Source organism: Lactuca virosa, chromosome 3 (genome assembly GCF_052849685.1).
Source record: "Lactuca virosa cultivar CGN04683 chromosome 3, Lactuca_virosa_CGN04683_v6, whole genome shotgun sequence".
Taxonomy (NCBI): Eukaryota; Viridiplantae; Streptophyta; class Magnoliopsida; order Asterales; family Asteraceae; genus Lactuca; species Lactuca virosa.
In genome coordinates this window covers 36,564,099-36,636,187 of record NC_136428.1, presented here as the reverse complement: position 1 = coordinate 36,636,187, position 72,089 = coordinate 36,564,099, and the positions used below count along the sequence as shown (strand labels likewise).

Below are 72,089 nucleotides of genomic sequence, written 5' to 3'. Positions count from 1 at the left end.
CACGGGCATCTAATCGCTTTGCTACGACTCATACTAGGAGTTCCCACTCTCGCTACAGATTGCCTTACGCATACAGATCATACCCGAACCAGCATCTCATGCTTCATAGGCTACCAAGTATCACATAACAGGCCAACGTATCACTGGCTAATCAGAACTAGTATGCAAGTCTACAAGCTCATACAATAGGCATACAAAGGCATCTCTCCTAGCATTCTAACATGCAAAACTTGAGCAGATCCTTAGCCCTAACTAGCATGCGATTCACATATTCATATCATATCACATAATAAACATGTATTGATATTTGGGGAACCACTTACTTGAGCTCGACTGATTGCACGCATCACACCCCTTTATTTGATTAAAAGAAATTTCTTTTTAATTAAATGTTTATTTTATAAAATTTTTACCAAACCCTCAGTTTGAGTTCATGCACACCCGAGAGTATGCACACCCGAGAGTATGCTCAAATCCCTCAAGAGGCTTATGCCTTGAACCAAAAACCATCATATCATCAAGATAAGGCTTCAAATAGCAGATCTGGACCCTTAAGGCTGAATAGATGAGTAAAGTCTCCAACTTTACTCTTATGCAAGGCTAGAAGAAGCTTAAGAGGTCAAAACAAGGGCTTAGAAGGTGCATGGAGTTCTTAGGGCCATAAAGTTGGCACCTTTATGCCATGAAAGTTCCTTTAAAGCCTATATCTGAAAGGGTTTGTCCAAATGGGACGTCCAACTCCTAACAACCATACCATTTGGACCAAAACATGCAAAAGAACCCTAAGAAGGAGATCTATGAATTCTCAAAGCCAGGTTGAGACTTTTTACCAGAAAAGTGTCGAAAATGAAGCAAGGATTCGAGATCTAGCAGCTCCTTATTGTATCACCAACTCTCACCAAGCTTCCCTTCCTTCCAATGGCTCCAAACACACCACAAAAGCACACAAAATGGCTCACAACAATAAAAAATGCCTTAGGGCTTCGAGGTTAGGGTTTAGGATAATGGTGGCTCGATAATGAGGCCAACACATGGGGTTTAAGTTGTTTAAATAAGGTGAAAACCCCCAAAATTAGGGTTTCCCAAACCATGTCTAACTCGTCGAGTTGGTATTCAAAAACACGTGCGACTTATACTTCCAACACGTCGAGTTTCTACCCTCAACTCAACGAGTTGCCCTTTCGAAGTGAGGTTTTATTCCATAATTGACCTTCTAGATTTTGGATGTTACATTCTTCCTTCTTTAGCCTCAAAACACCAAACTAGCTTCACAAATGGGAGAGGAAATGATTAGGGTTTCTTTCAGGGCTTGAGGGGCTGAGGGTGAACAAACCCTAGCCTCCACATTCCTTTTAAAATTGAGAAAAACCCGGAAGATTAGGGTTTCATTCCAGCCGTGATCACGTCGTGTTCCAAAAGTAAACCCGCTGTGTTGCCTAAATTGAAACCCACACCTTCTCATATCTAGACACGCCGTGTTGTGTGCCTCCAACACGTCGTGTCCAATCCCCAATTATACCCAAGGTTGCTACCACTTAACCAATTGACATGAAATAGAATTATAGGGATGAATTTAGAAGTACGTGAACATCGGGATGTTACAAGGGATCATGGTAAAACATTACAAAAACCTTAGATATCCGACTACCATTAGGGACTCCTTAAAATGATTGATAAAATATATTAGAATTGTTTGTTATCCTACAAAGATAGTAAATTAGGATTAATAAAATATCCTAAAAGACAATAAGATAGGATCGTTAGATATCCTGCAAAGATAGTAAGTTAGGATTAATAATACATCCTAAAAGTCAATAAGATAGGTTAGCTGTAACATTCATAAAATTCATGAAAACTTTAAAATTTTAAAGCAACCCATAGACCATCGTTGTTTACAAAATAGTTTTCAAAACATGTTTAACATCAGAGTCTTCGTAAAATCGTAAAACAAAACATGAGGAGGTGCATGATCACGCCTTCGCCTTCCCGCGATCCAATGAGGTACCTAAAACATAATCCAGATCTGTAACCCCAAAGCTTAGTGAGTTCCCCCAAAATACCAATACACAACAAATAGCACATATACAATAACAACATGTAATGGTTCCACAACTAACAAACTGGATTACCCATGAGCCCACAACATAAGTTTGGCTTGCCCTTGGCCCACAACTTATGTTTGGCTTGCTCCCCGGCCTGGTCAGTCCTCGAACTGAATACTACTAAGCCCTCAGTACGGGTCTGACATGCCCTTACCGGCCCTCAGCTCATATCTGGAATGCTCATGAGCCCTCATTATGAGTCTGGCATTCCCTACCCGACCCTCAACTCATATCTGGCTTGCTACAGGGTTTGCTGGCTACAGCACGGAGCAGTACAACCTCAACCCAACCCACACAATATGTCGACATATAACAGATAATAACATACACAGATAATCAGACAGTATCACAGGTAGTCCTACAGATTTACCAGACTAGCATATCAAAACTAGCATGCATATCTATTCCATACTTAGCATATCAACGAATATCAGGTTGTCAAACCAATGAGCCGGCCTTGGTGCCTTCGACCCGATAGTACAGTGAGGAAAACTCACCTTACAAACTGGACAGAATTGATGAGGCCCGACTCCGAATCTCAGCTCTCTACTCAATACCTACATCCATCAAGTGACCAATTCCATCAAAATCTCGAAATACACAAAATTCCCTAAAAGCCAAACTTGGTCAATCGTGGTTAAACTTGGTCAAACTCAAAGTCAACTAGTCAAAGTTGAATGGTCAAACCCACTAAATCAACTGAGTCAACCTAGCGGAGTCAACTCAACCGAGTCAACTCAACAAGGGCTGACTCATGTGAGTACGCGGGGCGTAACCCAGAAGTACGCTAAGCGTACGCGAAGCCTCACATTGACCAACTTACGGGGTGGCTGACCGAGTACGCGGGACGTACTCCCACCTATGTGGGGCGTAACCTCGCAAACCTCAAATCATCATTAAGTGCTTAATGGCTTAAGCACTTAAGCCCATACTTCAGATTTATGGTCCAAATGGACCCTAAAGTTATAAAAGTATCAAACTTTATGACTCTGCACGTCCATTAAGTCCTTAATACAAGGTATTAATCCATTGAGACCCTCTACAAGATGCATGAGACAATTCTAGCCATTGGGACCTCATTTTTATGGCTTAGGACCCTTCCTAGGGTCTGGACGGACAGCTCAAAACGTCAATAACCAAACATGCATAGAATGGGACCTTTGGGACAAGAAAAGCAACATACACTTCCAAAGATGGGATCTAACAACCAAAACATAAAGGTATAGACTTTATACCTTCTGGAGCTTCACAAAGGGGATAAGATCCCAGATCCACAAGCTTGCTTCCACTTCAAGGCTTCTTGATGCAACTTCTCCTTCCTATAATACACCAAGAACAAACTTTAAGGCTCAAATCACACTCTAAGGGGCTAGGGTTTTTCAAGAACTACTCTAAGGCTTTGGAGGCTGAAAAGGTGGGGATAAATGAGCCATAAGGATGTTAAAATACCCTCAAACCCTAAAACTTAAGGTTTCCTCCAGACATAAGTATGCCTAGCGTACTAGGGCGCACTGTTGTATGCTCAACGTACCCTCATGTACACTTAGCGTATTCCTCCTGTCCCAAAATTACAAAATTGCCACTAGAGATTCACATGGCTACTTCATTCTATTACAGGGACCAAAATAACATGAATTAAAACATAAGGATGAATTAAAAGTACTTGAATATCGGGGTGTTACATTAGAAGATAAAGAGTTGATATAATAAGACATAGGAAACTAGGAATCTAGGAAGGTAAAGATTTCTAAAATGTTTTCACAAGAGTTTATTATACTTTTTACCTCAAAACCTGTGAACTCACCAACATCAATTTGACGTTTTCAAAAATCGCATGTGTTCCTAGTATGGAGTAGAAGTCAAGCTAGGAAGGGATTATCAGCATGAAGACTTGTAGATTTTTTTAGATAAGGTAAACTATGATTGGGGCTCTGTGATTTGGGAAATCTATATACTATCAACACTCGACATTTTCCGCCATCAGCCGAGGAGGGTGTGACACCATGAGTGCAACAAGCATTGTTCTAGTGAAAGAACAAGATGTTGTTCAACATCCAGTATACTATGTAAGTAAAAGTTTATTGGTTTTTAATATCAGGTACTCACATCTTGAAAGACCAATCCTATCTCTTGTCAGTGCTTCGATTAAATTGAGACATTATTTTGAAACTCTCCCTATTTGTGGAAAGACTAACTATCCTATCAAGAATGTAATGAGAAAGCCAGAGATATCAGGGATGTTGTTGTAAACTCTCTTCCATATCACATGTAACATCTTGTGCAAACCTGTAAATCAACCCAATAGATGATGGATACGCTGACAGTAGCTTACGAAGGCACTGTGGAAGTTCAGTCAACAACCATCAACAATCTCAATCAAAGATATGAGCAATTCTTTGCTCAACAAGGTGAGACTTTAACCCAAACCTTTAATAGGTTTATCTGTTTGGTTAATGATATGCACAGGCTGGGAATTGTCAAGCATTCATCTCAGTTGGTTCTAAAGTTTCTAGTTTCTCTCGAAAAAGTTGGGAACATCACGCTGATGTTCTTAAGAATTATGAAAAGATCGATACCATGGATCTGAATTCCTTGTTCAATAATATGCAAAATTATGTAGATACCAAAGCTCTTCGTAAAGAAATGATGAAGGACTCAAGCAAGGAAAATTATGTTGCACTGGTGTCTCGAAAGGAAGCAATGAAGCACATCAACGACTCTGATAACTCATATCAAGGTAAAGAGAGTGATGAAGATCTCACCGATGAGCTTGTTGCCAGCGCTGCACTTAAAGTTAAGCGTTATGAAGAAAGAATAGCAAATGGGGTTAGAAGAGCTCAGATCAAAGGAAGCAGTTTAGCAAGGAGATCCACTTCAAAGAAGAGAAACTCATGTAATTTCTTTAATTGTGGAAGCCCTGACCATTTTGACAGGGACTGCAAGGATTAGCAAGAAGCCCAGAGTCCTGGTAACTATGAAGCCTTATACAAGAAGCTGGTGGCTCACATGAATAAGGAAAACATCTATCTGCCAAAAGATTTCATTAAGAGGATCATGAAGAATATGTAGAAGAAGAGGAGACATCTAAAGATGAGAGGCTGAATGTTAAAGGTCTCATGACACTTATTAATAATTCTTCTGATGGCATATGTGATGCTGATAGTTCTCACGCTGTCAAAGGATCAAGTCCAAATCTAGGACAAACTTGGTACCTAGACAGTGGAAGCTCTGGACACTTGATCGGTTACAAGTCCCTCTTAACATATTTTGCAGAGAAGAATGGTCTAATGGTAACTTTTGGTGACAATAGTGAAAGAGCTATTACAAGTGTTGGAACTTTTAAATACAGGACGTTTAAGCTCGGGGATGTGTTTTATGTCGAGGGTCTAAAAGGCAACTTCATCTCCTTCAATAAACTCTGTGATGTTGGTTACAAAGTTCTTTTGAACCGTCATGAGGGAAAAGTGTTTGATTCTGAAAAAAAAATTATGCTTTCTGCACTCAAGGACGATGAAATTTATATGGTTTGATTTTATTGGTATTGACATTGATACTCTATTTTGTTTTTGTTTCATGCTTTGCTACTCGTAAATTTCTAAACATAAGTTGCTACACTTCTAGTTTAACTGATTAAGATCAACGTACCATTCCTTGAATGAATCACCCTCCTTGAAAGGGCCAGTGGACGCTGACTCTGCATCTTTTCTTCAGCAGAATCTACGCTCTCACTGACGCTGATGAGACCAGATGGGGGATAACCGTGCCACCTGGTCTTGTTCTGGACACATATCTCTTCTGTCTCGAACAACCTTTTTCGGTCGCAGTGAGATGAAGTGGAGTTCCATGACATGGCACTCCTAACTTCCAGGGACCTTTTCATTAACTCTCCATCACCTCAAAGATCCAAAGACGTCTTCAACAAGACAGTGATCCCACCTTCTCTTCCTTCATGGATCTCAATGAATGAAACCTTCGACTATTGTCTTGGTGACTCTTATAACTCGAAGGTTACATAGATTAGATCCATATAACTCGTTGGTTACAAAGACTGGTTCATGTTCTTCTTTTATTCTTGGTGAACATGAAGCTTGGAATCAATCTGCATAATCTCAACGATTAAAGGCATTCTCTTTTTTTGGTTTCTATGAATTGTGTTGTTTTTGTGTGATATGATTGATCTTGTTTGTTCTCTTTTATAGCTAAAATTTCATGTGGTAGATATCTCAGAAAATAGAAGTGCATTTATGAACAGTCAATTCCAAATATTTGATAGATCAAGCCTTTATCACCTTTCTAAAAAAGGTGCACGTATTTCGCTGTTTAAATTATTTTCTTGTTTGACTAACTCTTTTGTTTGTACTCTTATTTTGTTTATTATTTTGTACCATTTTTAAAGGGAATCTGAGGGTGGCATCTCTAAGCCTAGTATGCAAATTTTAACACATCATCGTCCCTAGAAGCGTGCTGATGTATGTGACTAAATCTCTCTAATTTTCTCATCAGTGAGACCATTTGCTGAGATCATTGAGTCACCCTCTCACGCTGATTGTCTAGCATTGTCTAAACTCTTTAAGTGAGATTACCTGCTCCAAATAAAAAATTCGATAGAAATGTTGGTGTGATTATTTTTAATTATTCATATTTACCAGACCCTGTCCCTGGAAGCATGCTTACCGTATGCATCAAGTCTCATGTTCTGCTGAAACATTGAGCATAACCCAATGACTTACCCTGATTGCATAGTCATCAGCGTAAGAGTTACTTGTCTGGTCCTTTAATGACAAAGGGTTGTTCATGTCCCCGACCTCCTAGTCTGAGGTATGACATGGTACCATTGTTAACAGTGAATCTTTGATTCTAGAATTCAACTTATTCTATGATACGGAAGTTTACACCACTTCTTGTTGATGAGTTAAATTGTTTATGATTCGCACTTATTTCACCTCAGCGTGATGGAAACAAACCATTCTTTCCTTTATCTTCTCAATAAAACTTAATGATTCACTGTGATATACCACACACTGATAAAAATTTGAAACGTTGTGTCGATGGTTAGTCTATGTACCTTAAACTATCACACGCGTCGACCCATTCTTTCCCGCATATTCTTCTTTAAATTTTTATGATTTGGCGTAATGTACCATACGCCGATGGGAGCTTGAAAAATCTATGTCAATGGTTAAGCTAAAACAACACAACTTATCACATGCGTCATACCACTCTTTGCCTTTTCTTTTAATAAAAGTGATTAATGAGTCACCGTACAGGCTGGTAAGATCTCGAAATACTATGTCGGTGAATGGTAGTATAAACCCCCACTATCAGGAGACATCATAAACTTAACGTTTCAAGGCACTCGCTGATCGCTTACGCTTATGTTCATTACCGCTGATGATGTGTCACTCTGATGTATCCTTATTATCTTAACAGTAAGTTTTTGGATGACGACTGAAAGATCCACCATTATCTTGGGATACAAAATTTTTATGGCGAATATATCTTTATTTATGAATACATAAAAAGGAAGAAACTTTTTGGGTATATATTGGGAATTCTTCGTTTTAGGTCACTTTTACAAGCAATTGAAGGAATTAAACTCTCTCCTTCAAAAAAACTCTAAATCGTCATCTTCCTCAAAGCTTTCACCATGTCAAAGCCTCTGTACGAGTTCGCCCCCAACGCTAACGTCATCAAAGGTCCTCATGACCCAGACTCTACCATTGCCATTCAATCGACCAATGTAGCATTCTCGGATGAAATCCCAAAGCAGTTCGTGAACTCAGGAATCAAAGATTTTTTCAACTATGTCAAGAGCGGTCCTCTTCGATATGCATTATGTGACTTCCCTTATCGATACTACCCTAAACAAGTATTTGAATTCTACTATTCATGCTCTGGTAACACTTATGAACAAATCATTACTGGAACCATTAGAGATGGTCAATATAGGGTTATTATTGATGTGAAATCCTTTCGAACTGCTCTTCTCCTTCCTCGATTTGAAAGCTACTCTGAAACTCCTTCTGAAGAAAGTTGCAAATCTATTTGTGAAAAATTAGGGTATAACTTCAACCTTCAGGGCCTCACTCGTGATCCATACAAGAACACTCTTCATCGGTGTTTTAATGTAGGATGGAAGTACTTAACATGTGTGATTGGCAAATGTCTTGGACACAAGACTGGAAGTTTGGATCAGTTGAATCTCTTTGAGTAAAGGATTTTATACTCTATTGTTCACAACAAAAGACTGGATTTTGCTCAACTTTTTCTTGATCAAATGATTGACTACATTACTGGGAACAAAAATCCATTGCATGTTCCCTATCCTCGTTGGATTGGACTGATCTTATCTCGTAAGAAGGGCTATGTTGAAATTCATGGTATCATCATTCCAATTCCTGCTCTTTCCTCCAAATACATTAATGCTGCTCCATCTAAAGGTGACTTGCCTATTACTGCGAAGATGCAAAAGTGGATTGAAAAACACTGTGTGGTTGAATCAGCAGACCCTGAAGAAGATGATGATGATGCTGGTAATGAAGAAGATAATAATGAGGATGATGAGAATTATGGTGAAGAAGACACTGATAAAGATGAAGAAGAATCAGCTGCCGATAAGGGAGAAGACTTTACTCAGGGAATGAATTCTCCTCTAAGGATGAAAAAGCACATTTGTTTTCCAACTACCTCTTCATCTTCTTCCTCTGCAAATGATACCACACAACATGGATAACCCATTCCTTTTGTGGAAACTACTGAGCCAATGATTCAAGATGTCAATTCTCCAAGGCCAGCGTCTCCTCCACTTCAAGCTAAGACTGTTCCTATCATGATTGCTGCCTTTCATCAGGATAATCAGGAAGAATCTAGCTCTAACTTTCATACTGTTGTGCTTTCCCAACTTTCTGTAATTGTGCATATTACTCAATCACTGGATAAAAGGTTGAGTAAAGTTGAAAGAGATGTGGCAACAATGAAGTGAGTTATGGCTTTAGGTGGTGATGATGATGATATGATTGTTGATGACACTCCACCAACTTCTCCAGGTGATAATCCTCCTCCACCTCTACCTCCATCAACAAATATTCCTCCACCACCTCCTCTACTATCTAATCCTCTTCCTAGAACTCCTCCACCTCCTGCTAAATCTCCACCTCATGAAACAAGCTGCTTGTAACATCCCAAAAACTAGGGTAAAAATTTCATGTTTAATATAATCAAAACACTCATTTACCCTTTATTCAAACATTTAGAAATATTTCAAAATAAAAACAATTATCAGAGTTCATTCCCAAAATCACGAGTTGCGGAAAACACGGATGTATGCGCTGTGATCAAGTCGGGCCCTTCCCTTTCGAACTGGAAGTACTTGAAACCATAAACCACAAACTGTAAGCAAAAATCTTAGTGAGTTCCTGAAATACCACATACCATACATAACATACGATCCATACATATCAAGCATACAATAGGAGGTGCTATGTTCTAGCCATAGTTTTGCTATTATGCCATGATCGATATCATGGTCTTTCCTTGCCAGGACGGGGGGCCAAAACCCTGGGTCTTACAGATAAGTGCCAGGAGCCGGCTCCTGGTCTTCCATGCAAGCATCACAAAGACAACTAGCATACAATCTACCACTACTTATCTAATTAACTGCCAGAGTTCACACTCTCGTCTTGCATACAGATTGCTAGGAGCCACCTCCCGGTCTTTCATACAAATGCCAAGGGCCACCCCCGAGTCTTCCTATAATAAATAAACCAAATGGACCGACATTGGTGACTTGGACCCATAGTACATGGAGGAGACTCACCTCGACAGCTGAACCCATGAATAAGTCTCTGACTGCAGATCCGCTAAAATCCCCACGATGTCAAACAAATAACACCCAAGTAACAATTGGGTTCCAATCCAAATCCAACAATCCATATATGGGGTAAAAATACCATTTTACCCCTCACCTAGTTTGGTCCAAGACTAAGTCCCAAACTCCTAATCATAAAGGCCCACAAACCAATAACCATCCAAAGCCCACTTATGGCCCAATTTTCCAAATTGGGCCCAAACCCTTACATGGACCTTACCATACAGCCCATTAACTTTTCCATATTCCAAAACACTTGTTCTCAGATGGCCCAACAAAGCCCCAAGAAATCCAAGCCCCAAAGATAGCCCAAACTGAAGCCCGAACATGCAAGGCCCGACAGACCGAGTACGTGGGGCGTACTCAGCAAGTACACGTAGCGTACTCACTTGGAGACTTGTACGCTAAGCGTACCTGCTTGTACGCCCAGTGTACTCACCCTATTCAGCCTAAAACTTGATTTTTCACTTAACCCATTAAGACAAAGCTCCAAAACATAGATCTGGCTTCCTTGAGCTGGAATATCACGTAAAGTTGCCAAATTTACATTCATACATGGCTAAACGAAGCTCTGAAGCTTAAAAAGGACTTAATAGTTGACTTAATGCATGCATGACACCAAAATACACATAAAGCTTGCACCTTTATGCTCAAGGATACCAAAACAAACTCAATCTGAAAAAACAAGCCCTTAAACGACCTAACTCATCCATAACCCAAAAAGGAGACCAAAATCATAATAAAAAAACATTAAGAGATCTAAACATACACAAGCCAAGATTAAAACTTGATACCTCAGAAAGCTTTCCCACAAGATGATCATTTTGGATCCAAAGCCTTTTCACCAAGCAAAACAACCTCAAGCTTCTCTACTTCCTCCACCAAGGCAAAAGAAAAGTCTTCTTAATAGCTCAAGAACACCACCAAGAGGCTAAAGGGTCAATTTAGGGTTTTGGGAGGTTTGGGGGCTGGTAAAGAGGCCAGCGCACTCCTCGTACGCCCAACATACGAGGCCAAGACTCGCGATCAATCCCTCCGGGTACGCTAAGCGTACGCCAATATACGCCCAACGTACAAACCTTTGCACTAGTACGCCCTGCGTACTCCCTATGTACGCCCCACGTACTAGGTTTCCTTCTTAAACCCTAAAAATAATCTGAAGGCCATAACTTCTTCGTTACAAATCTGATTCCGACAATCCTTATATCCATGAAAAGGTAACGAGAAGCTCTACAAATTTATCAAATCATATTTGCCATAAAGTTTCCCGAACGAAAATCCAATTTCCATAATAGCCCGTTGCCATATTACCAAGATACCCCTTGGCTCCAAAACCAAACCCGAATGCCCGAATCATCCAAATTTTATCACCCACACCCAAATGGGTAACGATTCGGAATAGAGCGTTACAACTCTACCCCACTTAAATTAGATTTTGTTCTCGAAATCATCACTTATCATTCCAGCACACCATACAACTTGCAAAACACAATCATAACCCCTACATATACAACAACCTTCCCAAAAGCAACCAAACCCAACACTAGCGGAACTCTTCAGCCCGAAGAAGAACAAATCCTTAAACCCATGTAGAAAACCACTTCTACCTTTCTGAAACCTGAAATCTCAAATTGGTCTGATTCCCCGATAGACCGTCCACACTGAACCACTACCATGCCAATTCCACAATGAATACCAGACTAAAAAAACACTTCCAACCCTAATTATCTTGATGCTTCCATAGGGAACGAAATCACTGACCATATACAACTGCATAACACTTATACTTGACAGAAGGCTCAGATAATCCTTCGAGTAGAAGATTCACCTCTGCAACGGTTAGACTCAAACGAGAGCTGTGCAACAGGGTCAAATCAATTACACTGAGTTTATTTAATCCAAACTACAAGTGACTTAGCATTTTCACGAATAACAAGCGACCCACACACGAATCCCAAATCACTAATACTGCCCGAATCATCGTACTGCGCCTAGCTGCTTTCCAAAAGCAGCCGAGACCTCCCTGGTCCCAACTTGTCTGCCAACCATCTGAAATACTAGATTCCCGCCCGGTTGCTAGGTCAAAATACATACACACAGTCGCCCCACACGACTTTCGAAAGAAAACCTCATCTGGCAATAATTGACCAAAACACCTCACCACCAATTCCAATGCTAATAGTGAATGCTACCCGACCAACTATAGTCTTATGTCATTCCTAGCCTCCAACGACCTACCATTTCCTGATTCCAAGCATGTTGTGGCCATCCCACAGTCTCACGAACTGACCCACCCTGGTCTAATCCTTTTGAAGAAATCCATGGCCAATCATGGAGTTGCCACACCCTCACTGCTGCACAGGGATCGGTGAATGCTACGAGCCACCTTGCAGTATTACAACACTCCCACGCTAAGTGCAAAATAATGAATGCTATGAGTCACCCCGCAGTCTTACAACGCTTCCTATTTTCCCATGGCCACCGCCCATGGTCTTACTGCTCATCTATCAATTCTTAGCGCCCAAGCGGGACTCGAGTCATGCCTGGAACCCCAACCTGGGTCCACAAAAAGCCTTTTATCCATTACCAAGAAGGCTCTAACCAACTGATGGGAAGTTTTCCTTAACTCCCAACTCACACATTCCTCATTCCAACCGGTCACTTGGGCCGCCCTTCCACCCTATGGGGATGTGAAACTCAACCCAGTTTCACACCTGATTCCGCTCCCAAAACTCTGAATAGTTCTCCCCTACTTTGATTCAACTAATCTCTCCCAGCACACAAGATTTGAAGGATTCCCAATCCATCTTACTCCCTTATGATTGAACCGCTCATAACCTGCACTTACTAATGCTAGTTTTCCATTACTAACAAATCCAAAGACCGTATTACCGTGAAAACCAGATAAACACTATTCGAAATCCCAGCACTATTGATAATTCCAGATGCTTTTAATGATACAACACCCAAATCTTGAAGCCCTCTGATCTGATGCTCAGACCAAAATCTCAGCAATTGACCACTTCCCTTGGCACCCCAAGGGCCAACCAAACTCAATTGCTAAAACCACTAAAACCGGACGATACTGGAGAAGTAACCTGCTGAATCAAGACCATAGACCCTCCACACAATACCCTTGAACCGATCACGACAAAGAACCAAATAACAACCGAACACATTGAAACCCGCTCAACCAGATGCAACCCTTTATGACCCACTAATGATTCATGGCATGCAAATGGAATATAACAATTCTTAATGAGACAATTCGATCAATAATAGTGAATTAAACAAAAGATAACGCTTACCCAAATTGATGCAAGATTCCAAACAACATAAATACTGATAACAACCAAAAACAAAGAAAAAATATAACATACACGCAACATCACCTGCTGGAGTCCTGGCCTCCCCCGCCTGACACTGTAATGCCCGACTCCTCTCTGTTGGGGCTCTTTCCCTACCCTCTCGACCATCAGTGAACCTCAAAGTAACCAGAGAAGGTGCACTCACTGCCCCTCCCCTCAATATCAAACAATCGGACTTCTTGTGGCCCACTTGGTTGCAGTGAAAACATAATGGGCTTGCTCCCTGAGAACAATCCCTGCTGACATGACCAACCCTACCACACTTGTAGCAGCCCAAACACCTAGAACGAAAAAGCCCATCGTGCAGTTTCCCGTACGTGTTGCACTGACTCCGGCCCTGCTGGCTTCTCAAATGTTGATCTGAAGTCTTGGGTATCTTCGTGGGACCTTCCACTACATGCACTTGATCTGGCCCCCTCTTCCCTAGGTACTCCAAATCGATCTTCCGCTCTCGGGATCTAGAAATCATATCATTCAGGGTCTTGCACCCTGAAATGCTCAAAAATTCCATGATGTCATCCCGCAGCATATCATTATACCTTACCTTCTTCATCTCCTCGTCCGCTGCACACTGAGGAACCAATAAGACCCTCTCCCGGAACAAAGCAGTGATCTATGCTACAGTCTCAGTAGTCTGGCGGAGATCCTGAAACTCTCGCGCCAACTGTTGCACCTCAATCACCGATGCGAACTAAGCTCGGAACCTGGTCGAAATGTAACATCCTGTTTCGCGTTGTTTCCATTTTGAGTTGGTGATCAAAGGATTGGTTATTAGCAGGCTTCAGATCCTTGAGGAATTGACTTTTGGACCCAGTTGGAGTTGGATACTGTAATTCGGATGTTTTGGGTCTTCGGTTTGTGTTTGGAATCAAAGGGAATTCCGGTAATTTGTCAGTTAGGGCTTTTATGGAACGAGGATGTCCGTCTGGAATATCTTATGTCCGGTATGAGTTGATAATAGTGTAGAGCGTCTCGATAATGTTTTAGGGATATATAGATTGTTCGAATCGGAGTTGTATAGAGAGGGTTGTGGCCTTCGGAAGAATTAGGGTTTGGGAAAAACCCTAGTACGTGGGGCGTACCAAGGTGGTACGCAGGGCGTACCGAGGAGAAGGAACTACACGAGGCATAGTTGGGAGGATCACGAGGCATTTATGTGAGGTTGGGTCGGGGTGCGCGGCCTCGTAAGCGGGGCATACGAGAAGGTACGCTGGGCGTACGAGGGTCAGATTGAAAACCCTAATACAAGGGTTGTACCCTATATAAGCATAAGGTTAAGCCTCCTTCTTCATTCTAAGTCAGACTCCACCCTCTAAAACCCTAGAATTCTTCCTTAAGTCTTCATGGTGGTATCTTGAGCTTATGGTGTCCATTTTTGGTGTTTTGGTCCATTTCTATGAAAATGGAGTTTGGTGCAAGGATGGGAATCAAGGAAGAGCTTATGGATCTGGCTTATGTGTCTCATTTCCAGCTTGTTGAAGGTATAACGCTTTGAACTTCATCATTGACGTCTTATATCTACTATTTATGAGTTTTGGTTCATTTTGGTCCTAAGTATGAGATCTAGTAGTCTTGATTTCATTCCAAGAGCTTTGAGTTTCCCCTCTTAGTGTTTCTGAGGTTTAAGGTCCATAAAGTTAGCACCTTTAGAGTTTAAATCCATCCACGCATGAGTTAGAACCATTTCATTAGTAGTAGAGTGTTATATTTGGAGTTTGGGTTCTTTGGGGCATGCAAAGTCACCAAGTCAGTGACTTTATGAGTCTAGTTATTATTTGGGACTCTGATCTGTGATTTGGACTTATGGGCTAAGAATTTAGTGCTTAATGGCAAAGGTGGGATTAAGAAGGGAGTACGTCGGGCGTACAAGCCAGTACGCGCAGCGTACAAGCATTAAGCGAGTGTGCGGAGCGTACTGCTGAGTACGCCATGCGTACTCAATTAGAGTGGACTTCGTAGTTATGGGACTCGGGTTGGTCCATTTCTTGGACTAAGTTGTTGTGGGCCTTCGTGGACATCTGGAAAATAGGTTTTTGGACCAAGGAAATTATTGGGCTTTAGGATAAGGTCCATTGGAGAGGTTTAGGCCCAATGTGGAAAATTGGGCCATGAGTGGGCCATATTTGAGCTTTGTATGGATATGGGCAAATGAGCCATCGGAATGCCAAGTGTTTTGGACTAGAAAGATGGTTGGACCTAAAGGTAAGGCCATGTAGAGTTTTGGGCCCAATTTGGAAAATTGGGCCATTGATTGGTTAATTGGCCTTTTTGGCCTTTCAGAATTCAATGTGGGCCATAGTTTTGGTCAAGGCTTGGTTAGGGGTAAAATGGTCTTTTCACCCCCAAGTTTGAAGTTTTGTTTATGGATTAGAACCCAATTATTAAATGGGTATTGATTTGATTAGTTATTGGTAGATTGAGGATCTGTCAGCCAGCAGTCAAGGATTTTCTGTGTGATTCAGCAGTGTGAGGTGAGTCTTCTCAGTATATCCATGGGTCGAAGGCACCAATGACGACCCATTATATGTTATGTGATATGATAATTGCTTCTGTGATATGTGGTATGCTATTTGTCTCTGTGATACTTGCATGGAAGACCCTGGGGGGAGCCCGTGGCACTTGGATATTAGACCATGTGGGGGAGCCCATGGAATTCCAGGTAAAGACCATGGGGAGATCTCATGGCACTTGGTTATCAGACCATGTGGGGAAGCCCATGGCATACCAGGTCAAGACCATGGGGGGAGCCCATGGAAACTATTTGTACAATGCATGATATTCTGTGGTTGTATGGTGTGTGGTATTTTGGGGAACTCACTAAGCTTTGTGCTTACGGTTTTCAGTTTATGTTTCAGGTACTCTTGTTTTCAATTGGAAGGGTTTCGGATGATTGCAGAGCACAAGCCGCATGTTTCTGTTTTCTGTTAAATACTCTGATTGACAATGCTACGTTAAAAATTAATTTACCCTGGTTTTTATGGGAAAGACGTGTACTAACGATTTATTAATCTAAAAATAAAAATTATTAAGTTATGATTTTGGGGCGTTACAAGTTGGTATGAGAGCCTTAGTTTGAGGGATTCGGGCATACTCTCGGGTGTGACGGTACTCAAACTAAGGAGTGAAAAAGTTTCCAAAACAAAAATGTTTTCAAGAAAAGAATTTTCTAAGAAAATAGAAGGGTGTGGTGCACGCAATCAGCCGAGCTCAAGTAAGTTTTCCCAAAATACCCATGCATGTTATCTGTTATGATTTGATCTATAAATCTGTGCATCACATGCTAGTTAGGACTAAGGATTGCTCAGTTTTTGCATGATAGAATGCTAGGAGAGATTCCTTTGTATGAGTTGGTAGACTTGCATGCTAGAGCTGGTTAGTCAGTGATAGATTGGCTTGATCTATGTGATGCTTAGTAGTCTCGGGAGTATTGAATGATATGATGTAATGGGAATATCTTATGGTATCAGTAACTGCTAAGTGTATGCTTTAAAAATTGTATACGGTTAGGATCTTATAGCCCTAGAAAAATTGATTTGGCCTTATTTCCTGTTCCTTATCTGGTTGTGGTCCTAGGGTAGAGTCTCTTATTCGACAGTCTATTTGAATCTGTTCTATGTATAATTTGCATGTATAAGGCAACCGACAGTGAGGATGGATATGGATAGCATGAGTGGTGGTATGTTTGTTGAATGTTTTATGATAGTTTTATGGATTGGACAGTTACTGCACGAATGCTACTTGCTTTGTGCTTTGTGGAACTCTTGGATGATGGGAGTCAGCCACTACTGAATATGTCGGTATTCATGAGGTGGATGAATGGGATTATGAGGAGTTCTTCAGAAGCTGATGGCAGGGTGAGGTCGGGAACCTAGGGGAGCCTAGGAGGTGCTTCGGTGGGTTTTGTGTAGCTATTTAGCGAATTTTTAGTGCATCAGTGGAGTGGGTTACTTAGAGGATTCAGGATGATTCCTGAGGAAAGTATGGATAGGTATGGAAGGTAGTATTGGGTCCGTACTACTGAAAGCAAAGGATCCATACTCGAATCAGGGAGAGTCTTGGAGAATCTAAGGACTTGGGGGAAGGGGATTCTTGAGTATATTTCGATATTCTACTTGATTGTATTCCAGTTTGGTGATGAGCTTCTAGGAAGAAGGGTTAGGTTCTGGTTGCAGCTCAGGTAAGGGTACTTAGCCGATTAGTGAGCCGATGCGGGGATTCATCTCGTCGGAGTCTACCTGCGGTGTTTTGGAAAATACTCCTGTGATTTTTGGTTCGGTCGAGGAGAGGTTTTGGAAGATCTTGGATGAGCGTTGGGAGTGTTCCGTGCTGAGGTTATGGCTATCGTTGGAGTTCGCATTCTTTCTTTCCGTGAGTTTAGTGCTTGTGGAGCTCCTGCATTCCATGAGGGGAGGGACCACATTGTCGGCAGGAGGGGGTTAGTGATTATGGCTAACACGTTCAGGTCAAGTGCATTCAGTGGAGGGTCTCCGGAAGAGACCCAAAAATTTTGATCAGGGTTCGAGAGGCCAGCGGGGCTGGGGTCGGTGTAGCATGTGCAGGAAACTGCACGGTGGAGTTTTTTTCCAGGAGTATGAATAACTACAAGTGTAGCAGGATTAATCATGTTTGCAGGGATTGTCCTCAGGGGCAAGCTTGTTATGTTTTCCCTGCGTTTAAGTGGGTCGCAAGAGGGTCGCAAGAGTGTCATCTGTCTGAGGAGAAGGGGAGGAGCAGTGAGTGTGTCTGCTCCGACTATTTTGCAGAGTTATGATAGTCGTGAGGATAGGGCAGGAACCTCAACAGAGAAGAGTCGGTCGTTGCAGTGTCAGACAGGGGAGGTTCATGATTCGTCAGATTATTTTGCGGGCATGTTATCTTTTGCGTTTTTCTTCTGTTTATTATCAGTTCTCATGTTGCTTGGGATTTGATATTGATTTGGGTAAGCGTTATCTTAGGTTTATTGCTTTGTTATCATTGGAGTATATTTTCGAGGGGGTTGTATCTTGTGTAGCGGGTTCCAATGTGTTCAATTGATATTCTGGGTTTGGTCGAGATCGGTTCAGAGGAATTGTGTGAAAGGTATATGGTTAGGATTCAGCGAGTTAGTTCTCTCGTAATCATCAAGGTTCGATGATTCTAGTATTTATTTCGGTAGGAGCGGAGTTGCTTATGGAAGAACTTTTAGGTTCAAGCCTTGCTATTCCTAAGAAGGGAGCTGTGCGGGAAGATGGTAGTTGCGGTTGTTTGGATTGTTGGATTATCAGCAGTGTCAGAGGAGCTTTATATTTGCATGGGTTGCAGTCAGTTAGAATCGAGTGATCAATGAATTTGGCTAGCAATGGAATGATAGTATTGTTCAGCGCAGGGTATGGGAGGTTCACGCTATTTGAGGGAGAGGGATCGGAAATTCATAAGGGTTAAAAGCTAAGAGACCTTCGTCGATTCCTAGTGGGGGAGAGATAAGTGGCTGTTCGGATTGAGGTGGCGTTGGGGGGGGGGGGGTTCAGGAAACTCCTGAGCGCAGGTCCATATCTTCATTGTTGTTCATTTCAGGCTGTGGGATTTTATTGCGTGACCCGACCTCCTGATTGGTTGCAGGATTCGACTCAGGATGCGTAGTATTGTGTCAGCTTGGGTGGTAATCAGTGTTAGTTGGAGGTGTTGTAAGACTGCGATGGAATTGTAGCAATCACCAGCTTGAGGTAAACTATTATTAGAATCGGTCTAGTGTGATGGGGAATCAGTTCGTGCATTGGGCATGTTGGTCAGGGTTGTCGAGGAATATTCTATGTTTGGGGTTGAGGACCGTTGGGGTCCGGGTCGGAGTGGGGCCGTATAGCCTTAAATGAGTATGACTCATGGGCGAGGCCCGTGTGATTATGGTAGATCAGGCGGGTTCTGGTAGAGACCACTGGGTCAAGGTATCGGATCTTGAATTGCAGGATCATGTGGAGAATTAGGGTGTGACGCAGTGGGGTGTTAGGCTAGGTAGCATGGAATCAGGAGGAGGTAGGTCGTTGGAGACCGGGTATGTTATGAGACTACAGTTGGTCTCGTAGCATTCTTTTAGCAGTAGGTTGGTGTCAATGTGGTTTGGAGTATTATCGCCAGATAAGGTTGCTCTCAGAAGTCGCGTGGGACTACTATGTGTTTGTATGTCTTTTGGCTCAACTATCGGGAAGAAGTTCGATGATTCAGTTAGTGACATACAAGTTGGGACCAGGGAGGTCTCGGCTGCATTTGGGAAGCAAATAGGTGGTAGCAAGACTAGTCGGAGTGGTTTCGGTGATTTGAGCCTCGTGTGAGGAGTCGCTTGTATTCGGGGTATATATTAAGTCGCTCGCAGTTGGATTAAACAATCTCAGAGTGGTGGATTGGACCCTGTCGCGCAGCTCTTGTCTGAATCTAACCGTTGCAGGGAGGAACCTTCTACTCGAAGGATTATCTAAGCCTTCAGTCAAGTGTAACTATTCTGCAGCTGTATATGATCATTGGTTTTGGTTCCGATGGAAACGTCAAGATAATCAGGGTTGGAAGAATTTTGTTTAGTCTGGTATTGATGAGGAAATGGTATGATAGTGGTTCAGTGTGGGCAGTTTGTCGTGAAGACAGATCAATTTGAGGTTTCGGGTTTCGGGAAAGAGAGAGAGGGTTTTCTGCAAGGGTTTTAAGGTTCGTTCTTTTCTGCTTTGGTAAGTTTTGTTAGGGTTGGTTTCGTTTGTCATGGGAAGGCTGTATTATTCTTGGGTTGTGATGATGTTGACTAGATTGTTGGATGTGCTGGGAAAGGTAAGGACGTATTTTGAGGACGAAATCTAATTTAAGTGGGGGAGAGTTGTAACATCCTGTTTCGCATTGTTTCCATTTTGAGTTGGTGAACAAAGGATTTTGTATTAGCAGGCTTCAGATCCTTGAGGAATTGAGTTTTGGACCCAGTTGGAGTTAGATACTGTAATTCGGATGTTTTGGGTATTCGGTTTGTGTTTGGAATCAAAGGGCATTCCGATAATTTGTCAGTTAGGGCTTTTATGGAAAGCAGATGTACGTCCGGAATATCTTATGTCCAGTATGAGTTGATAATAATGTAGAGAATCTCGATACCTTTTTAACGATATATAGATTGTTGGAATCGGAGTTGTATAGAGAGAGTTGTGGCCTTCGGAAGAATTAGGGTTTAGGAAAAACCCTAGTACGCGGGGCGTACCGAGGAGAAGGAACTACGTGAGGCGTAGCTGGGAGGAACGCATGGCGTTTGTGCAAGGTTGGGTCGGGGTGCGCGGCCTCGTACGCGAGGCGTACGAGAAGGGACGTTGGGCGTACGAGGGTCAGATTGAAAATCCTAATCTATAACATACACGTTTTGAAATCGTGTTTTGTAATGAATAATATTATGTGATATTGAGTATTGAGTTCTAACAGATAGTTTTTACTAGAATTGTAGTAAAACTATGTTTAGAATCACTCGGAAAATATTGGAAGTCTTATGAGATTCCAATTAAAAATCAAATATCAAAATTTAACGAAAATATAAAACTTGAAATAAGTAAAATTTTATTGTTGAAAGTTGTAAAGAATCTCGTTAGAAACGTTTAGGCGAAAACCTCATCGAAATCGGAGTTATAACGAAGAAGTTATGAACCCTTGAAGTTTCGCGATACAACCGGCACGACGTCGTATGACGTAAAAAGTGAGTTTTCGATAAACTAATTTTTAGCTTTAGTAATCTAAACGAAAGTCATAGTATTCATTAAACCGAGAATTTTCATAGAAAGAACGTCCAAATCTGACTTCGTATGAGGAAGTTATGATTTTTCTAAGTTTCGGAATAGAAGTAGACAACTAAAAACTCGAAATAAAGATCGAGTGATTTTTAGCCGACACAACCTAAACGAGAATCGAAGATCTCGTCGATTTTGGTTCAATGGTAAAAAGACAGAAGAAAACGGATGTCAGATGAAGAAGTTATGAATTTTTAACAGACTTTTCCTGTCCCGGCCCGTTAAAAATATAATATTAAAAATGAAATCAAAATTATCCGACGGAGTCTAAACGAAAATTGTAGAGCATAATCTTACCTACGCGTGGATATAAAGCACGTTGAAATCGGAGCTCGTACGCAAAAGATATGAATTTTCGAAGTTTTTAATAAAAAATAAATGAAAATTCGAAGCCTTATCTGAAGGGTACGCCCAACGTACTTAGTTTCGTACGCCCAACGTACTTCGCACTTGCAGGGCCTCGGATCAGCCACATCGCCGGTCTTCGCTCGGATGCCATGTATCGAATAATATTGCCACGTCCGAGACCCGGGTTCCGATCAGAGGACACGCCTCGCATGTACGCCCCGCGTAGATGGTCGCCTCGCAGTATGCCCAACGTACAGAGGACTTATGCTCAGCGTAGTCAGCAGTTTCGGTCCCCTATAAATAGAGACCGAGGGTCTCCAGAACTATGTTACATTTTCTTATTTCCTTTCACTCTAAAACCCCTTTTAGCCCACTTTTAACCCCAAGAAGCCCTAGTATCATTCCCGACACCCGAAGCATGCCCCGATGCTCCAAAGTTCCCGATAGAATTATATTTACAAGCCGAAACTATGCCCGTGTAAGGCCGGTTTTCATCTAAAATTCCCGGTTTCGTCACAAAAAGTCATATTTAGAGCCGTAGTGCTGCTCAAATTATCATTTAATCCTCGGTTATTTCACGGTGAGTTCAATATAGGGACAATTTTATGTTATGTGTTATATGTTCAATGTGCTTTCCCATGTTATTATGATAATGAGCTATACCTTTGACCACGAAGTGTATGACATAAGCATCACTTGGGTACTGGTATGTAGCCTTTAGCCATGAAGTGTATGACATAAACTTTGGCATTAGCAGAATACAAAGATAGGGCTGAAAGCCTGTGTATTCTAGCAAAATGATATTCTGAAATTATATTTTCTACGCCACTTGGGATAAAGTCTTATTGATGTATATCAAGTATTGAAATTGTTATGTCTCATTGATTACAAATCTTTGAATCAGATTATTCGTTGATATGGAAAGCATGTCATATGATACTCATTTGTCTTTCTTGTTCCTTGTCCCTCTTTGCTTCTATCATATTGATATGTATATAGCATAATGTTATATTGTAACTGTTATTGAACTCACTAAGCATCACCCGCTTATCCCTCTCAATGTTTAAACTATTGCAGGTGATAAGCATCCAGTATAGTTTTATACTGGTAGAAGATGTAGAATAGATAATATTATAACTTTTGTAATGTATTCCTGGGAAAAATATGTAATATATAAAACTTTGTAAAAATCTTAATAGTCGGTTTGTATCCAGTCTATGTAAATAAATTATCAATGTAAAATATTGTTTTATGAATATGCATGTAGCATGTTTTGGAGTAACAATTGTCTAGTATGGAAGTTAAGGTCATTCAATCATGGTATCAGAGCAATAGTTTAAGTGAACTAAATATCACGGATTGGTATTTAGACTTAAACCGTTGGAAGTTCAATATATGAACGGATTCATTAGGAATATATGGATACAAACCATATGAAATATTTAAGTAAAGTATTAGGTAATAATAAATCCTAATATTCTAAATACTATTTTGCTCCAAATTTTTAGAAGAATGGCTGAATAGGAAGGTAGCCATACACCAGAAGTGGGTGGAGATCCTAAACCTGGTGAAGTAAATACTCTAGTATCTCCTCGAGAGGAGCGACTCTTGGTTAAACTTACTGGTATTATTCGACAGACTCTCGAAGAACACAAGAAGGATAATGATAAAGGAAAAGAGAAAGCCACTGGAGAATCTTCAAAAGGGGAGGTGAAGCGTCCCTCGTTCAAAGATTTCAAAAGTAGTGGTGCTACGGAGTTTTCAAGTGCCATTAATCCTATTGTTGTTCTAACTTGGATATAGAACACAGAGAAAGTATTTCGTATTTCTCATGTGGATAATGAGGACAAGGCGAATTATGCTTTTGCAATGTTCACCGGAGAAGCGCTGGTCTGGTGGGAAGTAACATCTGAAGCTCTTAAAGAGTATGATAAGGAGAATTTGTCTTGGGGAATGTTCAAAACACGCTTACTAGCAAAGTATTGTCCTATAGATATGGGAAGAAGGTTGGAGAAGGAGTTCCTTGAACTTAAGCAAGGAGGGATGACCGTGAATGAATATGAAACGCAATTCAATCAAAAAGCACAGTTTGCTACAAAGTATATTCCAACTGAAGATGATAAAATTCAGTTATTCATGGAAGGATTACGATATGAAATCCACGATTTCGTAAGTAATCAGGATGTTCTGTCCTTTGACAAAGCTGTTGAGTATGCTTGAAAGCGCGAGCATGACTTGGAGATACGTGGTGCCACTCTTTCTGTTTCAAAGCACCCACATATCGATCAAACTGTTCCTGTTTCCTCTATTCCACCAGCTCAATCTATTCGAGCTGATTCCGGTAAACAAGTGCAATCTGAAAATGGCTCTCGTGGCCGCGGTAGGTCACAATGTTTTTCTCTTCAATCGCCATTGTGTCGAAATTGTGGAAAGAATCATCCGGGTGAATGCTGATTAGAAAAAGGATCAGTGGTCTGTTTTGGATGTGGAGAAGTAGGCCATAAGAAGTCTGTTTGCCCAATGAAGGATATTACATGTTTTGCTTGTGGTGTTGCTGGCCACAAGAAGCGTTTTTGCCCTACTCTTACTAGTCAAATTACGGGACCTCAAGCTTCTATACAACAACCGGCGAGAAGTCAAGCTTCTGTTCAACAACCAAAGAGTAATCCAACTAAGAAGGAGGAGGTGCCAAAAGCTAAGGGCCGTGCATTCCAGATTACCACAGAAGAGGCACGCGAGGACCCGAATGTTGTGACGGGTACATTTCTTGTCAACTCTAGACCTGCTCACATCTTATTTGATTCTGGTGCCTCAGATTCTTTTGTGTCTCATGAATTTGAGCATTCTTTTCAAATTTCTTTCTATGCACTCACGCAACCATTTCACGTAGATACTGCGGGAAGTATATCATTACTTGCTGATAAAATCAATAGAAATTGTGTCGTAGAAATTGAAGGCTATAATTTTCTTGCTAACCTGATTCCTATCTCCCTGCCCAACTTTGATATTATTCTCGGCATGGATTGGTTGTCAAAGAACCATGCAGAACTGTTATGCTATGAAAAGATAGTATGTATTCCTATTGAAGGGGAGAATCCTATTTATGTCTACGGTGAACAAAGAAACTTAAAAATAATCTCTTTCCTAAAAACTCGTAAATTCATATCGAAGGGGTGTTCTATTTATTTGCCCTATACCGTCGATATCTCAAAAGAGGAGAATAAAACGGTAAATGACGTTCCTGTTGTTAATGAATATCCTGATGTTTTTCTCGAAGAATTGCCTGGACTTCCTCCGGACAGGCAAGTAGAATTCTGAATTGACCTTGTGCCTGGTGCTGCTCCGATTGCAAAGACTCCTTATCGTCTTGCGCCAGCTGAGATGAAAGAAATGATGATCCAACTGCAGGAATTACTTGACAAAGGCTTTATTCGACCAAGTACCTCTCCTTGGGGTGCTCCAGTATTTTTTGTCAAGAAGAAGGATGGATCGATGCGAATGTGTATTGATTACCGTGAGCTAAATAATGTGACTATCAAGAACAAATATCCACTACCTCGCATTGACGATTTGTTTGATCAACTTCAGGGGGTTAGCTATTTCTCGAATATTGATTTGAGATCTGGCTACCATCAGTTGAAAGTACACGAGCAGGATGTACCGAAGACTGCTTTTCGTACTCGTTGTGGACATTATGAATTCCGAGTCATGCCATTCGGTCTGACAAATGCTCCTGTCGTATTCATGGATATGATGAATCGGGTATGCCGTCCAATGCTCGATAAATTTGTCATCGTATTTGTTGATGATATTCTAATCTATTCCAAGTATGAATCTGATCACGCCATTCATATTCGTGAAATATTAGAACTTCTTCGAAAGGAGAAATTGTATGCTAAATTCTCGAAGTGTGAATTTTGGCTTCGCCAGGTTCAATTTCTCGGCCACGTGATTTCTGGTGACGGTATATCTCTAGATCCTACCAAAATCGAAGCCATTCAGAATTGGGAAACGCCTCGTAATGCTTCTGAAATTCGCAGTTTTTTGGGTCTCACGGGATATTACCGGAGATTCATTAAAGATTTTTCGCGTATAGTCGTACCTCTCACGAGTCTTACACGAAAGGAAGCAAAATTCGAATGGGGTGAAGCCCAAGAAAAAGCTTTCTCAACTCTAAAATATCTTTTGACTCATGCTCCGATCTTATCACTTCCATAAGGTGATAATGATTTTTCTGTATATAGCGATGCTTCAAGGTTAGGACTAGGTTGTGTGTTGATGCAATGTGGTAAAGTGATAGCCTATGCCTCAAGACAACTAAAGGAGTATGAAAAGAATTATCCCACCCATGACCTCGAACTTGCTGCAGTGGTATTTGCCCTAAAACTTTGGAGACATTAACTTTTTGGTACAAAATGCCAATTGTTTACCGACCACAAAAGTCTCAAGTATATATTCAGTCAGTAGACTTTGAATATGAGACAACAACGAGCCATGGAGCTGATCAAAGACTATGACTGTGAAATCCTGTATCATCCTGGAAAGGCTAATGTAGTTGCCGATACACTTAGCAGGAAGGTTTATCATAATAGTGTGTGTTATGTTATTTCCCACACTACCGTACGATTCACTGTTCTTGATGAACTAGAGAAATGGCAAGTAGAGGCCCTAAAGTCATAAAATGTGAAGAAAGAAGGGATGGAACATTATACTGATGTTTTACTTGATGATCCACGAGGACTGAAAGTATTTAAGAATCGACTATGGATTCCAAATATTGGTGGATTAAGACGGAAGATTTTAGATGAAGCCCATAAGTCTAAGTTGTCAATACATCCTGGTACAAGTAAAATGTACTATGATGTTCGAACTGATTATTGGTGGCCTGGATTGAAGAGAGACATTGGAAGATATGTACAGGAATGCTTAGTATGCTTACAAGTCAAAGCGAAACATCAAAAGCCATAGGGTAGTCCAGAAGGTATTAATGTCCCTATGTGGAAATGGGAGGAACTATTTTATTACCAAATTGCCAAAGACTGCTAGACAGTATGATAGCATTTGGGTAATTGTCGACCATCTAACTAAAAGCGCCCATTTTCTCGCCATGCGTGAAACGGCTCCAATGGAGAAATACGCACAAGTGTACTTAGATGAAATCATTGCGAGACATGGCGTGCCACTAAAGATTATTTCCGATCATGATACTCGCTTTACTTCTCATTTATGGGTGAGTATGCAACGTGAATTAGGATCTCGGATCGCTCTCAGCACGGCTTATCATCCCCAGACAGATGGTCAGACAGAGAGAACAATCCAAACAGTAGAAGATATGCTTCGTGCATGCGTCTTCGAGTTCGGTGGTAACTGGGATAAGTATTTACCTCTTGTAGAATTTTCATATAATAACAGTTACCACGCTTCAATCAAAATGCCACCATATGAAGCATTATATGGTCGGAAATTTCGTACTCCAATATGTTGGCGTGATATAGGACAGAAAATCCTTTGAGGCCTTGAAATGATTCAAGATACCACCGACAAGATTCAAATCGTACGAGAAAGAATGAAAGCGGCCCACGATGGACAAAAGTCCTATGCAGAAAAGAGGAGACGAACCATAGAATTCCAGGTGGGTGATTTCGTAATGCTGAAGGTATCCCCATGGAAAGGCATTATGCGATTTGGGAAGAAAGGAAAACTAAGTCCTAGATTTGTTGGTCCTTTCAAAATCACCCATAGGATTGGTAAACAAGCATACCGCTTGGAATTACCGGAAGATTTGGCAGGTATTCATGATGTGTTTCATGTGAGTTATCTGCGTAAATGTTTAAGCATATATGATAAAGCGGTTCCGTTATCCGAGGTGAAACTGGATAATAAGTTAACATATGTAGAAGAGCCTAAATAGATCGTAAACGAAAGAACGACTAATCTACGTAATAAAGAAGTGGAGTTGGTGCTTGTCAAGTGGAAACACCATCGAGGCCCAAATTATACTTTGGAAAATAAAAATGAGATAAGAACGAAATATCCCCATTTGTTTTAATCGATGTAATTTCGGGGACGAAATCCTCAAAAGGAGGAGGTATTTGTAACATACACGTTTTGAAATCGTGTCTTGTAATGAATAATTTTATGTGATATTGAGTATTGAGTTCTAACAGATAGTTTTTACTAGAATTGAAGTAACACTATGTTTAGAATCACTCGGAAAATATTGGAAGTCTTATGAGATTCCAATTAAAAATCAAATATCAAAATTTAACGAAAATATAATATTTTGAAATAAGTAAAATTTTATTGTTGAAAGTTGTAAAGAATCTCGTTAGAAACGTTTAGGAGAAAACCTCATCGAAATCAGAGTTATAACGAAGAAGTTTTTAACCCTTGAAGTTTTGCGACAGAACCGACACGACACCGTATGACGTAAAAAGTGAGTTTCCGATAAACTAATTTTTAGCTTTAGTAATCTAAACGAAAGTCGTAGTATTCATTAAACCGAGAATTTTCATAAAAAGAACGTCCAAATCTGACTTAGGAAGTTATGATTTTTTTAAAGTTTCGGAATAGCAGTAGACACCTAAAAACTCGAAATAAAGATCGAGTGATTTTTAGCCGACACAACCTAAACGAGAATCAAAGATCTCGTCGATTTTAGTTCAACGGTAAAAAGACAGAAGAAAACGGACGTCAGATGAAGAAGTTATGAATTTTTAACAGACTTTTCCTGTCCCGGCCCGTTAAAAATATAATATTAAAAATGAATTCAAAATTAGCCGACGGAGTCTAAACGAACATTGTAGAGCATAATCTTACCTACGCGTGGATATAAAGAATGTCAAAAAAGGAGCCCGTACGCAAAAGATATAAACTTTCGAAGCTTTTAATAAAAATAAATGAAAATTCGAAGCCTTATCCGAAGGGTACGCCCAGCGTACTTAGTTTCGTACACCCAACGTACTTCGCACCTGCAGGGCCTCGGATCAGCCACGTCGCCGGTCTTCGCTCGGATGCCACGTATCGGATAAGATTGCCACGTCTGAGACCCGGGTTCCGATCAGAGGACACGCCTCGCATGTACGCCCCGCGTATGAAGGCTACGCCCCGCGTAGATGGCCGCCTCGCAGTACGCCCAGCGTACAAAGGACTTACGCTCAGCGTAGTCAGCAGCTTCGGTCCCCTATAAATAGAGACCGAGGGTCTCCGGAACTATCTTACATTTTCTTATTTCCTTTCACTCTAAAACCCCTTTTAGCCCACTTTTAACCCCCGGAAGCCCCAGTATCATTCCCAACACCCAAAGCAAGCCCCGACGCTCCAAAGTTCCCGATAAAATTATATTTACAAGCCGAAACTCTGCCCGTGTAAGGCCGATTTTCATCTAAAATTCCCAGTTTCGTCACAAAAAGTCATATTTAGAGCCGTAGTGCTGCCCAAATTATCATTTAATCCTCGGTTATTTCACGGTGAGATCAATATAGGGACAATTTTATGTTATGTGTTATATGTTCAATGTGCTTTCACATGTTATTATGATAATGAGTTATACCTTTGACCACGAAGTGTATGACATAAGCATCACTTGGGTACTGATAGCCTTTAGCCATGAAGTGTATGACATAAGCATCACTTTGGCATTAGCAAAATACAAAGATAGGGCTGAAATCCTGTGTATTCTAGCAAAATGATATTCTGAAATTATATTTTCTGCGCCACTTGGGCTAAAGTCTTATTGATGTATATCAAGTATTGAAATTGTTATGTCTCATTGATTACAAATCTTTGAATCAGATTATTCGTTGATATGGAAAGCCTGTCATATGATACTCATTTGTCTTTCTTGTTCCTTGTCCCTCTTTGATTCTGTCATATTGATATCTATATGGCATAATGTTATATTGTAACTGTTATTGAACTCACTAAGCGTCACCCGCTTATCCCATTCAATGTTTAAACTATTGCAGGTGATAAGCATCCAATATAGTTTTATACTGGTAGAAGATGTAGAATAGATAATATTATAACTTTTGTAATGTATTCCTGGGTAAAATATGTAATATATAAAACTTTGTAAAAATCTTAATAGTCGGTTTGTATCCACTCTATGTAAATAAATTATCAATGTAAAATATTGTTTTATGAATATGCATGTAGCATGTTTTGGAGTAACAATTGTCTAGTATGAAAGTTAGGGTCTTTCATAATCCAAGGGTTGTACCCTATATAAGCATAAGGTTAAGCCTCCTTCTTCATTCTATGTCAGCCTCCACCCTCTAAAACCCTAGAATTCATCCTTAAGTCTTCATGGTGGTATCTTGAGCTTATGGTGTCCATTTTTTGTGTTTTGGTCCATTTCTATGAAGATGGAGCTTGGTGCAAGGATGGGAATCAAGGAAGAGCTTATGGATCTAGCGTATGTGTCTCATTTCCAGCTTGTTGAAGGTATAAATCTTTGAACTTAATCATTGATGTCTTAGATCTACCGTTTATGAGTTTTGGTTCAATTTGGTCCCAAGTATGAGATCTAGTGGTCTTGATTTCATTCCAGGAGCTTTGAGTTTCCCTCTTAGTGTTTCTAAGGTTTAAGGTCCATAAAGTTAGCACCTTTAGAGTTTAAATCCATCCATGCATGAGTTAGAAGCATTTCCTTGGTAGCAGAGTGTTATATTTGGAGTTTGGGTTCTTTTGGGGCATGCAAAGTCACCAAGTCAATGACTTTATGGGTCTAGTAATTATTTGGGACTCAGATCTGTGGTTTGGACTTATGGGCTAAGAATTTAGTGCTTAATGGCAAAAGTGGGATTAAGAAGGGAGTACGTCAGGCCAGCGTACAAACCATTAAGCGAGTACGCGCAGCGTACTGCTGAGTACGCCATGTGTACTCAGTTAGAGTGGACTTCGCAATTATAGGACTCGGGTTGGGCCATTTCTTGGACTAAGTTCTTGTGAGCCTTCGTGGACATCTGGAAAACATATTTTGGACCAAAGAAATTATTGGGCTTTAGGATAAGGTCCATTGGAGAGGTTTGGGCTCATTTTGGAAAATTGGGCCATGCGTGGGCCATATTTGGGCTTTGTGTGGATATGGGCTAATGGGTCATCGGAATGCCAAGTGTTTTGGACTAGAAAGATGACTGGACCTTAAGGTAAGGCTATGTAGAGGTTTGGGTCTAATTTGGAAAATTGGGCCATTGATTGGTTAATTGGCCTTTTGGGCCTTTCAGAATTCAATGTGGGCCATAGTGTTGGTCAAGGCTAGGTTAGGGGTAAAATGGTCTTTTCACCCCCAGGTTTGAAGTTATGTTTATGGATTAGAACCAAATTGTTAATTGGGTATTGATTTGATTTGTTATTGGTAGATTAAGGATCTGTCAGCCAGCAGTCAAGGGTTTTCTGTATTATTCAGCAGTGTGAAGTGAGTCTTCTCACTATATCCATGGGTCGAAGGCACCAATGCCGACCCATTATATGTTATGTGATTTGCTAGTTTCTTCTGTGATATGTGGTATGCTAGTTGTCTCTGTGATACTTTCATGGAAGACCTGAGGGGGAGCATGTGAAACTTGGATATCAGACCATGTGGGGGAGCCCATGGAATTCGAGGTAAAGACCATGGGGGGAGCCCATGACATACCAAATCAAGACCATGGGGGGAGCCCATGGCAACTATTTGTATGTTGCATGATATTCTGTGGTTGTATGGTGTGTGGTATTTTGGGGAACTCACTAAGCTTTGTGCTTACGGTTTTCAGTGTATGTTTCAGGTACTCTGGTTTTCAATTGGAAGGGCTCGGGATGATTGCAAAGCACACACCGCATGTTTCTGTTTTTTGTGAAATACTGTGATTGACAATGCTATGTTAAAAATTAATTTACCCTGGTTTTTATGGGAAAGACGTGTACTAACCATTTATTAATCTAAGAATAAAAATTTTTAAGTTATAATTTTGGGGCGTTACACGAAAAATCATCCCATGCCATCGCATCGACATCATCATCACCCACCTCACGACCAACCTCCTCCCACCAATCTTGTTCCCTGTCCTTCAAAAGGCAAGAAGCAAATCTGATCTTCGCCTCCTCGTGGCAGAAACTCGTCCTGAACGCGTTAGCCATATCCGCTAACCACGTCCTACTGGTAATGGGGTCCCTCTCCCCATGGAATGTAGGAGCTCCACATGCATAGAACTCATGGAAAAAGTGTGAGCTCCAACGATAGCCATAACCTCAACACGGAACGCACCCAAGCGCTCATCCAAGATCTCCAAAATCCTCTCCTTGACCGAACCAAAGATCATAGGAGTCTACTCCAAAATACCACGAGTAATCTCCGACAGATGAACTCCCGCATCTGCTCGCTAATCAGCTCAGTACCTGTACCTGAGCTGGAACCAGAACCTGAACCTCCTCCCTGAGTGCTCATCACCAAACTGAAATACAACGTGTCAATGATCAAAACATACCTAAGAATCCTCCTCCCATAAGCTTCTTAGATTCTCCAAGACTCTCCCTGATTCGAGTATGGATCTTGTGATTTCAGTAGTACGGGCCCAATACTACCTTCCACACCTATCCATACTTTCATCAGGAATCATGCATAATCCTCTAAGTCACCTTCTCAAACTGATGCACCAAAAACTCACTAAACAACGACACTAAACCCACTGGAGCATATCCTAGGCTCTCCTAGGTTCCTGACCTCACCATGCCCTCAACTGCTAAAAGGCTCCCACCAATGTCAACTAACTACCTCATGAACACAGTCAAATGCAACAGAGATCAGATAATCCTTCGAGTAAAAGTCTCAACCCTAGAACGGTTGGACTCAAACAAGAGTTGCGCAATAGGGTCAGATCCACCACTCTGTGATTATTTAACCCGTGCCACATGCGACTTTGCATATTCACTTAGTAGTTGATCCACAATGATAAGAGCCCCACAAAGCACAAGGCAAGCATCATTCAGGAAACATAAAATCTAACCAGCATACACTAATCAAGCCATTCTACCCACTTATCTGAAATCCATACTAGCATGCAATTCTAAATCTCATACAATCAGGCATATAAATGCATCTCTCCTATCATAGAATACTGAGCAGATCCTTAGCCCTAATCTAGCATGCAATTCTGATAATTATATCATATATCATAATAAACATGTATTTGTATTCTGGGAACCACTTACTTGAGCTCGGCTGTCACACCCCCAAACCAGAACGACGGAAACGTTCGGGGGCGGAGTATGTCATGTATAGTATCATAACAATACATAATAGTAAGACAAGCAACAACATCATCCATTGCATTAATAGTATAATTTAATACAAGTGTGTTCTGTATAGTTTGAAAGACACCAAAATATGAATAAAAAATAAAAGACGAGTCTTGAACGTGCTCCGTCTTCTCAAAACCTGGTCATCGGTACCTGTCTACTGGTGACCTGAGAATACAAGTTATTTTAAAAGAGTAGATCAACATTAAAGCTGATGAGTTCATAAGTATTTTAGTGTCATTGTTTGTATAAGTTTGATGAAAGTGTTTGTAAAAGTTTGATGTAAAGTTTGTAAGTGTTTGATGTAAATGTTTGTATACTTCCTAGAAAATCCTATATTTTCTACGAAAGTGGTCTTCTACCAAGACCCGATTGTTTTGTATGTTTGTTCTTTTGTAAAAGTGAGTGTTTTTCCCAAGTATGACTATCATTACCCAAAATATAGTTTACATTACCGTTTATGTGATAAGATCACAATATGAATGTAATGGAAAAATAAGGATGTACTGTAGTATTGTATATAAGTAACTACCGATATACTAACTACCTTAAACCAGTTTGTTTAATTAAGGTAAAATGTGATGAGATTATAACCATACTTGATTTACTAGTAAAACACGACGATCAAAGACGTCGAAATGGTATGACATTCGTCACACGTAGACCTGCAGGTCCCACTGTAGCTAGCAGCAAGGTGTAGGATGGTCAATCCCGTATAGATCTATACACAAATTCATGCTCTCCCTCCAGGAGACTCTGGTTACAAAACGTGACACAACAGTATATTGTCGTGCCATGAGGTAGTGGCTCACATTAATGTTATCTTTGTTATTGTATTAGTGTAGTATGTTCTCTCTGTTCTAGAATATAGTATGTTCTCTATGTTTCTCATTATAGTATGTTTGAACTGACTTATGTATGAACTGACTCTTGTATGTTTCATTGTTCTAGAAATAGTAAGTAGTAACTTCCTAAACTATACCTATTATAGTTTACTAGTACTGTTGCTTGAATGACTGAACATGTATGTATGCCTTTGTACCCAAAGGTATTAGACTGAATGGAAGAACTTTTATATCTATGTACATATACATAATATATAACTAAGATTCAAACGACACTCGGACAAACAACCGATACCCTAAGTCCACAACCAAACAAGGAACATGAAATAAAGCGAGTTATCAGTCCTAAGCCCTTTCAATCCTATTTATATAACTATATCTATATAGACATGATTTTGACAATATATAAGTTTAAAAGAGTTTAATAAAGAATTTATCATATAAAAGAGTTTTAACCATTTGAATGGTTATAGATGAATTGATGTCAGTTTATAAAAGGTTTTTGAAATAGTTTGTTTAACAACACAGTTTTGAAGAATAAGAAATCTACTTGATTGATAGTTATTAATCACATGTGATTGATATAATAACTATAATGTTTTCTACTTGTATTCCCCCCCCCCCACCCTAAAAGCATTTAAAATCATTTAAAATATAAGTTAGGGGTATGAACTCACCTGTAGTGAGTGATTTGAATGTAAGATCGATATAGGAAGCTAAGTGTCAGGTGAAGTCCCGAGCACAAACAGATCCTATTAAGTATATAATGACACATATATGGATATAATTAGTGTATATAACAACTAATCTTGATAGGGAACAACCTTTAGGACTCGGAAACACTTGGAATGAAGTGTTACAATCACATATGATTGCACTAAAGGAGTTCACGGCCAAACAAAGGGATGTTCACGGCCTTAGGAGGGTTCACGGTTTGAAGAAGTTGAGAGAGAATAAGGAGAGTTCACAGCTAGGGTTGAAGGATTTGAAAAAGTGAATAAAATGAGCCATTTTCATATATATATATATATATATATATATATATATATATATATATATATATATATATATATATATATATATATATATATATATATATATATATATATAGGGGACTTGTTCACCGCCAAGAGTCTAGATGTGGTCGTGAACCCCTTTTGATGGAGTTTCCGGCTCAATTGCAACTCAAAGAATCCGAGGTAACTCATCCTATCACACAAACCTTGAGTGTACTAGGCTTAAAACTCTCAAACAAACTCTTAACAATGCTAAAATACAACAGAAACAAGTCTGACTTTTGATTGAATTGATTGACTTTACAAGATAGAAATTTCGGGTTGTCACATCGGCTGATTACACGCATCACTCCCCTTTCTTTGATTAAAAACCATTTTTAATAAAACATTTGTTTTATGAAATATTTCACCAAACCCTCAGTTTGAGTCCAGGCATACCCGAGAGTATGCCCGAATCCTTCAAACTAAGGCTCTGATACCAACTTATAACATCCCAAAAACTAAGGTAAAAATTTCATTTTAATATCATCAAAACACTCATTTGTCCTTTATTCAAACATTTAGAAGTATTTCAAAATAAAAACAATTATCAGAGTTCATTCCCAAAATCACGAGTTGCGGAAAACACGGGTGTATGCACTGCGATCAAGTCGGGCCCTTCCCTTTCGAACCGGAAGTACCTGAAACAATAAAGCACAAACTGTAAGCACAAATCTTAGTGAGTTCCCCAAATACCACATACCATACTTAACATACCAGCCATACATATCAAGAATACAATAGGAGGTGCTATGTGCCAATCATAGTCTTGCCATTATTCCACGAGTTGTATCATGGTCTTTCCTTTCCAGGTCGGGGGACAAAACCATGGGTCTTACAGACAAGTGCCAGGAGCCGCCTCTTGTTCTTCCATACAAGCATCATAAAGACAACCAGAATACAATCTACAACTACTTATCTAATTAATTACCAGAGTTGATACTCTGGTCTTGCATATAGACTGTCAGGAGCCGCCTCCTGGTCTTTCATACGAATGCCAAGGGCCACCACCAGGTCTTCCTATAATACATAAACCAAATGGTCCGGCATTGGAGGCTTCGACCCGTATTACAGTGAGGAGACTCGCCTCGACAGTTGAACCCACGAATAAATCTCTGACTGCAGATCCATTAAAATCTCCGCGCTATCAAACAATTAACAACCAATTAACAATTGGTTCCAATACAAATCCAACAATCCATATATGGGGTAAAAATACCATTTTACCCCTCACCTAATTTGGTCAAAGACTAAGGCCCAAACTCCCAATCATAAAGGCCCACAAACCAATAAACATCCAAAACCCACTTATGGCCCAATTTTCCAAATTGGGCCAAAACCCTTACATGGGCCTTACCCTAAAGCCCATTAAATTTTCCCTAATCCAAAACACTTTTTCTCAGATGGCCCAACAAAGCTTCAAGCAATCCTAGCCCAGAAGATAGCCCAAACATGCAAGGCCCAACAGACCGAGTACGTAGGGCGTACTCAGCACGTACGCACAACGTACTCGCTTGGAGGCTTGTATGCTAAGCGTACCTGCTTGTACGCCCATCGTACTCACCCTATTCAGCCCAAAACTTGATTTTTCACTTAACCCATTAGGACAAAGCTCCAAAACATAGATATGACTTCCTTGAGCTGGAATATCACGTAAGGTTGCCAACTTTACGTTCATACATTGCTAAAAGAAGATCTTAAGCTTAAAAGGGACTTAATAATTGACTTAATGCATGCATGAAACCAAAATACTTATAAAGCTTGCACCTTTATGCTCAAGGATACCAAAACAAACTCAATATGAAAGAACAAGCCCTTAAATGACCTAACTCATCCATAACCCAAAAACGAGACCAAAATCATAATAAACAGAACATCAAGAGATCTAAACATACACAAGCCAAGATGCAAACTTGATACCTCAGAAAGCTTTCCCACAAGATGATGATTCTGGATCCAAAGCCTTTTCACCAAGCAAAGCAACCTCAAACTTCTCTACTTCCTCCACCAAAGGCAAAATAAGCATCAAAGTCTTCTGAATAGCTCAAGAACACCACCAAGAGGCTAAAGGGTCGATTTAGGGTTTTGGGAGGTTTGGGGGCTGGTACAGAGGCCAGCCCTAAAGACTTAAGGTGTTTAAATAGGGAACACTTGCCCAAAAATTAGGGTTTAAACACCCCTCGTATGCCTAGCGTACTCCTCGTACGCCCGACGTACGAGGCCGAGAATCGCGATCAATCCCTCTGGGTACGCTAAGCGTACGCCAATGTACACCCAACATATAACCCTTTGCACTAGTACCCCCTGCGTACTCCCTATGTACGCCCCACGTACTAGGTTTCCTTCTTAAACCCTAAAAGTACTCTGAAGGCCATAACTTCTTCATTACAAATCCGATTCCGATGATCCTTATATCCATGAAAAGGTAACGATAAGCTGTACACTTCTATCAACTCATATTTACCATAAAGTTTCCCGAAAAAAAATCCAATTTCCATAAAAGCCTGCTTCCATATTACCAAAATACCCCTTTGGCTCCAAAACCAAATCTGAATGCCCGAATCATCCACATTTCATCACCCACACCCAAATGGGTAACGATTCGGAATAGAGCGTTACACTGCTATTCCTATTGTTCCCTTAAATTTTGTCTACCCAGGTTCTTACTTTGAGGAGGAGATTTCTCAAGAGTATCCTCAAGGAAATGATAGTGACATTGACTTTGACAATGGCCAGCTCAATTCTTGAAAGAGGAAGGCTTCCTTCTCATGGAGAGCTCATGCCATTGAAGCTGGATGCTCTTCTGCTGCTGGTGATCCTTCAACATCTCCTCCTTAAAAGAAAAACAAACTCATCTTTAATCTAAATGAATTAGCAGTAAAATTGAGGTTACCTATTGAGGAAGTTAGAGAAATCATCCTAGAATATCATGCTGCTGTTTTTCAAAAGAAAGAAGCAAGAAAAGAAGAACGTCTGTCTACCAAACTTGCTTAAGCTCTTGCTTCTGCTGATGAGAGTGCTAATGTTCAAAGCACTGAAAATCAGGTCAAGAAAATCTTCAATAATAATGTGGAGAAACAACACATAGTTTCAGACCTGAATGGTCGGATCGATAGGAAGAAGTTTGGAGATATTTTTACTCGCAGGTCAAAGCTTGATCCTATTGTCAAAGTGAGATGCACCAAATCGAGGAATGAGTCACTGAAGCTTCACTTGGTTAGAAAGAAAGCAAAATGTGAATACATTGAGGTTGTATTTGCCCATGAGCTAGTCAAATTTGGCTACAACGAGTGGATGCAACTTCAAGAAATCATCGACAAAAAAAGGGTATTTATGCTCAAGAAGTGAAGTTGGCAATTCAATAGCTACTCAAAAAAGTCAAGAAGTTGAACCTTGTGCCATCAGCTGGTCCATCTAGGCCATCATCCTCTGGAAGAACAGGCGCTCCCAGACAGTCCAAGAATACAAGTTTCTTCTTCTTGTGGAACTCAGTATATCAACAAAAAATTACCAGTTGGTGTTGAACTAGTCCAATACATATTCATTCCATAACCTGAGCATGTGCTATTTTATCTTGACAATCATAATCAAATGTGCTTTCAACGCACTGATGATCTTCCTTCTGCTCCCACTGAAAATTTGTTTCATCTTCGCTTGGAAGTACTTGGTCATTTTAAACTAGAAAGAGGATATCGCGTGGTGATATCTCTGGAGCTTAGTAGAAGACTGGATGAACTTAAAATTTATCAATTCAGATGGGTCAAGCCTGAGATCTTGAAAGAAGTTGACAAGTTTTACAACAGCTATTCTGATGAATCTGAAGAAGATTAGTTTTGACATCATCAGATAGGGGATATTGTAAGGGCACACCTTATGATTTGATGAGTCAAACACTCTACACATCTGCCAGCGTCAACGTCTACAACATCACCAGCGCCATCGTATAAAGCTTATCAGCATCAAGGTCTAGCGTAGTTATTCTATTGTAATATTTTGAATATTAGGTAATGATATAGATAAGTATAGAATATATCATATATCTTGTATCTTTGTGATAAAATCGGTTCTTAGTATAGATTAGACGCAATCCCTTCAATCAAGGGATATACTTGTAGAGATTAGTATATAATCAACATTACGGTAAACCCTAATGTAGAGTTCATCTTGGTGACTGTCTTTGTGACAACACATATTCTTGGTGAAGAGAAAACTCTTTCTTGGTGAAAGAACAATTTGGAAAACTCCATATGTTATTTACTTTATGTTCCTCATTTTTCTTAGATTAGTTTACGTTTGTTCTTAATACTTGAAGTGTATCTGATCGATACAAACCTTCACAAGCTAACACCTACCCTTTACCAAAGATCTTTTTTCTTGATTAAATTAAAGATATTGACTAATATATTAGAGATTGATAATTCCTCCAAAGATATAAGGTACTAAATAACTCAAAGGATCATTTTATAATTCAATAAATGGAAACCCTCTTATTACTAGCTATATGTCAGACCTTAAAGTTTTATATCAATGGAGTGACTTGGACATGTCCTATAGCGGGAAAGAAAACCTAGTCACCTAAACTTCACATGTCAATCAAAGGTTGAACATAAACATGTTCAAAAAAGGCAAAGTTTTGAATATATAGGAATATCCATAATGCTTGACATTCACACGTCAATCAAAGATTGAACATAGACATGTTTATGAAGGCTAAGAATTTCAAAATATTGGAATATGCTACGTATATAACACTTACGTATCAATAAATTATTGAACATAGACATGTTCACAAAGGTTAAGGCTTTCAAGATATTGGAATATCCTAATGACATTTATATGTTAACCAAAGATTGAATATAATCTTGTTCACAAAAGCACAAGACCTCCAAGATACTTATTCACCATTAAGCATAAACATGCCTATAAAGCCTAAGATCTTGAAGACGCTAAGCATGAATAAAATCTCGGAGCATACACGCAAGTAGAAAGATCTTTCAAGAAGCAAGATTATTAAACCTCTGCATAACTATCGAGAAATCAGACAAGTTCCAAGAATTTGATCAAAGAATCTAAAACAATTATCACTTATCAAGGTACATAATATTTTACACATATTACTCCATATCCTAAAATCTCATCCCAATTCTCTATGAAATTTATTAGATCTATTTTGAAATCTTTCATAAGATAAAAACGAGGATAAAATTTAATATTTTCTACTCTTGTTTTAACAAATTCTTCGACGTATTATAGAATTTTTTTATGAAATATGATTCACTTTATTCGTATTTATCAAATGTAGTACTTTCGTTAAAATAATTTTCTTATAAAGACATTAAATTTTAAAGTTGGAATTTTCCCAAAACCTTGCCAAGTAACCTTGAACTTTTCCTACTATTAAAGCTTTCTAAAAATAATATTTTCAAAATTATTTTAAAAGATTTTTCAAAGATGTATTCCATTTCTAAATTATTGTCTAACATATATCTTACTAAGATATTTTTTACCAAATATTATTTAAAAAGTTTGAAATACTCTGCTCCCTTGGGCATATTAAAACCTAAACCAAACCGTTACATAATAAAATTGTTTTTCAATCATAAACAGCGAAAGACAATTGTTTTCAGCCATAACCATCAAAAAATTAAAACAACCATACACTCAAGGGGCAACATCTTACCAAGTCTTCGGGTCTTCATTATATTCACCCTTCTTCTCTACTCCTTTTGTTAGACCTTCACTACCACCTACTTTCTCAACCTCTTCATGAGTCTCCTCCTCACAATTCAACATTTTCAACAACTTCTCTTCCTTCTCTTAGAATCTTCATTACCACTGTTGAGATCATCCATCATCTTCAAACTTGCCTCCAACACTAATTTCGGGGTAAAGACCTTGGCCTCATTTGTAATCTCATTGATCTTTCCTTGAAGCTCAACACATTTCTTGGACAACTCTTCATTTTTTGCTAGAAGATCCTTGACCTCAAGACCAAGATCTTTATCACTCTTCTTCAACTCTTTCTCCTTCTCAGACAACTTGACCGCTAGATGTCTCTTAAAGCTTTAAGATCCCCCTTGAAATCTACGATACCCTTCAACATTAGTGTACTATCATGAAACAAGATTTTTCCATTAATATATATACTAACAAGCAGGTAAAAAAAGATAGAGCTGACTTACAGTTTAAAGAAGGATAGAAGGAAATCTTACATAAAGGATTGAAGGATCTCCACAATGGAAAGTAAAACGACAAGCATAATCAGGTTTGAATTTATACGAGGTCTTGAACGTAAATCTTGGCCTTTGAATATTTGAAATTCCAAGGAAGTTAAACATATATGATTTGGTCTTGGTAAGAGCGTCACGTCCCATCATCACCTAACGGTATGATTTCGAGTATAGAAATCTCCATCTTCCAAGATCTTGGAATGGAAATTTTTGGGGGCAATTATCATGGGTGATATTCTTATCTTTACTTTATTATAATCTAACATCTTAAACTTATACTCACATCTTGAATGCACAATATCACGAACAAGCCAACATCTTGGAATTGTAATCATATATTTTGTATTATTCTATGCAACAGTAAAAGCTTATCTCACAAGGCATGAACCAAGTCATGAAGCACGAGGTCAACGAGAAAAGACGTTGAGTCTCCGTGAAAAACCTGGTCAAGCAAGAATAGGGAAAGATTCTGAACTTTTAGGATAGTTTGTTATCTTATCTTTGTATATAAAGACAAGTCGATCATTACTCACACATGTTCACTGACACTCTTACTTACTCTCATCAATCTCTTGAACATAAAATCTTCTCACACTCAACCAACTTGCACATGTAACTTCATTTTTATTAATATAGGTTATAATTAAGGCAGTGTGACATTGTCACATTCCTAGGTTTTACGTCAGAGATCCTAAAACATTAAGGGCTTTCTATGTATATCTTTATGTTCGTGCCCTCATTTTTCTTATACATTGTTATCTGATATATTTCAATATTTACACATGTTATCCTAAACTTACTTACTTGCACATATTTTGATTGCTTGATTATAGTCACAAGATACTGTTTGGTATCTTGACCTTTTTGAACATCTTAAAATCTTTATTAACATTCTTTGTCAAATTTAACACTATTTATGTCCCAATTTCCAAGAACATACATATTTATATCTTAGATTAAATCAAAATTTCGAACACTCTTTATAACAAATCTCAACATTACTATTTTATTCCTAGGATGACCTTCGACACTTTCTAACATCTTCAGCAGTTTATAATATGTTTATTTAAAATCTTCATACTAAACATCACACAATACTTATTAATTTGGTTACAAAATTATTAAAGTGATTTTTGACCAAAACAATATATATATATATATATATATATATATATATATATATATATATATAGAGAGAGAGAGAGAGAGAGAGAGAGAGAGAGAGAAACAAGATTATAATAGAGAACTAGTTTAATGGAAGAAAATAAAACTTTATTTTCCATAAAATTGACATATATTATTAGGGTAATGTTATTTTAAAAATCAGAACACTTGTGTGAATGTCAAGACAATTTTAATCGTTGAATCAAAAAATAAAAATAAAAAAAATTTAATAGTTCTAATGATAGTCTCAATAAGTTTTTTTTCTATAATTAAATATATTGAATTTAGAAAATTTTTAAATATTCTAGAATCAATCTGAATCATTGTTTTATTTTATTAATACGATGCTTCAATATCATGTAAATATTCTAGAATCAATCTTGTAATGATTAAACGAGAATAATCACAAACATAAACACAAAACTTAATGTAGTCTAGTCAATATGGGCTACATCCACATATTACGATAGTTCAATTTTATTCATAAGTTTGAAAATGATAGTAGCGCACATTGAAACTCTAGCTCTCAACTATTATATATATGAGAAGTACAAACAGAAAACCCTAACCAGAATGGGGTCGGACCCATCTGCACATGATCAACGCATGTACATTTCGCGGGGTGCTCTGCACCCCCTATGTGATAAATATTTGTCATGTATGGTTTCAACTAAACAGCCTCAACCTACTCCAAATTTTTATCCCTTTGAAAATTGATGTCCGGCTTATTTCGGGTCTTCGATTTCAAATCACATTAATTTAAAAATATATTTGAATGAAAAAAAAAACTATATTTCAAATCTTGATTTTACTTGAATATTTCGATTTCCAGGAATTTGCCGCCTTCGATCAGAGTTTTAGTATCTCTACTCTTATATATATATATATATATATATATATATATATATATATATATATATATATATATATATATATATATATATATATATATATATATATATATATATAGGGTTAGGTTCATGTGACACGATCTAATTTTGTGAGACCGTGACACGCAATCATGGCCACTCATTTTGTAGATAAAAAAAAACATTTTTAAAATGCAAAATAATTGAAAATTTTTGAATTTTTTTTTTCAAATATTATTTTCGTCATTTATATTTTTCAATAAAAAATAATAAAATATCAAAAATAAATAAAATAAAATATATTTTTTTTACATATTCTAGTAGAATATTAAAATATTTTACATATCTAACAAATCTAGTATAAAATTCTAACATTCTAAAAATCACATTATAATATTTACAGTGTAATATTCTATTAAAATATTTCACGTATTTTAAAAAAAAAAACAGTAATTTTTTTTATTTTTTTAGGTAATTAAAGTGACAAAAATAATAATTAAAAAAAGAATTTTCGGATTTTTCCTTTTATTTTGCATTATAAATTATTTTTAAATTTGGTCTCACGGTCTCATAAAATTAGCATGGTTTCAAATGAATATATATATATATATATATATATATATATATATATATATATATATATATATATATATATATATATATATATATATATATATATGGACAAGTTCAATAAAGAACTATAATTATTGGTTCTTGAAGGAACCAAATCTTTTTTTCAATTTGTGGAGCTAATTCTTTATCGAAAAAAAATTTAAAAATATTTAAATTCATATATTAACATTGTGAATGTGAAAAATATTTTTCGGATTCACATTGTGAATTTTCAAAGATTCACATCGTGAATTTGACGTAAAAAATTAAAAAAATAAAAAAAATCGAATTTGATATCATTGGAAAAAGAATAAAAAGTTATGAATTTCTATATTTTTAGTTTTTTTTTTTTTTTTTTTGATAAAAAATAAGTTCTAAAAGTTGAAAAAAACATTTGTTCCTTGGTTAATTATGGTTTTCTATTGAACCTCACCCTATATATATATATATATATATATATATATATATATATATATATATATATATATATATATATATATATATATATATATATATATATACTTTTGTTGATCATCGTCTTTCTTGTCAACTTTATAGCGCGCTCAGTTATTTGCAGATATTTCCTCGGCCTTCTTACTGTTACTATCACTCTTCTATTTTGCCGTCTGCCTATGTGACATTAGCATTCTTATGTAGTTATGTACACAGTTTTCGTTCACTCTTCTTAGCATCAGTACTCCTTCTTTGAATGTCTTTTATATCACACCCTGATAATTCCATATTAATTTGTGTGTAAGGTTTTCATTTAGAGCTTCCGCATAGGAGACCATCAGCTCAAGTTTACCTTATATTAATTTGTCCTCTGTAATGGATGAGTAATGGTGCTCCATTGACCCTTCTTTTCTTCTTGATTTGGTTGGTGACCTGCAACTCCTGGTCGAGAAAATTGCATCGCAGAAAAAGAAAACATGTACTGTTGATAGAAGATTAAAAATGAAATCAAAGCCAATAATTATAGTAGGAAAACATTTATAATTATGAATTTATTTAATAAACAAAGTTTGTAGAAAGTTACTTTAAGCACATGTATAGTTTAATACTTTAATTAATGCATGGTCATAGCTTTACCTAATTGGTGACTTTACAAGCTGTTACGATAAAGAATCCCATTCCCCTAGCCACTAACCTTCGGTTACCCCCAATAATTCCACACACAGAAATATAATTATTAATTAATCTGGTTATCATAAGTCTATGATATTAAATTAAAAGTTAAAATAATACTAATAAGAATCCGGTTGGAAAATATTACCATGTTTAGAACCAACAAAATATTACTACGCTTCTTAACCAAATAATAATAATACTTTATCGTTTTAAAAATAAATGCTCATGCAAGTTTTGTTTTTTCCAATCTAATATATCTTAAAATAATTACTATAAGTGTTTTGCATGTTTATCATAATGTTTTTATTGTACTTACTTTTAATATGTCTAACATGATCATTATCTACAATTAAATAATTTTTTTAACTTTGAAAATCATTGGAACACATTATTATAAGGTTAGCATATTAAAAGAGTATCTATCTAATATACCAATAATAAAACCCAACATATTTAACTACAAAACAAACATTATGCTTTTATCATTGTTACGTTCCATGATCAATAATTATATATAATTGATATTGAAATTTACTTTTAATAAGATCTTACTTTCCGTACGAAAAATGGTTTTGAGCATATGGCTAATGTTTGCGCTCACATATAATTTAGGGATGTTAAAAAAAAACCAAAAACCAAATTATTTGAAAATCCGATGGTTTGGTTTTTGTTTTTAGAAAAGCCGATTTTTTAGGTTCGGTTTGGTTTTTCTATATCTAGAAACCGAAAAAAAAAGAGAACCGAGCCGAAATATACAAAATGACGTCGTTTTATATATAAATATCACACCATTAATAAAGTAATTCATGAAAGAATAAAAATTAATATTCTATGGTCAAGTGCGGCTCATTGTAATTGTCACATCCAACTCGTATGACATGTATGGACTGATCCATTTTCTTCATTCGTCGATCCATATTCTCGAGTTTACCCATTATTGCAACCAAGTTTTCGTTTCCTCCTTGTCCAGTGCCTTTACCTCTTGTAACATCTTCTCGCGGGTTATGATATTCTCTTGAATGCTTCACGAATTCTTCAATTAACTCTTTGATTGTGGCCGGATTCTTCTTAGTTAGCGGTCCGTAGGAGTCAAGAAGTTGCATCGTTGTCATATTCACCCCATCATAGAAATTAGACACCTATGTTGAACGTTCAAGTCATGTTGAAAGCAATTTCTAAGAAGACCTTTGTACCTCTCCCACGCTTCGTATAAGGACTCTCCCATCTTTTGTTCGAAATTGACTATATTCTTCTTCAATTTTGCAACCTTGGATGGTGGACTAAATTGTTGGATGATCTCTTCACAAAGTTGAGCCCATGTAGTGATAGTGTCGGTAGGAAGTGCCTTTAGCCAACCTTTTTTCTCTCCTCTAAAAGTCACCGGAAGCATCCTCAACAACACTGTTGCACGAGGTATATTGGGAATATTGAAGTAGTTAGGAATATCATTAACCTCGTCAATATGCTTATAGGAATCTTCGTGATCTTTCCCGTGGAATGGGATATCTTTTAGCATGGCCAAAATGTGCCCCTTGAGTTCGAAATTTGCGGTTGCTGTAATTTCGGGTGGAACAAGACCCAACCAATTGTCGTTACGCATCCACCTCTTATATTCTTCCGTCGTCATATTTGTTATATCCACCGTCTCTTCTACTTCGCTCTTTATGTCGTCCTCTAAATCGTTTTCGGATTCTGGCTCGCTTGGAGTATTCTCAAAGTGCTTGAATTTGTCGGATTGAAAAGTGTTGCTTGACTCGCTGATCTTATTTTCTTTATTCTTGTATGTAACGTCCCAAAAATAATGACATAAAATTTCCATTTTTAGATTAATAAAACATCAAACCATATTATAGTCATAAAAACCAAGATTTCTAAATTGTATCGATACATTATCAAATCAGAGTAAATCAAAAATGCAGAAACATGTGGTGTGTGATATGCAATCATCTCGAGCTCTTCCATTTGAAAACCGAAGTACCTGAAACATAAACTAAAAATCGTAAGCACAAAGCTTAGTGAGTTCCCCAAGATACCACATACCATACATAAATAAGTACATAATGGGCTCCGCCCACACAGAGATACGGTCCCCGCCCACACTCGCATAACGGGCCCCACCCACCAAACAAATAACCATGTAATCATATAACATCCAAAAACATGCGAAAATCACAAAGATAGTAGCATACTACACAATCATCGAGCCCCGCCCACATACAAGTCATATATGCATAACCAGACTCTAGCATACATAATAACGATCGGGCCCCCGCCCAGTAAGCATACAAGCACATACACATGCAAGAGTCTCGCATACATCTAGCACCCTACATAGCAAACCATGGACTGGCATTAGTGCCTTCGACCCGCTAAACATAGTGAGGAAACTCACCTCACATTGTTGAATCTCGTGGATAAACCTCTGCCTGCTGGCTGACCGATCCCCGAACTACCAATATCAAAACAACACCCAATCAACATTTGCGTCCCAAACCATATCCATAAATCCATACTCGGGGTAAAAAGACCATTTTACCCCTAACCTAGCTTAGTCCAAGACCAAGGCCCAAACTCACAATTTGAAAGGCCCAAAAGCCAAATAATCAAACAAGGCCCAAACATGCCCAAAAATGTCCCATGTCAACCCTGATCAAACTTCGAAAAATGGCTTTCTTTTCAGTCGCTTTCATATTTCATTAAGGTAGTTTGCTTACTTAGTGCTTTCGCTAAGGAGACGTGGTCAAAGTCAAAGTCAACAGTCCATGTTGACCAAACACACCGTGTTTTCCCCTTGGCAAAGTCGTGTTCCAACAGCATCCAAAAAGTCGGGAAAACCCCAGCCAACACGTCGTGTTCACCTAGAAACATGTCGTGTTTGCCTGAATTCCAACAGCTTAATACATTATGCTACTTTCTCCGATTCCAAGAGCTCCAAAGCTCAGATCTAGACCAAAATGAGGCTTAGAAGGATAAAGTTTCCATATTTACCCATAAGGACTACTAAAAAGGGTCCAAAACCCAACCATAAGACTTGATAGTGCAAGGGCTTAACCATTAAGCACTTAATCCTTGAAGACATAACCCCAAAACATAGATCTGACTCCCTTGAGGTGGAAAACAACGTAAAGTTGCCAACTTTATATTCATGCATGTCTAGATGAAGCTCTTAAGCTTAAAAGGGACTTAATAATTGACTTAATGCATGCATGTCACAAAAAATCTCTTAAAGCTTGCACCATTATGCTCAAAGGGACCAAAACAAACTCAGATATGGAATAATAAGCCCTTAAAACGACTTCAATCCCTCATCAACCCAAAAAGGAACCAAAAGTATAACAAACCACAATATGAGGAGATCTAAACATCAATAAGTCAAGGTTCAAACCTTATACCTTAGAAAGCTTGCCTAAAAGGAGATGATTTTGGATGCAAAGCCAATCCACCAAGCGAGACAACTTCAAGATCTCCTCTTCCTTCACAACTGCTAAAAATAAGCACCAAAAGCTTCTTACTAGCTCAAGAACACCACTAAGAGACTTAGGGATTGATTTTAGGGTTTTAGTGTCAATGGAGGCTGGTAAGGAGACCATCCATTGGGGCTTAAAGAGATTATATAGGGTGTAACACCCTAAAAATTAGGGTTTCCTTCCCAGCTTCCAACACGCCGTGTTTAGACACCAACACGCCGTGTTGACCTTAATGAAAACTGCATTTTTCCTTAACTAGACACGCCGTGTTGGTGTTGGATAAGGTGTCTAAGTCCATAACTATATCTGGTATGTAGTTGACCCGATTTGGCATGGTCCATTTGGGTTGCATGGCATCATGACAATTGGATAGACAAAATGAGAAAAGGACACTTATGGTTTGTTAATATATTATAAGTTCTAATATATTAATATGAAATCATATTATTTAATTAGTATTGATCAAGAATTAATTTGGAATTAATTTTGTGATCAAAAGGGACTAATGAAATATATGGGGATTGATTTGTAAATCATTCATTCTTATATAGTGGGCTTATGATCCATGGTTCATTGGATTGGGATAAAACCCATAGGGTGCTCCATGGAGGTTAAAACCCATGAATCATGGAGGAAATGAAAAACCATGTCAATTAGAGTTTACATGGTGTAACCCTACATGTGACACACTATAAAAGGAACCCCATATGGAGCAAAATCGGCATTAAGACAAGAACAAGGAGGGCTAGCCGATTTTGAGTGAAAGTGTTCTTCTCTCAAGTTATTCCAAGAGTTGTGGTGTTGTGTGAAACATTTGAGGCATCACATTTGGGGTGCTAGGCTCACAAGGTCTTAAGGAATCCAAGCTACAAGAAAGGTATGTCATTCTACTAGTTTTATATTATAAGTACCCCATGCCATGCTAGTTTGGATGAGAAACTTGGAAAATTCTTATTTTCATGTATATTAGAGAAAACATAGATCCAAGGTTTCTAGGGTTGCATGTACACCATAGGAGTGTTAGAATGCTCAAAACCCATTAGTGGTATCAGAGCCTAGGCTTGTTTTCATTATACTTAATGCAAAATGCTTGAAAAAGTCGTAAAAGTGTTCACTGTTCAGTGGACTCGCCGAGTCCATGGGGGGACACGACGAGTCCAAGTGTAAACTCATCGTACTCGTCGAGTAGGTTCTTGCACTCGGCGAGTAGGAGGCCCTGTGTGCAGATTTTCAAGTTTTGCTGCTGGAAATGGACTAGAATCATTACTCTAAACTGTTTTGGGCTTATAAAACCTGTTTTTGGTGTGGTAATGATTATGCTAATCCATTTTCAACGGTTATTATCAAATTTTCAAGTTTCATATATGTTTATATGATTCTTGAAATTGTTGATATGAATGTTCATACTTATGAGTTTTAATAGAACATAGGAAATATTTGCAAATTGTTTGATGATGTAATTATTGATCTAAATGTTATTAATGGAGTGCATAATTTGTCCTCAAGTTATGGATTACCAAAAGTCATTTCTTTAAAAGAGTCATTAAAGAACTCATAGGTTACATAAAATGAAGAGTCTTCTTTTTATAGACCATTAAACTCATAAGTTATGAAGATGAAAAGTTTTAAAGAGTTTCAAAACTTGCCCTCAAGTTTTGGAACTTGTAAAGCCACTTTAGAAAACTTTAGTTCCAACCCCTACAGTTTTAAAAGTTAGAATTCAACCCTTATACTTTATAGTAGTATAAGTTAATATATATATATATATATATATATATATATATATATATATATGTGTGTGTGTGTGTGTGTGTGTGTATAAGATCAAGTCAGTCGTGCCGTTAGTAGGCCTCATTCACAAAGCCGGTCCATAAGGGGGTATAAGGTTGTTGCCTATAAAATGGCAGCTTAATGGGTGTCCACTCTCACCCACCGCTTGCTTGACTGGTGGAGGGTTGTTAGCCGAACGGGTAGGACAAAGACTATAACTCTCATTAAAAGTATAATGATAAATATAAAGTAACTAAATGTTTTAGAAATTTCCAATATTAGTTACTTTAGGAAAATGTGAATTTGGTGCTAACCCATGAAATTACACTTTGCACCTTGCTTCAGTCGTTAGTGGAGCGTGTGTGGTTAACCGACACACTAACTTGGACTTGACAAGGTTGGCAATTGGTGGCTTAAGGTTTATCATAGATCGGTGGAGCGCGTGTGGTTAACCGGCACATCGATTAGGTGATAAAATTAAGAGTACCAAGTTAATTTGCATGGTTATTCACACTTTGTTTTGTAATCCTCGACATCCCAGTCACAAACTTGAAGGGCACAATCGAGATTTAACGTAACACCCCTATTCTCAGGTACCGATTTTATAAGAATTTTCTTGTTTTAAGGTCTACTCGACGAGTTGGTTGCCCTACTCGTCAAGTAGCAGCGGGGTGATCCGCGTGTTTTAGTGACCTACTCGCCGAGTCTAAGAAGGGACTCGACGAGTAGGAGCTGGCAGATGAAACCCTAAATTTCGGGGATTTGCACCCTATTTAAGGACCACTTATTTCCCTTAGCCTCTCTTACTGCCTCCCTTGAGTTCAGAAACCCTAATTAGTGGTTGCTCTCTATAAATTGTGTGCTCTTTAACTTGGAAGAGGGATCCTTGGAGTAAAATCTTGGAGTTCAAGAACTTTGGAGCAAGGGACTGTTGTAGATCCGGATTCTTCTTTGTCTTGGTATCATTTTGGAGGTAACAAGTTGTTACCTTGGCTCTCTCTTAGTTAACAAGTTGGAGGTAACAAGTTGGTATCATTTTGGAGGTAACAAGTTGTTACCTTGGTATCATTTTGGAGGTAACAAGTTGGGATTTTAGGGTTTTTGTAGTGGTTCTACGATTTGGGTCGAGATCTAAGGTTGCAACCTCAGATCTGGACTCCTTCAGCCCCTCTTTATCATAAAGTTCTGGTCTTTGTTGAGCTATGGCCTTTCCCTTGCCCTAAGCCACTCTTTTAGCTTGTTTTGGGCAATTTTCATCTTGCATGCACGTAAAGTTTGCAACTTTACGTGATAAACATACCCTAGGAGCTTAGATCTGCAGTTTGGAGGCTTTGCATGGCTTAAAAAGCATCTGTATAGATGAAGGACTGAAGGGACTCGGCGAGTCGCAAGGTCGACGCGGCGAGTCATATGAAGATGGTCATCGAACTCGACGAGTTGGATGAATAACTCGGCGAGTCCGATGAAGATTGTCGTGGGCTCGGTGAGTCAGATGAGAGACTCGGCGAGTCGGCTAGGGTTTTCCCAACCTTTGGACACGTATGAACGCGGGGAGTTGTAAGGGGAAAACTCGCCAAGTTGGCCGAGGAGTTACGACCACTGACACTAGGAACTCGACGAGTCATTCAAGTGACTCGGCGAGTTGGTGAGCATGAAAGGAACTCGGCGAGTGACTAGTTGTACTCGACGAGTTGAGGTCAACATGGACTGTTGAATTTGACAGTTGACTTGGACCTTGACCAAGGGTTGACTTTTGAACTTCTGGGACATTTTGGGAAATTGGAAATTTACCAGCATGGTTCTATGGTGCATTTAAGTGGTGGAGTAGTACCGGCAATCCAAGAGCTTGAGTTTATCTTCGAGTCGACAGTACGAGGTGAGTTCTCCTCACTATATCAACAGGGTCTACGACACCAAGGCCGGCCCTTTATGATTGCATCCTGGTTCTAGGATGTTGCTATGCTATGTGATCTGTTAGATCTGTATGATGATCTGTATATATGTTAGTGACGTGGTTAGGTCGGTATCCTGGTTTTAGGATGTTGCTATGCTATGTGATCTGTTAGATCTGTATGATTATCTGTACATATGTTAGTGACCTGGTTAGGTCGGTATCCTGATTATAGGATGTTGCTATGCTATTTGATCTGTTAGATCGGTTGACCGTTATATATGCTAGCGTATGATATGTATGTGCACATGTTTGTTAGATTGGGGGTTTGGGTTGAGGCGGTCCTGCTTTGTGCTGAAGGCCAACATACCCAGGGCGGTCCAGATAGACTACAGACCCAGGAGGGTATGATAGCCAGACCGAAGGCCCGGCGAGCAGTCCGGATAGGCTGAAGGCCCTACGAGGCGGTCCAAACGTGCCGAAGGCTCGGAGAGCGGTCCAGATAGACTGAAGGCCGGCGAGGCGGTCTAGTCAGGCTGAAGGCTCATCATGCAAGCTGTTCTATGTTTGTTTATATGATATGATTATGGTTATGAGGTTGGTATTTTGGGGGTCTCCTAAGCCTCGGGCTTACAGTTTCAGTTTATCGTTTCAGGTATATCAGGGGATCACGGCAAGGCGAAGGCGTGATCGTACAGCTCCTCATGTTTTATTTATGTTCCTGGGATGAACTCTGATATTAGAGTATTTTGAAAACAAATTTGTAATAACTATTGGTTTTAAATGTTTTGAAAAGTTTTAAATTGGCTTGAATATAATGGGTGTTACAAGTTGGTATCAGAGCCTTGGTTTGAGTGAATTGAAGGAACATTCGTGTGAATCCAGTCTCAAATCAAGGAAGGATTTTCAAAATGATTTTCTAAATGGTTTTCAAAATAAGTAAAGAAGGATGCAGGGTGTACGATCAGCCGGAGCCAGTAAGTAGACCCCAAAATACCATAATGCTATTTGATGTTATGATGTGTTAGAACAGCATGCTAGAGATAGGCTAGGGATCTTCAAGAATCGCATGATAGAATTGCCTGATTATATGATGCCTGCTATCCTAGGATTTCCTTTATATGAGATTGGCATCATTATGATGTGTTAGAACAACATGCTAGAGATAGGCTAGGGATCTTCAAGAATCGCATGATAGAATTGTCTGATTATATGATGCCTGCTAGCCTAGGATTTCCTTTATATGAGATTGACATCATTACTGTAGTTGCTTAGTGTATGCACCACGGTTATACATAATTAAGATCTTATAGCCTGAGAATGTTGAATTGTCCCTATGTTCTGTTCTTGTTTGATTGGGAGCTTAGGGTAGGATTGGATATTCGAAAGTCTATAGGGTCCAGCGTTATGTATGGATAGCATACACTAGTGCTACAGGGTTGGTGGAAGTTTCATGGATGGGTGGGTTGTGAGAGGCTGTGAGGCCAGTCATGAGATATCTAGTGTTCCTATAGGAGTGGGAATTGAGTGCTCGCTATGTTATGCATGTTGTTAGGGTGTTGTGGTGATACTTGAGACAAATATGGGTAGGTGTGGAAGGTAGTATGGGCCCGTACTACTGAAAGCACAGGACCCATACGCGTAGAAAGGAAGTCACAATCCCTAGGGTTTAGTTGGGAGTTGGTTCCCTGTCATTATGTGGTTATCTGATATCTTATTGGTATGTTTCCAGAATGGTGGTCACGAGACGCTTTACGACTGGATCCGGGTCAGGATCAGGATCAGGAGACGGAGGCCAGGAGGGGCCAACAGCACCTGAGACTGTGGTGCAGATGGGTACAGACGAGTTGGATGCCAGGATTCGAGAGATCCTGCATGATGAGGTTGTTGCTATGTTCCGGGCATAGCTGCCGGAGATGTTTGGGTTGATTAAGACTGCCATGGTTGAGTACTATGATGAGCGCTACGCAGCTCTTGCAGAGACAACGACCGCAGCAGCTGCATCAGCTGTAACCGCGGCAGGGGGAGGAGTCAGTAGGGGCTTCCAGTACCGGGACTTCGATAACATGAAGCCCCCAACATTTGACGGTACCCAGGATCCTATTCGAGCTATGAGGTGGTTATCTGACGTGGAGGGTTGTTTCTTCACATGTTCATGTCCTACTGACCTGAAGGTCAGATGCGCCCTGAACATGCTGAGGATCGGGGCCAAAGACTGGTGGAGGCTGACAACAGGGTCATACACTGATGAGCAGAGAGCTGCTGTTACTCGGGAGCAGTTCCGAGACATGTTCCGTGCCCGTTACATTCTGCGGGTCAAGCGGGAACGTTTGGCACATGAGTTTTTGAGTCTGAGACAGGATGGGGAGTCGGTGACGGAGATCACTCGTATGTTCAATGAGAGGGCGATGTTCTGCTTGGAGTTTGCGTCTGAGCAGGCCCAAAGGACACGTTATCTGAGCATGCTTGTAACGCCCGTGTTTCTAGGCTAGGCATTAATATTGACGTAATAGTCTAGGTTAACCTTTGTAACTCATTTTGAAGAAATGAAAAGGAATTATGTGAATATTATGTGTTTTATGCTTAATTATTAGGATTTAATTAATTAAGAATAAAAATGAGCGTCAAAAATAAATATTATATAAAGCCGATATCTATTAAGAAAGTTGTAGTGGTCGTGACAAGGATTACGGATATATAAAGAATACCGAAATCCGAGTTAAAACGAAGAAGTTATGACCTGTCGAAGTTTCGCGACAAAACCGGCACGGTGCCGAATGATGTAAAAAGTGAGTTTTTGATAAACTACTTTTTAGCCTTAGTGATCTAAACGAAAGTCGTAGTGTTCGTTAAACCAGGAGTATGCATAAAAAGAACGCCCAAATCTGACTTTGTATGAGGAAGTTATGATTTTTCTAAGTTTCAGCTTTGCAGTAGACAGCTAAAAACTCGAATTTTGGATCGAGTGTTTTTTAGCCGACACAACCTAAACGAGAATCGAAGGTCTCGTAAATAGTAGTACAACGGTAAAAAGACAGACGAAAACGGACGTCGGATGAAGAAGTTATGAATTTTTAACGGATTTCCTGTCCCGGTCTGTTAAAAATAATAATATAAAAATTAAAGTCAAAATTAGCCAACGAAGTCTAAACGAAAGTTGTAGAACGTAACTTTACCTACGCGTGGATATAAAGAACATCAAAAACGGAGCTCGTATGCGAAAGTTATGGATTTTAGAAGTTTTTGCACAAAAATCGAGAAAATTCGCATAGTCATGCTTCGGCCACGTCACCTTCGCTCTATGCGCGCCATGTGTCCGATATTGCTGAGTCATCTGAAGACGTGGCGTATCCGAGGAGTGACACGTGTGCAGCTTTGTCCGAGCCTCGCTCCCCCTGCCGCGTGTCCGACCTTCGCACCACCTGTCCCCCTTCCCTCTTACTTCGGATCCGAACCTCGGACCTAGACCTCGATCCAATCAGAGGCCAGCAGCTGGACCCTTGCACGTGCGAGCCATGTGCCTTTTCTTCAGATCTGCTGCCGCGTGGAGTCCTCTCAGCCCTCCGATCAGAAGCCTCGCCCCTATAAATAGAAGGGTGCGAGACCTCCGGTGGTACTTTGAAAAATTTGCCACTTTTCACCCCTTAAACAATATTTCTTTCATTCCAACATCACCCAAAGCCCCGGTATTATACCAAACACCCGAAACACGTCCCGAAGTGCCCGAGAAGCCCGAGAAATTTATCTTTTCGGTTTTGAAGCCCGACCCTCGCAGAGCCCAGTTTCTCAATAAAACTCCCGGTTTTATTAGAAACGATCGTTTTAGGAAATGAAGTGCTGCCCGATTATCATTAAATCATGTGAGTGTGTAGTTACTTTCACCTTACACATAGATATAAAGTATTTACCCTAAAATACGTTCTATGTGTAATTATATTAATTGTTTATTTGAGGTGACTGTTGAATAGATGTTTTATACAAGTTTTAAACTGTATATGTATTTTATCTACAAATATATTGGGTAAAACATGGGTAGATGAAATAGTCGATGTGCGTTAAAATGGTGAGAGGCCTCGATGTTGTTGTTGTTGTTGTTGTTGTTGTAGTCGTCTAGCGGAGTATAGATGACGACCACGGACCTTTCAAGACAGTCCAGTGGAACACTAGCAAGTTTGCAACTTGTAGGTGTTGGTGAACTAAATGTTCATTGGCGTACTCCATCCCCCTCATGGTTGCCTCTAGGACATGTATGGCTGAGGAGTCCCCTTAGCAGTAGTGTCCATCCCGATGATATTCCTTAGTCTAGGTCCCTTGTGATAGGTGTTTAGGGACGTAAAGTGAGGATAACGGGAATGGATAATCAGGGTTATTGTTGATTGGTGAACTTAATAAGTTTATTATTATTGTGGGTTGAAAACCCTACATGCTCACCAGGCAACCAAGCCTGACCCACTCAGCTTTTTCATATTACAGGTAGTGGACCCCGAGCATAGTCGGAGGATGATGAGAGATTTTTGGATTATAAGCCAGTAGTTGTAAATAACTGTTGAAAGGCTTATAATGTCTTGTTTATGCTTTTGATCTGTATCGGAACATGACATCCCGAGGTTTTGATATATATATGGGAAATATATACCTTCTTAAATTAGGGTTTTGATAAACATTATCATGTTTTATATTGGGGACCTATTCCGCAACATCTTTTGAAAAGATTTCTCTGATTTTATTTTAAAAAGCATAAATTAAATCGGTCTTTTCTGGCCGAGAAATTAGGGGATGTCACAGTTGGTATAAGAGCATTAGTTTAAGCGAACTAAGAAATTGTAAGATTTCTAGACTTAAACTTAGAATGCTAAGTGATGATTGTGAGATGAGTGTCTACCATATTTTAGACACGAGCACTAGTTTATTTTAGGAAAGGTGCCTAAAATGCTTTTATGTGCTAAATGCTATATGTTTGCCATATATGCCATTATTTGTTCGGATCTATGGTCTGTTGCCGACCGGATCTGGAAACCTTATGTGTGTAGGATTCTAAGCGTACGATTACGATATTAGAACTAACATGTAAACGTTTCGGAGTGATAAGGGAATTGAAATATCTATCAAGGATAAAGAGCTAAATTCGCCTTATTCGGTGTATAGATTTTAATGGCAAGAACCCAAAGTGGAGCGGGAAATGCAAATAGAAACCAACAACCTCAACCCCAAGTGGTGGAACAGGTGCCTATAGCAGGAGCTGCACCAGAACCTATCACCATGGCTGGAGTACGAGCCATGATTCAGACCGTGATAGCTGAACAAAGGGAGGAATTGAGGCAAATGTTGCTGAACAACAGGGATGAACCTTCAGTTCCTGTTGAACAACGTGAATTAAATGACGATCGATCTGAAGAAGGAAACAACAGTAGATCTGTTGGTCATAGTGAACCGCTTGTGGTTGGGAGAAATAACCACGAGGATAGAGTGGAGAGAAATGGGTGCAAGTATAAGGACTTTATGAATTGCAAGCCATCGATCTTCACTGGAAAAGAAGATCCCGTCGGAGTAATGGATTGGATCTCGGAAATGGAATTGGCTTTCATGACATGTGGTTGCCAAGGCAAGTTACAAACCACATTTGCAGTGCTTCAGTTCAGGGGTAGTGCTGCTCGTTGGTGGAACACTCTGGGGAAAACCCTAAGCCCTAATGAGCCACAACAACTGACTTGGGCAGAGTTCTTGGTGCACTTCAAGCGCAAGTATTGCTCGGCCCAAAATGTGCTTGAGTTAGAAAACCAATTTCTAACATTGAAGAAGGGGAGTATGACCGTTGATGAATACACAAATAGCTTCACAGACAAAATGGAGTTTGCTTTGCGTATTGTCCCAGATGAGCTGACAAAAATTGACAGATACGCAAAGGGACTTCCATGGGAGTACGCGGTGCCAGTACGTCAGGCACTTACATTGAAGGCAGCTGTATGGGCTGCCAAGTCTGTTGAAGATATGATTAAGGGGAGAGCCGCTAGCAAGGTTGAAGTTGGCAAAAAGAGAAAGTTTGAAGGAACTTCAGGTTCCAATAAAAAGAACAAGTTCTCGAAGACTGGTTCGAGGAAATTCGGAGGAGGAGCCGAAGCCAAGTGGTGTGACAAGTGTAAGAAGAAACATGCTGGGAAATGCAGCGTGGAAGTTACTTGTTACAAATGTGGAAAGCCAGGGCATTATGCCAATGGATGCACCTTCAATAAGAACGTCTGTTTTGGGTGCAATGAAGAAGGGCATATTTTTAAGGATTGCCCGAAGAAGAAGGACGCAGCAAAGCCCAATCTTCCACCAAAGCCGAAGGCGAGAGCCTTTCAGATGACACTTGAAGCTGCAAAAGAAGAAGCCGATGTCGCTTCAGGTACCTTTCTCGTAAACGAATTGCCTGCCCAAATTTTGTTTGATTCTTGAGCCAATTACTCCTTTATTTCGCATGAATTTGGTAGAAAACTAGCTTTGCCTGTAAATAGCCTAGTTAATGCTATAATAGTCGAGATTGCTAGTGGCAAGTTTGTACCTGTTAGCCATCGTATGAAAAACATCCTCATTGACTTGAATGGGAATAAGTTCCACGAGGAATTATTACCTATCGAGTTAAATGGTTTCGACATAGTTCTAGGAATGGATTGGCTTAGCTCCAATGATGCCGAAATATTGTGTAGGAAGAAGATAGTAAAAGTAAACCTGCCAGGGAAAGAGTCGTTTATGGTGTATGGAGACAAATGCAGAGTAAACTCTGGAATCATTTCCCTAATGAAAGCCAGAAAGTGTTTGGTCAAGGGATGTACATCATATCTAGCATTCGTGATCGATGTTAAGAAGGAAAAGAAGGAGGTGCAGAATATTCCGGTGGTGTGTGACTATCCGGAAGTCTTTCCCGAAGATCTTCCCGGATTGCCCCCTGATCGACAAGTAGAATTTTGTATCGACTTGTTACCAGGAACGACGCCAATAGCAAAAGCACTGTATCGATTAGCACCAACAGAGATGAAAGAACTTATGACACAACTTCAGGAGTTATCGGACAAAGGTTTTATTTGACCTAGTTCATCACCATGGGAAGCCCCGGTGTTATTTGTAAAGAAAAAGGACGGGAGCATGAGAATGTGCATCGATTACAGAGAGCTGAATAAAGCTACAATAAAGAACAAGTACCCGTTGCCGATGATTGATGACCTGTTCGATCAGTTGCAAGGTTCGAGCTATTTCTTGAAGATCGATCTTAGGTCAGGATATCATCAACTAAAGGTGAGAGAGCAGGATATCGAAAAGACTGCGTTCAGAACAAGATATGCACACTATGAATTTTTGGTTATGTCATTCGGACAAACCAATGCTCCAGCAGCTTTCATGGATTTGATGAACAGGGTTTGTAAACCATACCTTGATAAATCTGTGATAGTATTCATAGATGATATCTTGATTTATTCAAAAAGCAAGCAGGATCATGACAAGCATCTGCGTGAAGTGCTAGAAGTTTTGAAAAAGGAGAAGTTGTATGCAAAGTTCTCCAAATCTGATTTTTGGATTCAAGAAGTCCAATTTTTAGGTCATGTGGTTAACCAAGAAGGAATAATGGTTGACCTAGCAAAGATTGAAGCTGTGATGAAGTGGGAACAACCAAAAAGTCCTACGGAGATCCGAAGCTTTTTAGGATTAGCCGGATATTATCGAAGATTTATCCAAGGCTTTTCTTCGATCGCGACTCCATTAACAACTTTGACCCACAAAAGAGCTACTTATGCTTGGAATGAGAAGCATAAGGAAGCCTTTGAAAAGTTAAAGAATAAATTGTGTGAAGCACCGATTCTTTCGTTAACTGAAGGAGTTGACGACTTCGCAGTTTATAGTGATGCCTCTGGAGTTGGGTTAGGTTGTGTTCTGACCCACAGGGATAAATTGATAGTGTAAGCATCGAGGCAATTGAAAGAGCATGAAAAGAACTACCCCACTCATGATCTGGAGTTGGCAGCGGTAGTATAAGCCTTAAAGATATGGAGGCACTATCTTTATGGTACTAAATGCAAACTTTTCACTGATCATAAGAGTCTTAAATATCTCTTTAATCAGAAGGAATTGAACATGAGGCAACGGCACTGGCTAGAGTTACTCAATGACTACGACTGTGAGATACTTTACCACCCTGGTAAAGCAAATGTTGTTGTTGATGCTCTCAGTCGGAAGGTAAATCTTGAAAAGTAAAGGCCAAGAGCGTTGAGAATTGAAAGCTCAAGAGGAAGCGTTAGAGAAAAATGACCGAAAGGAAGAACGTTTGGGCAAAATGTTAGTGCTTGATACAAACGGTCAAGGACTGAAGGTATTCAAAGATAGGATTTGGGTACCTAAGACAGGAGGAGTAAGAGATCTTCTGATGGAAGAAGCTCACAAGACCATGTACTCGATTCATCCCGGCAGTACAAAAATGTATAAGGATCTAAAACCCTATTACTGGTGGCAGACGATGAAGCTCGATGTTGCTAAGTATGTGGCCGAGTGTGTAACATGTGCTAGAGTTAAGGCACAACATCAGAAACCGTATGGGAGTTTAGAACCTTTACCTGTACCCATGGGTAAATGGGAAGACATCACCATGGATTTTGTGACTAAACTGCCCAGAACAAGGAACGGCCACGACATGATTTGGGTGGTCGTTGATCGTTTCACTAAGAGTGTGCATTTCATAGCAGCCAACGAGAAATGGTCTATGGATAAACTTGCGAATTCTTACGTGAAGGAAATTGTGAGGCTTCACGGTGTTCCGTTAACGATTGTATCAGATCGTGACAGTCGTTTAGCTCAAGGTTTTGGAGGAGTCTACAAGAGGAATTGGGTACCAAGTTGTGTTTGAGTACAGCTTACCATCCGCAAACTGATGGTCAGAGCGAAAGAACAATTCAAACGTTGGAGGATATGCTGAGAGCATGTACCCTGGAATTCCAAGGTAACTGGGATGAACATTTACCTCTAGTAGAATTTTCCTATAATAATAGTTTCCACTCAAGCATCAAGATGGCACCTTATCACGCTTTGTATGGAGAAAAGTGTCGAACGCCGTCATGTTGGCTGGAAGCTGGGGAAAAGCAGTTTATGGGACCTGAAATAGTCCATCGGACTGCTGAAAAGTTGAAAGTGATTAGGGAAAGGATGTTAGCAGCTAAAGATCGACAAAAGAGCTATGCTGACAAGAAAAGACAACCGATATCATTCGAAGTCGGAGATTCGGTTTTACTTAAAGTCTTGCCGTGGAAGGGACTTATAAGATTTGGTAAAAGGGGAAAATTGAGTCCAATGTTTATTAGACCATTTAAAGTTCTTCAGAGGATTGGGAATCAAGCTTACAAGCTAGAATTACCAGAAGAACTAGAGGGTATTCATAACACCTTTCATGTGTGTTATTTAAGAAAGTTCACGGGAGATGTGCCCGACATAATTCCCATTTCTGAATTAAGGTTGGATGAAAACAAGAGGTTAATTGAAGAACCTGAGGCAATCGTTGACCGTAAGACTAAGAAGTTGCGACGCAAGATGGTTGATTTAGTGCTTGTGCGTTGGAAACATATGAATGGGCCAAATCTCACCTGAGAAACGGAGAGACATGATGAGTCGCTACCCGCAGTTGTTTGTTGATGTGTGATTCCGGGGACGGAATCATCCTAAGGAGGAAAGAATTGTAACGCTCGTGTTTCTAGGCTAGGCATTAATATTTACATAATAGTCTAGGTTAACCTTTGTAACTCATTTTGAAGAAATGAAAAGGAATTATGTGAATATTATGTGTTTTATGCTTAATTATTAGGATTTAATTAATTAAGAATAAAAATGAGCGTCAAAAATAAATATTATATAAAGCCGATATCTATTAAGAAAGTTGTAGTGGTCGTGACAAGGATTACGGATATATAAAGAATACCGAAATCCGAGTTAAAACGAAGAAGTTATGACCTGTCGAAGTTTCGCGACAAAACCGGCACGGTGCCGAATGATGTAAAAAGTGAGTTTTTGATAAACTACTTTTTAGCCTTAGTGATCTAAACGAAAGTCGTAGTGTTCGTTAAACCAGGAGTATGCATAAAAAGAACGCCCAAATCTGACTTTGTATGAGGAAGTTATGATTTTTCTAAGTTTCAGCTTTTCAGTAGACAGCTAAAAACTCGAATTTTGGATCGAGTGTTTTTTAGCCGACACAACCTAAACGAGAATCGAAGGTCTCGTAAATAGTAGTACAACGGTAAAAAGACAGACGAAAACGGACGTCGGATGAAGAAGTTATGAATTTTTAACGGATTTCCTGTCCCGGTCTGTTAAAAATAATAATATAAAAATTAAAGTCAAAATTAGCCAACGAAGTCTAAACGAAAGTTGTAGAACGTAACTTTACCTACGCGTGCATATAAAGAACATCAAAAACGGAGCTCGTATGCGAAAGTTATGGATTTTAGAAGTTTTTGCACAAAAATCGAGAAAATTCGCATAGTCATGCTTCGGCCACGTCACCTTCGCTCTATGCGCGCCATGTGTCCGATATTGCTGAGTCATCTGAAGACGTGGCGTATCCGAGGAGTGACACGTGTGCAGCTTTGTCCGAGCCTCGCTCCCCCTGCCGCGTGTCCGACCTTCGCACCACCTGTCCCCCTTCCCTCTTACTTCGGATCCGAACCTCGGACCTAGACCTCGATCCAATCAGAGGCCAGCAGCTGGACCCTTGCACGTGCGAGCCATGTGCCTTTTCTTCAGATCTGCTGCCGCGTGGAGTCCTCTCAGCCCTCCGATCAGAAGCCTCGCCCCTATAAATAGAAGGGTGCGAGACCTCCGGTGGTACTTTGAAAAATTCCACTTTTCACTCCGTAAACAATATTTCTTTCATTCCAACTTCCCCCAAAGCCCCGGTATTATACCAAACACCCGAAACACGTCCCGAAGTGCCCGAGAAGCCCGAGAAATTTATCTTTTCGGTTTTGAAGCCCGACCGTCGCAGAGCCCGGTTTCTCAATAAAACTCTCGGTTTTATTAGAAACGATCGTTTTAGGAAACAAAGTGGTGCCCGATTATCATTAAATCATGTGAGTGTATAGTCACTTTCACCTTACACATAGATATGAAGTATTTACCTTAAAATACGTGTTATGTGTAATTATATTAATTGTTTATTTGAGGTGACTGTTGAATAGATGTTTTATACAAGTTTTAAATTGTATATGTATTTTATCTACAAATATGTTGGGTAAAACATGGGTAGACGAAATTGTCGATGTGTGTTAAAATGGTGAGAGGCCTCGATACACAGTCCAGTGGAACACTAGCAAGTTCGCAACTTGTAGGTGTTGGTGAACTAAATGTTCATTGGCGTACTCCATCCCCCTCATGGTTTCCTTTAGGACATGTATGGATGAGGAGTCCCCTTAGCAGTAGTGTCCATCCCGATGATATTCCTTAGGCTAGGTCCCTTGTGATAGGTATTTAGGGACGTAAAGTGTGGATAGTGGGAATGGGTAATCAGGGTTATTGTTGATTGGTGAACTTAATAAGTTTATTATTATTGTGGGTTGAAAACCCTACATGCTCACCAGGCTCCCAAGCCTGACCCACTCAGCTTTTTCATATTACGGGTAGTGGACCCCGAGCATAGTCGAAGGATGATGAGAGATTTTTGGATTATAGGCCAGTAGTTGTAAATAACTGTTGTAAGGCTTATAATGTCTTGTTTATGCTTTTGATTTGTATCGGAACATGACATCCCGAGGTTTTGATATAAAAGGAAAATATATACTTTCTTAAAGAAAGGTTTTGATAAATTTTTATCATGTTTTGTTTTGGGGACCAATTCTGCAACATCTTTTAAAAGGATTTCTCTGATTTTATTTTAAAAAGCATAAATTAAATCGGTATTTTCTGGCCGAGAAATTAGGGGATGTTACAATGCTCAAGACTGACATTCGATACTTTGTTGCCACACAGCGATGTGATACTCTACTGGAGTTACAGGAGGCCGTTAGGCGGCGTGAGTTGGAGATTGAGCTGCAGTTGAGGGAGCAGCGGCCGACCCCGACACAGTCGCAACCGGCGCCGAATCGGTCTAAGACCGTTGATTCTAGGACCGGGGGTCAGCAGAGCCGCACTTGTGGAAAGTGCGGCAAAGGTCATACTGGGGCTTGTCGAGCTAGTAGTAGGTGCCACAGGTGTGGCATGGAGGGGCATTTTGCTAGGGACTATCGTCAGTCCGCCCCTGCCTCGGATATGAGGATATGTTATCATTGTCATCAGGTTGGTCACGTGAAGACCAAGTGTCCACAGCTCGCGGCCAGCCGGCGCAGGCTCCGGCACCGGCTACATTGAGGATTACAGATAGGAGGCCAGTTAGGGCGGAGCCTCCGAAGGCTTAGGGACGTGCCTTTCAGCTTACGGGCGAGGAGGCCAAGGCGGCGCCAGATGTGGTTGCTGGTATGTTTCTATTCGTTACCTCATTTATTATTTGTGTTATACTTATCTGTTGTACCTATGATTAGGTACGTTTTTAGTGAACTCCTTGCCTGCATTGGTTTTATTTGATTCTGGGGCGAGTCGGTCATTTGTATCACAGACGTATAGTAGGGAGTTTAGTATGCCAATAGGCGAGCTAGAGTGTCTGCTACGAGTCTCTATCGCCAACGAACACGGGATTTCTACTTCTTTGGTCTACCGAGGATGTGAGTTAGAGATCTTCAGGGTGTCCTTCCCGATAGACTTGATTCTGATTCCCATGAGGGATGTATGCATGATTGTGGGAATGGATTGGCTTAGTCGATTCGGTGTCCTGATTGATTGCAAGGGTCAGCGGGTAGTAGTTCGAACCCCAAGTGGGGGAGAACTGATTGTATATGGCGAAGGCACCAGGGTGGGATCACAGTTTTGTTCAGCCGCCAGGGCTCGACAGTACATTCAGCACGGGTGTGCGGGTTATCTAGCGCATGTGGTGGATACGCGAGTCAGGGATCAGACTCCAGTTTTGCAGGTTCCAGTGGTTAGAGAGTTTGCTGACGTGTTTCCGGAGGAGTTGCCAGGGATACCTCCGGAGAGGCAGGTCCAGTTTCGGATCGACCTGGTGCCTGGTGCGGCCCCTATCGCCAAGGCGCCGTACCGATTGGCACCACCCGAGATGCAGGAGCTATCTTCACAGCTGCAGGAACAGCTGGGCAAGCAGTTCATTCGACCTAGCAGTTCTCCATGGGGAGCACCGATCCTTTTCGTCAGGAAAAAGGACGGTTCGCACCGGATGTGCATTGATTATAGAAAGTTGAACAAGTTGACGGTGAAGAACCGTTATCCACTCCCGAGGATAGATGATCTTTTCGATCAGTTGCAGGGTGCATCTTGGTTCTCCAAGATTGATTTAAGGTCGGGGTATCATCAGGTACGGGTCAGAGAGGAGGACGTGGAGAAGACCGCGTTTCAGACTCGTTATGGTCATTACGAGTTCGTGGTGATGCCATTTGGGCTCACCAACATGCCAGCCGTATTCATGGACCTGATGAATCGGGTCTGCAGATGCTTGATCGCTCGGTCATTGTGTTCATAGATGATATCTTGGTGTATTCCAAGACCCGTGAGCAGCATGAGGAGCACCTCAGGGAGTTGTTGGAAGTTCTGAGACGAGAACGGCTGTATGTTAAGTTCTCGAAGTGCGAGTTTTGGTTACGAGAGGTCCAGTTTCTGGGACATCTCGTTAATCAGGAGGGGATTTTGGTCGACCCGGCCAAGATCAAGGCAGTCATGCAGTGGGAGGTGCCGAGATCTCCCTCGGATATCAGGAGTTTTCTGGGTTTAGCCGGGTATTACCGGAGATTTATTCGAGATTTCTCCAAGATTGTGGTACCCCTCACTCGTCTGAAGAGGAAGGGGGTGGATTTCCGGTGGGGCCCTGAGCAGCAGAGGGCGTTTGAGACCCTCCGTCAGCACTTATGCGAGGCTCCAGTCTTGACACTCCCGGAGGGAGTTGAGGATTTTGTGGTATTCTGTGATGCATCCATCACATGTTTGGGGGCCGTCCTTATGCAGAGAGGTTGGGTGATCGCCTACGCGTCGCGACAGCTAAAGCCGCATGAGACGAGATATCCTACTCATGATCTGGAGCTGGGAGCGGTGGTGTTCGCTCTCAAGATATGAAGATATTACCAATATGGAGTTATTTGTACCATATATACGGATCACAAGAGTTGGAGACACATCATGGATCAGCCAAACCTGAACATGAGGCAGCGCAGGTGGCTGAATGTAGTCAAAGACTACGACTGCGAGTTCCTTTACCACCACGGTAAAGCGAATGTGGTTGCGGACGCTTTGAGCCGCAAGTCAGCTAGGTCTTCCACCTCGGCGTTATGTATGAGGATAGCGGTGGATTCTCCGCTTGTGAGTTTGATCAGAGATGCCCAGGTTGAGGGCATGCGACCGGAGAACTGGAAGTTGGAGAGGATCAAGGGTGAGAACACCCGGTTTGTGCAGGATAGCCGAGGATTATTGACCCGGTGCGGTCGGGTATGAGTTCCGATGTCTGGTGGGGTCAGACAAACAGTCATGGAGGAGGCTTATAAGTCTCACTTCTCTATTCACCCGGGGCCACCAAGATGTACCGGGATTTGAGTTTGAGCTACTGGTGGCCGTGCATGATGCAAGAAATCGCTTGGTACGTCGAGAGGTGCTTGACCTATAGGATGGTAAAGGCCGAGCATCAGAGGCCGTATGGCAAGCTGCAGCCCCTGGAGATTCGCATGTGGAAATGGGAACACATCACGATGGACTTCATTACCAAGTTGCCGAGGACGACGAAGGGATTTGATGCTATATGGGTCATCGTAGATCGATTGACCAAGAGTGCCCATTTCTTGGCGATTCGGGAGAGTTCGTCGGCCGAGAGGTTGGCCGACATGTACGTCCGCGAGATCGTGTCTCGCCATGGGGTTCCGGTCTCCATTGTCTCCGACCAAGATGTTAGGTTTACCTCCCGTTTCTGGCAGAAGTTCCACGAGGAACTAGGCACGCGGTTGCACTTTAGCACAACATTCCATCCGCAGACTGACGGTCAGAGCGAGCGGACCATTCAGACCCTCAAGGATATGTTGAGGGCGTGTGTCATTGACTTCGGTGGGAGTTGGGATTCCCACCTACCGCTTGCAGAGTTCGCCTACAACAACAGCTATCATTTCAGCATTGGTGCCCCGCCTTTCGAGCTGTTGTATGGGCGGAGATGTCGCACCCCGGTTTGTTGGGGTGAGGTCGGACACAGGGTGATGGGGCGGACGGAAGTAGTCTTGTAGACTATTCAGAAAAGTTACGCCGACAGACGACGATCTGAGTTAGAATTTCAGGTGGGTGATATGGTACTCCTGAAGGTCTCACCCTGGAAGGGTGTGATTCGCTTCAGGAGGAGGGGGAAATTGGGTCCCCGTTACACCGGGCCATTCAGGATCATTGCCAGAGTCGACATGGTGGCTTACAGGATAGAGCTACCAAAGGAGCTTAGTCGGATCCACAACACTTTCCACGTATCGCAATTGCGGAAGTGCATTATGGATCAGGAGGCAGTGGTGTCATTGGACGATAATCAGGTCGATGAGCGCCTGAATTATGTGGAGAGGCCTGTGGCCATACTAGAGAGGAAGATGAAAGTTTTACGGAATAAGGAGATACCTTTGGTGAAGGTACAGTGAGAGCATCAGAGGGGGTCCGAGTGGACGTGGGAGCCAGAGGCAGAGATGCGGGAGCACTATCCGGAGCTGTTCGCCGTGGCAGACTTCGAGGACGAAGTCTAGTTCAAGTGGGGGAGAATTGTAACGCCCCTATTCTTAGGTACCGATTTTATAAGAATTTTCTTGTTTTAAGGTCTACTCGACGAGTTGGTTGCCCTACTCGTCGAGTAGCAGCGGGGTGATCCGCGTGTTTTAGTGACCTATTCGCCGAGCCCAAGAAAGGACTCGACGAGTAGGAGCTGGCAGATGATACCCTAAATTTCGGAGATTTGCACCCTATTTAAGGACCACTTATTTCCCTTAGCCTCTCTTACTGCCTCCCTTGATTTCAGAAACCCTAATTAGTGGTTGCTCTCTATAAATTGTGTGCTCTTTAGCTTGGAAGAGGGATCCTTGGAGTAAAAGCTTGGAGTTCAAGAAGTTTGGAGCAAGGGACTGTTGTAGATCCAGATTCTTCTTTGTCTTGGTATCATTTTGGAGGTAACAAGTTGTTACCTTAGCTCTCTCTTAGTTAGATCTCTTCATTTATGGGTTGGGATTTTAGGGTTTTTGTAGTCGTTCTCCGATTTGGGTCGAGATCTGAGGTTGCAACCTCAGATCTGGACTCCTTCAGCCCCTCTTTATCATAAAGTTCCAGTCTTTGTTGAGCTATGGCCTTTCCCTTGCCCTAAGCCACTCCTTTAGCTTGTTTTGGGCCATTTTCATCTTGCATGCACGTAAAGTTTGCAACTTTACGTGATAAACATGCCCTAGGAGCTTAGATCTGTAGTTTAGAGGCTTTGCATGGCTTAAAAAGCATCTGTATGGATGAAGGACTAAAGGGACTCGGCGAGTCGCAAGGTCGACTCGATGAGTCATATGAAGATGGTCATCGAACTCGACGAGTTGGATGAACAACTCGGCGAGTTCGATGAAGATTGTCGTGGGCTCGGCGAGTCAGATGAGAGACTCGGCGAGTCGGCTAGGGTTTTCCCAACCTTTGGACACGTATGAACGCGACGAGTTGTAAGGGGAAAACTTGCCAAGTTGGCCGAGGAGTTACGGCCACTGACACTAGGAACTCGACGAGTCATTCAAGTGACTCGACGAGTTGGTGAGCATGAAAGGAACTCGGTGAGTGACTAGTTGTACTCGACGAGTTGAGGTCAACATGGACTGTTGACTTTGACAGTTGACTTAGACCTTGACCAAGGGTTGACTTTTGAACTTCTGGGACATTTTGGGAAATTGGAAATTTACCAGCATGGTTCTATGGTGCATTTAGGTGGTGGAGTAGTACCGGCAATCCAAGAGCTTGAGTTTATCTTCGAGTCGACAGTACGAGGTGAGTTCTCCTCACTATATCAACAGGGTCTACGGCACCAAGGCTGGCCCTTTATGATTGCATCCTGGTTTTAGGATGTTGCTATGCTATGTGATCTGTTAGATCCGTATGATTATCTGTATATATGTTAGTGACGTGGTTAGGTCAGTATCCTGGTTTTAGGATGTTGCTATGCTATGTGATCTGTTAGATCCGTATGATTATCTGTACATATGTTAGTGACCTGGTTAGGTCGGTATCCTGATTATAGGATGTTGCTATGCTATTTGATCTGTTAGATCGGTTGACCGTTATATATGCTAGCGTATGATATGTATGTGCACATGTTTGTTTTATTGGGGGTTTGGGTTGAGGCGGTCCTGCTTTGTGCTAAAGGCCAACATACCCAGGGCGGTCCGGATAGACTACAGACCCAGGAGGGTATGATAGTCAGACCGAAGGCCCGACGAGCGGTCCGGATAGGCTGAAGGCCCTACGAGGCGGTCCAGACGTGCCGAAGGCTCGGAGAGCGGTCCAGATAGACTGAAGGCCGGCGAGGTGGTCCAGTCAGGCTGAAGGCTCATCATGCAAGCTGTTATATGTTTGTTTATATGATATGATTATGGCTATGAGGTTGGTATTTTGGGGGTAACTCACTAAGCCTCAGGCTTACAGTTTCAGTTTATCGTTTCAAGTACATCAGGGGATCGCGGCAAGGCGAAGTCTTGATCGTACAACTCCTCATGTTTTATTTATGTTCCTGGGATGAACTCTGATATTAGACTATTTTGAAAACAAACTTGTAATGACCATGAGCATCCAATCCCACATACTACAGTTCATACTAGAAGCTCCCACTCCCGCTACTGATTGCCTTACACATACAATTATACTCAATCTAGTATCACATGCTTCCTAGGCTACAAGGCATCACATATCAGGCCAACCTATCACTGAATAATTAGAACTAGCATGAAAATCTACAACTCATATAATAGGCATACAAGGCATCTCTCCTAGCAGTCTATCATGCAAAAACTGAACAAATCCTTAACCCTAACTAGCATACAATTCACAGATTCACAGATCAAATCAAATCAGATATCATGTATGGGTATTTTGGGAGAAACTTACTTCAGCTCAGCTGATTGCATGCACCACACCCTTTCTTATTTTAGAAAAAAACTATTAAATAATATATTTATTTTGAAAAACTTAGCAGATCCTCAGTTTGAGTTCAGACACACCCGGGAGTATGTCCGAATCCCTCAATCCAAGGCTCTAATACCAACTTGTAACGTCCCAAAAATAATGACATAAAAATTGCATTTTTAGATTAATAAATGTCACACCCCAAAACCGGAACGACAAAAACGTTCGGGGGAAGAGGACGTCATGTTTAGTATCACAAGACATGTATCATAGTAATCAAAGTAACAAACAACCATTGTATTAATATTAAAGTGTTTACAAAGTAGTGATTCACAAAAGATTGAATCCAAAAGTAAATAACAAAACAAGACATGAAGCTACTATGCTCCATCTTCTGAATCCCAGCACGCGTACCTGTTTACTAGTTACCTAAGAATACAAGTTATTTTGAAAGAGTAGATCAGCATTTAAGCAGGTGAGTGCATAAGTATTTTAGTGATGTATTAGTAAGTTGAAAGTTCTTTTAGAAAAGTTCGCCTGTTCCTCAAGAAGATCCTATACCTTCTGATATGATGAAAGATAAGTATAAATGGCTCTACAATCCTTTCTATGAGTACTAAAAGAATATAAGTTATATAGATTACAGATCAAACAAACAATCGATTGTGTGAATCTGCCCTAAGCCCAAAACCAAACTAGGAACAGGGAATGAGGCAGAAGTCACACATCCCATTGTTTGTTAGATCTTTACTGTATATAACCATGGTGCATTCATTTGGTACTCACGGAGTTAATTGTAATAGTTCCTTTATATTTGATGAAAACATTCTTTAAGAAAACCCTTATTTCTTTTAGTAAAGTGGTAACCACAATAGTTCCTTCTATAATCACTTAGTTTATACTAGCTATATATAATCTAATATCGAACAGATAGTTAATTGTGTGAATCTACCCTAAGCCCACAACCAAACAAGGAACAGGAAGTAAGGCGGAAAGCACACATCTAACTATCTTTCGGATATTACATATATATAACCCTGACGTGTAAACTAAGGTATTATACAATTAACCACTTAAGGTCCTTTAAGTTGTACTAGTTTAATAAAATGGATTAAACCTTTCACTGATAAGTTTCTAGTTTAGTTTACTCAATGTTCTATCCAAAAGTATGTTTTTGTACTAGAAAACGGTGTATTGAATTTGTATACTATGACCTGACCTATACCTGGTACTCCTTATGATTACTTGGTGTACACGGAATATATATATTGTGAAGATCAAATAGATAGTAGACTGGGTGCATCTTCTCTAAGCCCATAACCAAACAAGGAACGGGAAATGAAGCGGAAGGCACACATCCTACTATCTGCTGGACTCGATTAATATATATCTCTGATGTATCTACCGAGGAATCATAAAGTTAGCATTATAGGCCCCTTTCTAACTGAATGTTAATGTTACGAGTAAGTTATGTGTTTTATTTATTATTGTCCCGTACTTTGAAAATGTACTTAAGTTTAGTTAATTATACACTAACGTATTGTTAATATCTTTTATGAGTTATTATAACCATACTGACTAGATGGCCTGATCCAACGCTATGAATGCGCTGAAAGCTGTTGATAACAATTTGTCACTCATAGGCGTGTATGCCTGACTGTAGCTAGCAGTCCGAGTGCGGGGTTGTCAATCCCAATATAGATCTATACACACATTGTTTCGATCCCCCGCTGGAGATTCTAGTTATAATGTCAGGACTTTAACTATATTGTTTAAATGAATTAAACAACCTGTATCACTTGACTCATAAAAACATATAAACGTTACATGTACAATAGTTATGAAAACTCAATCATTCCGAAATAAATGACTGACAATATGTTCTTGAATTAGTATTCTTAACATGTATATGAAAGATGTATAACCTTGAATAGTTTTGAATCAAATCTTTGTTCTTGTAAAACAATGTACTTTTAGTATAATTGAATCATGAATTAATGTTCTGTGAATCATAAATTATATCTATTATAATTTATATGTACTTTCTGATTTGATAACGAGTATCCATGAATGCAATCCCTTTCTCAACATGTTACAAAGGGTAATTGAACTTAATGAAC

General features: G+C 40.0%; 1 non-coding gene across 1 annotated transcript; it reads left to right on the top strand.

The window, feature by feature from the left end:
* Nucleotides 1–45,797: 45,797 nt before the first annotated feature.
* On the top strand, nt 45,798–45,904 carry LOC145167984 (small nucleolar RNA R71). Its single transcript, XR_013741581.1, has one exon. It is a non-coding gene; the product is annotated as a small nucleolar RNA R71 (small nucleolar RNA).
* Nucleotides 45,905–72,089: the final 26,185 nt, after the last annotated feature.